This window comes from Chaetodon trifascialis, chromosome 10, assembly GCF_039877785.1.
Source record: "Chaetodon trifascialis isolate fChaTrf1 chromosome 10, fChaTrf1.hap1, whole genome shotgun sequence".
NCBI classification, from domain to species: domain Eukaryota; kingdom Metazoa; phylum Chordata; class Actinopteri; order Chaetodontiformes; family Chaetodontidae; genus Chaetodon; species Chaetodon trifascialis.
In genome coordinates this window covers 6,350,130-6,406,648 of record NC_092065.1, presented here as the reverse complement: position 1 = coordinate 6,406,648, position 56,519 = coordinate 6,350,130, and the positions used below count along the sequence as shown (strand labels likewise).

Here is a 56,519-nt window from a genome sequence, read left to right as displayed (position 1 = left end):
CAATGAATACATGAAAGTAGTGATACACATGAAAGAAATGCTGCAAAACACTTGGACAGTTCTGGGAAAACACAGGATAATTGTAAGGATTTGACCCTCATGCACATGTACAGTGAGATATAACAATAAAGACAACAAGGAAAAACTGAGCATGCAGCTTTTAAAAGAAGTTATCAGTGTAAACTGTGCAGAGAGTAGTGCAGAAGTTACTTTTTCTACAGAGATTATTGATATACAGAGTTATAACATGAGCAGTTAAACCCAGGAGAGTTTTATGGAGCACCTCTGGTTGAAAAGAGGGACATATGGGGAGAATTCAATCCATTTTGTTTATATTTTGTCCAGAAAGTGACCTTACAGTGTCTCACAAACCTGTTTCTGTTAATGAACGACCATCATGATCCCCTTCATACATGCTGAAGACATTATACAAATGCTTTCTTTGAATAATAACTTGAGTCTGATGTGGTTTTTCCATAAAATTAAGAGCATTTACTCCTTCACTCACTCACATTGAAAAAATACATATATTTTGCTGCAAAACAGCCTTCTAGTGTCAATCTTGAAAAACACGTTCAAAGCCAAGGAATCTTGCTTGTATACAGATCTTGTCATGTGGAAACTATAGAACTGTAGGAATCTGACAGGATCACACATTTCTCTGGAATCTGAGCAAAAGAAACCACAAATTTACATTTCCAGATGCTTTGGCAGCATGGTATAGATTAAGGGATGATCCTGCTTATCATGCACAAGAAAACCAGTCCACTCTTCAGGAGGATCACATGGCAGCTGGAGAAAACTTTGCGCTGTGCACTGACGCCAGGCCAAGTTGTGAGGGTTTCCAGTCAAACTGTTGCAATAAACTGCACATTAATGAAGCAGCTCTGTTTTCTCAGCTCATGCCAGATGCTGAGTGTGCAACCCCCGTTCGCCGATTGCATCTCTCTGCGCTCTTGTTTCCTCATCCTGTTCCCCGGCCCAGCTCCTCATCACATTCTGTCCACGTCTTTGGCAAAGCATTGTGGGCGTCGCTCTACAGCTTGGCTCAAGGCCTGGGAGCAGATACTGGCCAGTCTGTATGAGTCCTGGGACCAAAGTGGAGACACTCACAACCTCCACGTGCACTCGGCACTTCCATGCATAGTGCTGGGAGAAGTATTCAGATCCTTTACTTAAGTAGAAGAGGAAATACCAGAATATAACAAGATTCACTGGAAATGTGACCCGTGCTTCATTTCATCATCACATAATAGCACTCTAATGTTGTAGTTGGTTGAGGTGAAGCTAATTTCAGGCCCATTTCAACAAACATCCATCATGATGAAGTGCCCTGAAAAATCACACTTAGTTCAGCTCTGCATGGAATTGGAGGTAAGGAAAGGGAACATTTCCCTGCAGAGCATCACTTTGACTCTTCATGTAAAATCCTGGTGGGGATGATTAATGTGTATGTAACATTTTAATGTAGCTAGCTAAGAACCTTGGAAACTGACAAAACAATCAAAGGTCAAGGACCTTTTACTTGCTTCCTCTGGAGCTTTCAATCATATCCCATGATTTTCATCAGTGGATGGAGTTTCCTCTGTTGTCATGGAGACAGCTCTGTTGGCCAAGAGGCTGAGTTCAGTGATAGCACTTTAAGGACTTGGTGTTTACTCAAGCACAAAAGTTCAGCGGTGAGTTTGGGAGTAACAGTTTCATGAAATTATCCCAACTCAAGACAACAGAGCAAACATCATCTGCTGCAGACAGAGTGAGTTTGGACTGGTTTGGCACACTTAATATACTGCTGGACAGTTAAATCTGTAACAATGAGTCGTATTTTATAGGCTGATCATAAATAACTGTCGTGAAGTATAAAGTAACCTAAATCAGGATCGAGACTAAAGTAAGTAAAAGTATAGGAATAGAAGTACCCCAAAACTGCACCTTAGTAACTGTGTTTGAGTAAATGCAGTGCTGGAGGAAGTATTCAGATCCTTTAAGTAAAAGTGGTAATAGTACACTGTAAAAATACTTTGTAAAAGTAAAAGTCCTGCACTGAGTAACATTCTCAGTGCAGGACTTTTACTTTTACGGAGTATAAAAGCAGTAAATCCTGACATTTGTGGAGCTGGAGTCCTGAAATGTTCCATGAAAAATGACTTAAATGATTATCAACATAGTTTTCTGTCAAATGAATAATCCATTAAGCGACTAATCGTTTCTGCTGTACTTGTATTATCTGTTGGGTAGTTTAATTCAGAACAAAACATCATATTTTATAAACTTTATATGTTTTCTGCGCAAAAATCTCAAATTGTAAAGTAAATTGTTGCTAAAGACAGATAAATGCAGTGAAGTAAAAAGTAGCTCCCTCTGAGACGTAATGGAGAAGAAGTATAAAGTGTCATGAAAAGAAAAGTACCTCAAATTTGTACTTAAGTCCTTGACTAAATGTACTCTGTTACATTCCACCACTGAGTAAATGTGCTTATCTATATTCGGCCACTGCAGCAGAGCCAGTTGCGTCTGCTGCTAGAGGATCAGGGAGAAACAATCAATGCGAAATCTTGTCGAAATAGATGAATCTCAAACATCCACCCACGCAGATGTCAGCTGCAGTGCACTGAGCTTCTCCAGGCCGCCGGTGATTTCTCCACGAGAGGAGGACATGGAGAAACATTAGACTCAGAAGCTACGGCTCGTTGCAACACGACTCAAGAGAGAAGACCGAGACAGAGTCCACAGTAATGGGCTACGGTCAAGACATTCTGTCTGGACAGCAGCTGGTTTCCCAATTAAGGGCAAACTCAGTTTCCACATCCAGATAATATCATGACAACTGCCCCATTCGCGAATATCTGTCCCTGAACTGAACCTAGAAAAGACGGTGAAAGAGGAAAAAACTGACTGAAGTAATTTGTGGTTATGAAATGACACCCGTCCTCAGAGCTACATCTTATGGGGAGACTCACCGCTTCACTGTCCAGCTGAACTTCAGGGATTTGATTGTTTTTGAAGCTGCTGCATCAAACTGAATCCTACCACAATTATTTTTGCTGTGATGAAATTAACAAGGCACATATGCTGATGTCAGTATTCGTAGTACTTGTGTGTATTATCCTGTAGTATGAATGCGTTTTAATAATATATGACATTTGACCCTAAAGATGAACCAAAATGCTCTTTTTTTCAGTCACATGTTGAATTATAGAACAAGCGTGAGGTATTAAGGCGAACTAGCAAGTACTTCCTTTGTCAGGGGTTAGTACTGTATGGTGACCCAGTGAGGTGCAGTAAGTGGGTCAATGTTGATGTTCAACAGCAGCCAGACCTCTGCTGCCCCCTGCTGCTGAGAGGCTGCACAGTCCTCATCCGGTTTTTAGGCATGCACAACTTTTTTCTATTTTTTTTTTCTAAATCCATTTTTATTCTGTTTGTTTGCTTTTATTAAAAACCTGGTTCAGCAGTTTTTTATGCAAATGATGATAATAATAACAATAACACATTATACTTATATAGCGCTTTTCAGGACACTCAAAGACGATGTATATATATTTTTAAAAAATATTTTTTCTTACAACCTCATGTCAGCTGATTATGCCTGTTTTGTGACATGAATTGCTGCTACATTGCAGTTTGATGGATGCTTTAATTGCAGATGTCTATAATCAGTGTCATATATTTATTAATTTAGTTAAATTAGCTATCAACAGTGCATTAATCTGCAACAATTTGATGAGTCATTTTTGTGCAGAAATATAAAAAATCAATTGGTTCCAGGCACTAAGATGCTACTTTTTCTGATTTTAAATGATAATAAATTGAATATCTTTGGATATTGGACTGTTGGCTGAACAAACTTTTGAACATTGGATGACTTTGTTGTGGTTTTCAGGTAATTGTGATGGGCATTTTTCACTGTGCCCTGGTGTTTTAAGTGATCACTCAATAAAATAATCATTGCTTGCAGCGCTAAGCAGCCGCAATAACAGCAAGAATAAATGTGGAGAGAGAATATGAGGTAAATTAGGTGCAAACATAAGCGTCTATGAAGAATATTGAATGAGCATCCACTAGGTGTCACAGTTGGTACATCTATCATTGAGTGACGCCTGTAACTGCTAAGTTACATAGGTGATTCATATTTTTTGCTTCTGTGTGCAGAAAACGTAAATATGAATAGACAAAATACATTTGCTCAAGCATTAATTTCCTTGGCCTACATTTCAGACTGAATATTACGTTTCATAATCACCGTGCTGCAGATTAATGTGACTGAATCTATTTCGATACGGGCTTAGCTTTTCTTCATTTCAGCAAATGCACTCTGCTCGGTGGTTTATTTGAGGGGCCTGCCCACACAGAGCCCTCAATCCTATCCACTTACATTCGATCAATAACACTATTCCATTTATACAGCTATGACATCATATGAAGGCTTGGAAAAGCAGCGCTGAGTGTTAGTCTTGTCAAATTCCTGGCAACTTTGTATAAAACAACAGTATATTATTGAATTCTGACTCATATGTTTCAGACTGACTCTTGAAAGCTTTTCATTAGTTCCTTATTGCATGGGAAAAGAATATCCCAGGGTGGATGTCAAAGCTTTTTGCAATGTTCTCAGTGAAGCAGGAGGAGATGAAGGATGGAGGATGGCCTTTAGAGATGCAACCCCAGAGACATGATGCACACAGAGCCATTGTCTCATCAGGCTTAGTATTCAGCTCACTTTGCTCTATCACCAGGGCCAAGGCTCAAATCAATTCAATATGGAGGGGGACAGCCACGCAGTGGGTGCAGCCCACATACAAATACATCCAACACTGGTCTAGACACATGGGATACAGTACAGTGGTAGATTTTTTTTTTCCCACGCTGCAATGTTACTGCTCTGTGCCATGCTCCTCCAGTGATGTGCTGTCACATAATCCTTCTCATTGTGTTGGAAACATTTGGTGAATGTGTAACTAGCTCAGCAAGTTTGGTGTGAAACCATGACATGCAGAGTTCAAAATATGTGAAAACCGAGGCGGTGCAAGTCTGTACAGCAGGAATGTGTAATATAAGCATATTTATGGTAAAACGCGTAGCAATAATGTGCTACCTCTGACAGAAAGCTGAGCACCGGTTATATGGCTGTTCAGCGAGGACACAAGGGTGAATGAGGGCTCTTACTGTGAATGACAGTCCCAAGTCTGACCTTGATTATGAGATACAAGGCTGCAGTCTCAGACAGTGAGGCATGTCTGATGCCCCAAGTTGGCCTGATACCGGTTGGCACTCACCTTGTCATCTATCTGTGTGTGTGTGTGTGTGTGTGTGTGTGTGTGTGTGTGTGTGTGTGTGTGTGTGTGTGTGATGGCCAGAGAGACAGAGTACTGTAACCATCATCTGTTGCCATATGAATCATGCTGTAGCCCAGGAGGTGAGATTGTGCCACGGCTCTTCTTTCCATCTGCTCTGCTCCAGGCTTTTAGGACATGTCTGGGCTGCCGGCTGATCCCGGGAAAGGATGAAGGTAGTCATGTCCGCGTTTTTCAGAAATGTTTCCAAAAAAAAAACCATTCAAAAGATAATGATGAAAATGTTTGGCTGTGTTTGATACAGGCTGGCAGAGAAGAAAGCAAACACTACTGCAACATATACTGCATGTAAAACATTTGGTACCAATACAGTCTCTCCAAAATGACGGGATGTGAGAATAAAAAACAGAAATAAATGCCAAAGGCAACTGATTCATTATCTTATTTTTTATTAATGTTTGAGGCACAAACAAACAAACAAACAAATCCAAGAGAAATCCCACACTGAACAGACTTTACCTGCTGGACCTTTCTGCTGCTATGATTGACTGTGGACGCCCACATTCCAGGTAAGAAGCGGACCCCCGGCAGTTGACCTGGTTTGGTTTGTTGATTATGGAGCTTTTTCTGTGAATGAGACGCCCCCTGTTGTCTGTATGGTGAAGTATTGCTGCCCTCCAGGGAAGGCAGTAGGTTGTATAGTTATCTCCTGATTGGGCAAAATCACTACCCTGAAACCACACAACCTACTACCTCATCCCGTTCGAACATCAGAAAGGTCCTACACGTTGGCTTTGGTGGAACTTATACTGGAGAGCGACATGTGGCAAATAAACACTGTGCATTTTCTTGTACATAAACACATCCTCATACATTTGTTGAAGACTTCATTTCCCAAAGACAAACATTACAGTCAAAAGTCATCATCCACAGACTTCTCACAAAAATCCTAAAATCCTGCGAGGCTTGCATACAAGGAAACAAATGTTAAAAAGATAAATAGGAGGAAGAATGACAGTTAGACAACTTTGCAATATACAGTGTCTGATGAGATGGGAAGACAATGTTTTTGCTTGGTACCAAAGAGAGCCAGGAAACATAAACACACTTATGATAAAAAGACATTTTCTTTATTGAAGACAAAGTCTTAAAGGCGCAATATGTAAGAACTGTCAGCTGTTACATTCATATGAAAGAGAAGCAGCATGTCACCAGAGTAACTGCTAACTGCTGCTAACTGTAGCTGATGTTAGCTAGTTAGCTCAGTTAGCTGTACAGTTAGCGCTCCTATTAACTGACTCTGAGTGGATGGGAACTTGGGAGCTTGTTGTCATTCACACTGCTAGCACAAGAGCTTTGGACTGCCAGAAGGAGGTTTTTAGGCCCAGGGTGGAGACCAGAACTGGAGCAGTTTGCATGGGCAATGGAACTGGTCTCAACAGCCACCCAGTGAACATAACCTCAAACACTGATGAAGGCCAGTTTGACAACAGTGCCGAGGTAAGTCAGAGCAGCTCCAACCAGGACTCTGACTACGGAGATGACAAAGACATGACAGTTCAGGAGAAGCATGAAAAGGGAGCGAGAGGGAAATCAGACACCCCCCCCCCCCAGAATGGCCCGAAACTGTTTAGCATGCTAACTTCAGTAGATATCTCTGCAACACAATACGTATGTCTTTGACATAACTTCAGAACTGTAACTCCTTCACATTATATTGATAATTGTAGTTCATTTTTGAATGCTTTAAATCAAAATTCTTACATATTACACCTTTGAAGTGCAACCATGACAATCACAAGGTGGAAAACTACCTAAAGCATCGACAATGACCTACCTGGATTAAATGCTGCAAAGAGTTATGTTAGCAGTCAGTGGGTAAACATGCACATTCCAGTGTTGATCCAGATCCAAAAGCTCCAACAATGGCATCTGATGACATTACAGCCACTTCAGGAAAGACAGTAAGTTGTATAGTTATCTGACAGGAAGGGTATGACCCTAAAACTATACAACCTACTACCTCACCCCAAAGGACAGTCTTTAAAAACAAAGTCGTTTCAGGTCCTCATTCATGCAGGTAATCCGCTTTGACACACCTCAATGAATACAAAACAGCAGTTATGATTCACAGAAACATGAATACACATGCCAGTCTCCTCTGGGACAACTCACCGGTGTGACAGGAGTCTATGCGTTCAGAACACAATGTGACGACAGGGTCAGTCGGTTCACGGCTCGAGGTGAAAGGGGAATTCAAATGATCCAACAAGGTGCACAAGTCCCAAGCAAATCGCATAGCCGAGATATTTTCATAGTCAAACATGACCAGTAAATAACTTGGAGAGTACTGTGACATGCATAATAAGGATTTTTGGGAAAATAGCTTAACCTCAAAACTATTCAAATGTTCTGTTAATATTGTTTCAACGTGTTCAAATTATATTTTGGTCTGCGTTCAAGATGCTTATGATCAGTGTTAAAAGATGCTGGCAAATGAGTCTGTTATGGACAGAAAATCTATCTTAAAAAACGTGTTCAGTGTTTTCCTCATTAATGCTAATCTTTGCTTTGTTATTACTGTGAAATACTTAAATTTGACCTTGTCAGACGTCATACAAATATACAGCTCATATGCAGCCTGTGATATGGGCTTACTTGTAGAAATGTTGTGCTTTAATGGGTCAAAAGCCAAAAAGATTGGGAACCATTGCTCTAAAGTTCACAACATATTGTAAATTGTGAAGAAGACATATCTCTAATCTAAAACAGCCTGTACTGATTGCATTTTCCCCTTTTCCTCACAACTGTGTGTCTCAGAGAGGAGAGTGTTAACATTAGTGACCAGTGTTGACAGTGGGCGAGCTCGAGCTAGCTCATATGCAGGCCCACATGTGTGGAGCAGAGGGCCGCAGCTGCTGCCGCTGTTAATGTTTCTCACCTGCTCTGTAACACGTAGAGAAGTGGGGGAACGCTGGCAAATCGCCTCCTGCCTCCATCGTGGTTTCAGCAGCATGTCAGGTAGCCTCTGTTTGAAAACCCCCGAGAGGGAATGTCTGTTACTTCTGCAACAAAGGAAACAGAAATACTTCAACACCATGATTTTTAGATTTGACTTCTGTGAAATCAGCTGCAAACACCCCAGTGGCTGACAGTCTTTACAAGAGTCTTTCTGATCCTCAGGTCAAAACCTATAGTCTGAAACAAAGTCATATCAGGCTAATCTTCATATAATATTATTGCCTGCGAAGGCACAAATGTACAGCACGGCACAATATAGAATGGTATGTCTTGAGCTGAGAGACCCCATTGTGTCGGCGCAGTGGTGAGTCTGAGGCTCTTTGCATTATTCAACACTGCCGTACTTACAGTACACCATGGCAGTGGATGAGTGCATTGTAAGTATGTGCAAGCACAAACCCTTGGAGGGTAACAGACACACAAGCAGCACACAGACACTTTCTATGGCAACCTACAGGATGCACACACATACATGTACACATTTACAGTAAGGACAGAAAGAAATGGATACTGTACAGACACTGGGTTACTTAAAAGTTCAAGAAATAAATCTAACATTTATATTTGGAAGCTAAAAAAGGTTGGACAGGTCACTGTTTTACAGAAAGTTTAAATGAAGTTGCACATTAGAGAACTTTTCATCATAACCAAACCAAGCGATCTTTCAGCTTTAGTGCGTCTAGTAGTTAAGCGCTAAAACAGTAACTACATGTAGAAGACCACCTGCTCTGCGTAGAGCGTATCGCCGTTCATATCACAGTCTATTCTCATTGTGCAGCCCTAGAAAATGCTCAGCGGTGTGGGGTCCAGACTTCATAAGGTAAGGTCAAGGCACACTGTCCTCTCAGTCTGCTGACTGGACATACTTCAATTTAATATAGTAGATGGCTCTGGGGTCCTGACCAACAGAGTGCATGCCCAGGAAAGCTATTGCTTTCAAGTGAAGCCAGTTGCTATCATCCAGTGACAGGAAAATATTCACACTGGCACCCACCCACCCACACACACACATACTGCAGAGGACCAATATGCAACGCAAGCACACACACACACATACACAGACATTTGTGCACGTTTATTTAGGGCTCTTTACGCAGTTATGCAATACAATCTAAAAACACCCCATTTACTAACAGACTGTCCACCTGAAAATCCAGCCTTCTTAAAATTGTGCAAACTCAGCAAGCACTCCTTGACTTGAAAGCACAGCATCTGTAACTGATACACCGCTTCAGCCTTGCACCTCCATTAGCTGTTTATAAGCGCTAGGGTGCAAAGTCCTGCTTTCCACACCTCATCGTCTCATAACGCCACTCAAACACACGCTCAAGATGCATAAACAAATACATACATGCACACAAAGACACAGTTTGGAATACATGCACATGTGCACACACATTCACACACAAACATGGAAATACCCTTTTGAGGGAAAAGGCAAAACATGATATTCATTTACCTCATCACATTTTCACACAGTGTCCACAGCAAAAGGCACACACTGCTTCAAAAGCCACTTTAATTCAATCACACTTCAGTCTAAGTGCTACAGTGCCTATCAATCAATACTGAAGCTGAGTTTCACTGCAGTGATAGTAAGATGGAATGGAGTGCTCTAACCTTGTAACCTGATCTTTGGTGTTCTGGTGGTCTGTGGTCACTCAGTGCGGCGGATAACTCAGAAAAAGAAGATGGACATTTATGCAATCCCAATCTTCATTATTTTTTCCTTTCAACTCATTTAACACGTTATAATGAAAAAACACAGTAATTAACTCACTTATTTAGTGCATACGGCCCCACAAGTCTATGGTATAGAGTTCTGACCCATGCTTTAGAGTTGTGGGCTTGAATACTTTTAACATTTTGTTCATTTAATTTTACAAGGACAGATCAGGATATCTCTCCTGTGATAGAGTTCTGGCCAAAATGGCGGCACAGTTTAAATTGCAAAAATAAAGTCATCACCACACACATCTACTGACCTTCTAGGCAAGTGCAAGACCCAGAAATAGGGCTTTGTATCAAACCTCAACACCTTTTCTGTGCACAGAAGTGTGTCTGTAGCACATGGCAAAATTTAAGGTGCAGAAAGTTGGCATCAAATGCCTGCTTCGATTCATAGCCATGTTCATTTATTCTGCAATCAAACATTTAATGATTCACATCATATTTTCACCAAATTTAGACTATGTCTTTCAGAGTACTGCCAAGCTGCTTGGACTTTGTCTTTAAAGGTGTTGCAGAAACACGTTTATATTCCTGAAGGCACGGTAAGGTATTTGTACCCAAACATGGGTGTATTTTGCCACTAATATGGCAAAAATTCAAATGATATCCTGAGTTTCAAAAAACTGCACTCTTCTTAAGACTTGCTCAAAATTAGTCTTGTCCTTAGCCAAGTTTTTATTGTTCTTTCTTTGGACATCACAAGATTATGAGTACTTACTGTACAGTTGAGTTGCAAGTATGTTTTTGGACCGAATATGTGCTGATCAGTCCTCATCTTTATGGGTTCCCTTATATCAGGGATGTGAATACCTAGATGCTTGTGTGCATCTTCATGTGTGCCCTGCTACAAGTGAAGTGGTGTCTGGGTGCAGACAGCAGGATTCCAGATAGACACGGTAGAGCATTCATAAAGGGAAGCATGGCTTCTGTGCCCCCCTACAGCCCTCTCTGGGTAGCACAGCAGGCATGACCCATCTATTTATACCAGGGCCAGGGGGGAAGCAGCGGGAGGAGGGGTGGGGTGGGGGGGCAGAGGAGAGGCTGCATGGGCAGGTCCTGTTACACATGCCAGGGGGGATGGCTGGGGCAAGCCACAGGGGGATTCTGCTCAAAGTCAGACAGGCTGACCTCCCTGTCACCTCTGCGTGAGGCAGATATTGAGCTCGCAAACCTTGTGTGAGTGTGTGTGAGGAGAGTGGACCAAGCGGGAGTTTATGGGTGTATATGAAGGTGTCTGGATGTACTGTACAGTAAGTGCCTATGGGTCTGTGCCTCTGGAGCTACAGGAATGAATCAATGCATGTGTGCATTATGCACTGGTGTAGGTGTGGTGTTTGTGTGTGCAGATCAACATACCGGTGCGTATACATGTATGATGAAGTGCGTACGTACTCACGCCTATGTGCATAATATGTGTGTCTGCCTGTCAAGCTGTGAGATGAACCGGCCCCAGTGACTTACTCCCCCCTCCATCCCTCCATCCCCCAGCAGAGCCATAAACATGCCAGGTGAAGAGGGCTGGATTAGGCAGAGTGAGCTGATCCCAGCGCGGCCCCCCGGCCCCATCTTTAGAGGTAAAAAACGACCCCAATCATTGTAATGACAGGGCACGCAGCAGGGGCCGCCCAGACCACTCAGTCCAACCTTGCCAGCTGCTTCTCATCTCACACACACAGTATACAGTCACATGTACATAGAGAAACATACACAGGCTTGCGTGCACACATACATGGTAAGGCTGCAGGGTGCACAGCAGGGCGCCGGTCTATAGGAGGGTCTACTGGGTCTACAGGGTCTGGCTGGCAGGTATCTCTGCATTTGCATGTGAGGACACCTTAAGCATGATGCCTTTTAGCAGTTTAAATCACTGTTCTCATTAATCCTTACAGCAGTCAATCCTATAATAGGCTGTTAAGACAAAAAACACATATTCTACATCAATCCACATTAAGTTTTTTCCATCCTTGTTAAATGGTATAACTGCAAAATTGTACTCTGAGGCACTCTTCGCCTTCACTTTATCCATTATTTTCTCATATCAGGGGATCTTTGCATATGCTTGAATGACTTTCCAGGCGATGACCATGGGGAAAAGAACACATCTGCGTCTTGATCAAATTTATACAGTGGAACCAGCATATAGCCCACGGCTGCCGCTCTGACTTCAGGGCTATAAGGTTAATAGAATTGCATAAGGTTGTTATCAAATGGACATTTTGCATTAACAACAGTTCACAACAAATAAGCATTAAAAATACTGACGTAAATCGTGGTCACGTACCAAAAGATTCTGAGCCGAGGTACAGATTTCATTGCATCCATGAAGTCCATTAGAAGATTATTTTCCTCCAAAAAGTTTCAGCTTTTCTCTCTGAGTAGATTGTGATATTTTCCCACAATGCACTATGTCTATACACACATAGAAATGAGTCGTTTTCTTGTTCATGTTAAGATTCACAGGCTCAGTCTCTGTGCTGCCGTCCTAATGGAAGCTGGTGAAACGTGCACTGCCATGTGGCTGCTGGTGACCTGTAGGGCCCCTGTCTATTAGAAGTCTATAGTCCTGACACGTCTGCATGCCCAGCTCTGCTCTGGCCTGCCTGCAGGGCCCCTCTCAGCTTGGGCAGTGCCCCATCGAGCTGCATCTGTCGCCAGCTATATTTAGAGGGTGGGACAAATACCTTTCTCTCTGGATATGAACTTCAGCTGACAGACAGAGGGCCAGGCCAGGCAGAAAGGGATCTGTGCAGTGTGTAACCTTGAAGAGCTTGTTACCCCCAGGCTACAGCTGGCTGTAGTCACACTCACTACAGTGGTTAGCACTTACAGCTGAAAGCTAAGGCTGTAAATACAGCACAGTTAGCATTGAAAGGCTTGATTTGGCAGCCAGTGCCTATAGTTCCAGGACTGCTGCCAACACGAAGGAGAATATCCAGTAATGTACTCCGATAAAGAGATTTAATACTTTTCCTTCTGTGAGTTATAGAAGAATAATGAATGAACTTCTGTGGAATTGAATCTCCTTGAAATAGTCCTACATTTCTGCCTATACGCATTTGAGTGTGTGGCAGTGTCAGCAAGGCAGCCAGTGTGTGATATGTGACCATGTTGCATGGCCATCTGCTCTATATAACCATAAACAAACGCAGGCAGACCAGCTTCACAGTATCATTTCCAAGAGGTCTAGGCTGGGTAAATGTATTCATGCTTTGGTCTCTGGGTAGATGCTGTAGAGATATGCCCTAGAAACAGGCCATGGTTATGCAATAGCATTCATAATTCATTCCACAAACACAATATGGAGGCCACTCTGTCCCATATGCAAACACATGGCCAGATTAAGGAGCGGGAAGCCAAAGGGGACAGAGTGCATTCTGAACTGTTAGCAAAGCCATCGACTGTCTGTCTGTCTCAATGAGAGCTTGTGTGTGACAGGCCTAAATAGGCCAGGTCTTACTGCTGCAGGGACCTCTGCTATATTTTGCACCTAAAGTCTATATCAGTGACATCCCAGGGAAAGATACACACAGTTTTTACAGCATCATTCAAGCCATAAACAGATACAGTACCCTGATATATACTCATGCGCTGTTTGTGTGTGCTGCTTTGCCACATCGACACAGCAGATTTCCCATATATTTATAATATACACATGCTCATCTCTTCTACATTTTGTACTAGAAATGTGTCAAGAGTTTGGCCCCTGACTGTCAGGCGGTTGTGGTGCTTCCATGAAAAATATGTAACTCTCTATAAAGATGATACACTTTTCAACATTCAGAGGTCAATTCCAAAAAGTGTGAATGTAGTGGATAATGTGGGAAAATCAGATGGATACTGGGCTGTTAAACTGGAACAGTTCCAAAACTACGTTCGATTTTTCCATTTTTTTTTTAATGCAATTTTTACCCTGTTACCTTTCTGTTACTATTCCACTAATCTTCCACTGTGTGTGCTAAAATACTGGATGATTTTGTGTGAGTTCGCAGGTAAGTTTAGCAACAGGCTGATCAAGAGAAAAGCAGCAGCATACACCTACTGGAAGCCTGATATAGTATCTGTGGTCTTGGGGTCAGACGAGAGGAGGATTTTAATAACATCTGCACATGTAATCAAATGCCTGGCACATGCAGAATTCCAGAGCCGCAGGCAGCTAGCTACTGTAGCTGGAGGTTACAGGGTGGGGCCTGGGGTTACTAAGTGCATATGATACAGGCACAGTTGGGATTGAAGCAACAGCTAACAGTGTGCTGTGGTTAGGGTGGAGACAGGTACATGGGCAAAGATTAAAGCTCTACCCGTGCACTCTGGCTCTTGAGTACTCTAGGCGGGCAGGTTGTGTTACTGTGGGGGCCAGGCTGCTGGGGGCTGCTGGGTGGTGTGGAGGTGAGAGGGAGGACTGATGGAGGGTGGAAGGGGGTCATGCAGCTGTGGGCCCTGCCAGAGCATTTGCCCCGATGGAAAACCGTTTATGGCGTTCACCCAAGGTCAGCCCTTTGAGAAGACGAACTGGGAAGGGTCCAGAGGGGAGGGTGCTTGTTTGTATGCAGTCAGTCATCAACAATAAAAAACCTCTCAGAAAAACGACATATTAAGTATTCCACATTTGTACTCTGGAGCACCTCTTCTCTCCAATTCCTACCACTCCTCTCTGTTTATTTTAATTTGCTCCTTAACCCAGCATCCAGTTGCACCCACTTTTTCTCCCCCACTTTACTCTGTCCCCCTCATCCTGCTACCTGACTACTTTGGCAGCGATACACAAAATGGCGGTGGGGAGCGGAGAGCTGGAAGGCAGAGAGTGGGAGCCATTTTCTAACAGATCCAGGCCCCGGCACAGAGAGAGTCAAGACTTTCTATGCTTAGTGGACAGTTAAGATTACATCCTGAGTGTTTTTTGTGCATGTGCGCTCAAGATTATGTTTGTTTTTGTTTTGCTTTTTAATCTGCTGCACTAATAAACTATTGGGACCACTTGGCCTTTCAAATGGGATAAAGGCACAATACACAGCCATTATGATTTAAAACAATGCAGGCTCACATTATAATAAGACTGAGAGAGAAAGAAAATACAGCAGTTGGAGGCACAGCAAGTTACATGCCATGCAAATAACAAATGAAGCTTACGCATCATCTAATTACAGATCTCATTAAATGTAATGTAAGACAACACAACATTGCAATGCATCTTTAAAAAACAACATATTAAATTTACAATGCATTATGGTACTTACAACGCTGCTGCGATCGCCAGTCTGTCTGTCCGTGATTTCACTTGTTGGCCAAATTGTTTTTTTGCCTGTGGCTGAAGTCAAAACCCATCTTGCTGCCTACAGGAGGGAGAGAGGGAGAAAAACAGACGGAGGGTGAGAATTGTACAGTTGAAGGGAGAGACAATTTACAGCGCTCAAAACAGAGGGGAAGAGAAAACAATGGAGAGAAGCAGAAACACAGAGCGATCAGTTGGAGAGCCAGCAGCAGCAGCAGCAGCAGCGGCAGCAGCAGCAGCAGCAGCAGCAGCAGCAGCAGCAGCAGCAGCAGCAGCAGCAGCAGCAGCAGCAGAGGGCTGTAGGGGCTCCTCTCTGTAGCCTGTTTACTAATAAGCTCGCCCCACGGTCTTGCCTGGCCAAGGAAACTCATTAGTGGAACATGTAACACACCGCACCCTCTCTGCTGGCCTGTACAGCGGCCAACTCTCACTGCCGCATGCTCACCCAACACCAACACACAAGCTCCGCCGTGGCCTTGGCCTTGCCCAGTAGCACCCACTCGCTGCATACGTGCACACACTTTGGCATGCTGTATGACTGAAAGCCTACAGTGTCATGTGCGTGGGTGAAGTGGCGCATATGTGTCTACTTGTGAGCATAATAAGCGATTTTCTGCGCACAGTATGTTCATGTTCACACATGAGAGCATGTACAGACTGCGCAGCATTAATGTATGAGGCGCCGTTTGACATGCGCCCGTGTTATCCCTTGCATGCGTGGGCACGTGATTCCAGGATCATCGTGCGGAGGTGAAATGGCACATAGGGAAAACAGAGGTAGTTAGTCTTCATTAACCAAATCACACATTGCAAGAAAAATAAAGAAGGCGATAGAGATAAAGAGAGACGTCAGGGCTGTCCTCTAGCAGGCCAAGGAGGACACTGCCAATTAAAGGCCCCCACTCAGTGCGGCGGCTGCCGAAGGGTGATAATTCTGAACAAGGACGCTAATTGCAGCGCAGGACACGGCCTTGCCGGGGAAGGGTCTTTTATATATTGTTTCTAACGTTTGTAATTACGGTGCAGTGCCTTGGACCGCCGCCAGCACATGTTTATGGGCTCATGAGTAACCCAACTCCTCCAGCCCATGGAAGGAGATTCATGTCCGAGCTGTGCACTCACTGCACTCTGTGTGTGAGTGTGTTGTTTGTGTGTGCACGCATGTTGATGACTCATGAAGCCTGGGCGAGTATGTGCAGAGGAAACTACAGTACATAAGTATACACCACATGGATAGCTGCTAGTACTGTAAGAAACACAGTACATATACTGCATACCTTTTTTAAACCAATACCTATTAGAAAATATTTTCCTTAAATGATTAAAACTGAAGTTTTGAAGTGGCCTGTTGGCTCGGATGACTTGATTCTAAGTCCCGAAACCTTTGGTCACTCTTCCATTTCATAGCAGTGTAAGCAAGGAAACCTGAATATATAAACATCACTGGGGTGCTGAATTACACAGTAGAAAGCATTACTACAGCTGCAGAATACTGAATTGTATATTAATTGTTCTGCATGAGTAACAAAGACAGCTCAAGCCAGTGTGGTGCAGCATGTAGCCAATGCAATTCAGCTCAGAGCTGATGAACAGTAAGACAGTGATGAGGTGGGGGTGAGGTGAGGGACGGGATTTACAGTATTTTGATAGTCGGAGAGTTGCAGGCGAGGCCTTTCAACACTTCCAACTCTACCTCCAAGAGGAACAATTTTGCTGATTCTGTACTTTTTCTATGGCTAAATTGCCTTGGCGACAGCGGAGGCCAAAAGCTGGAGAAATATATGAGCGCTGGAAAAGAAAAGTTGAGTGGGCGCAGCTCAGTGTTATCTGGAATATCGCTTTGCCTGGCAGGTACATAAAACAAGCATCTATCCTGACGCGGTGCGCTGAGAGACACTCACACATGATGCTGTGGACCGCAGACGAAAGAGTCTCTGAAACACATACTCAATACATCAAGAGCAAACAACTCATGTGAAGGTGCACATATACACCATTATCTAGCAGCATATTAGAATGCATATTAGTAGCATATTGGCCCTTCTTCATCATTATAAAACACTTAATAAAGGGGTTTTCTGCATGACCGTAATTTCGAACTACTTGGCCATTAGCCAACAGTTGTCCCTTAATAAGCTCCTAATTACTGCTTTTTAAGAGTAAGTAAGGAAGTTGTTGTATATTTAATAATATAAACTTAATGACCCAAACTCCCTCACCCCCAGAATAAGGCATTCATCAATGCTTTGTAACGACTACTAAAGAGCTACTCCTGCTTAAATATACATGCTAATAAGCAACTAGTTTATGGTGAATATGTGTTTTAGTCGAACTATTCTAAATATTAATCTGTTTGGCTGAATTTAGACAAATTCCCTTGAGCAACAGTCAGACGACAGTTGTACAAGCACGTGTGTCAGAAAATCGTCTTTGGATAAATAAACTCGAGGAAAGGAAAAAGCTCCTTGACTTCAGTCAAAGGGCCCATGATGTAAAGCAACCAGGTGAAAGTTGCACAGGTCTTGTTTCAGAACGTCTGCAGGAAAAGAGGGGGAGGTCCGGGGGAGGAAAATCTACATCATCTGTCACCCCCCGAAACTCTCCCCCAGTCCAATATTATGTCATTATGACTGTGCTCACCGTCTCTGTGGAGTTGCTGCGGTTTTGTGGATAAATTACATGTGACACTCCCAGCTGACATCCTGATTAATACAGGGAGAATAAAATGGCCCCCAATCCTCAGTAGTCAACAGGGTAATGGACTAATGGCTTCCATGTATGGCGAGAGAAGTGAGGAGAAGCAGGTTTAGATACTTTGGTGTGTATGTGCAAAAGTGTGATGTGTGCATCAGCATACATGTCCGTAATTATTTTATTTACTGAGTCTTGAAATTTCTGCTTTTTTGCAATAATTTTGGCACTTGCATACACAACACCAACCCCAAAATGTATAATATATGTGTGTGTGTGCATCTGCCTCTTTGTCCAGCCTCTCCTCCTGTTTTCAGGCCTGGCCTACTTCCTACTGTACTGTAGAGCTGATCCTGTACGAGTGTGCCGCAGCCTGTAGTGGCCACTGTAGATCCACTCATCTGCACTCCCACACTACACAGAACAGGAGGACAACAGGGAGCCTGACCAGCTTCCACCACAAAGACCCGACCCAACGAGACTGTCGTTTACCTCGAGGAGATTTGAACAGGTTTCTCCACTGACTGACTGCTGCTAAGTAAGAGCATGAAGCAGATGTTAATATGACTGACAGAAGCACAGTAAATTGAAAGCAACTGTCTGTTTGCAGAATGGACAGTGACCTTTAGATGTGCAGGGCTGCCAAAGTGGGGACTTGAAATCCAGCTCCATTTCCACAAGCAGTGACCTGCTCGCAACCTGTTGCATAGTGTGAGTTACTTTGCACCACTGCTTATAGTCTGTCAGTGAGACCACTGGACCTAAATCAAAAGGCAGACCTGCAAAGCTGTCATACTGCTACATTATATAAATGTATTTTCAAACTGGACATTATCACGAAAGATTTTATTTTCCAAGTCCTTCATTTTGTAAGTGAGATGCAGGGAGTGTGCACTTGCTTAAACTTGAAAAATGTATAATTTGGGAAATGTGGCTGCTTCTGCTACAGCAAGAGAGTTCCACATTAAATGTCTTCTTTTCTGGCAAGCGGTTTTTCTAAAAATAACACTGTCCTGAGATCAGAAAAGCTTTCACTCAAAAAATCCAATTTATTCATTTCAAAAAGTATAATTTCAAAATACCACACTGGTAACAATAAATACATATTTTATAATTGTCCCTTGATTAAACATACTGAAAATAAAATGCTAGTGAATGAGTGACAACAGCACAATCCTCTTACAGCACTACATATATGCATTTTTAATACAAGCAGCCAAGGCAGCACTGTGTGTCAATCAAATCCCTAAGCCTGATAGTGCTCCAGAGAGCTCAGACACACAATATAACTTTCATTATGATGGGCCTCTCAGTTTAATTGTACTTAAAACAGCACACTGAAACAGTTTTAGTGGGAGAAATAAAAGGGGCTTCATTATTATGGCAGAAAAATATATTTACAGTGAGTGCTCACTTGGCCCTCATTCACCACTGCAATCTGGATTTCATATTAGCCAGGAGGAAATTGGATGGAATTCACAACATCACAGCAAGCTCATAAATGAAACAAAATCACATAATCTTAAATACCAATTTATCCACTTAACAAATGAAGCAGTGTATTGGTGGCTTATTGCTGTGTTGTACTGGTGAATGACTCATTTTCACTGTGTGTTGCACTAGTAAGAATACACTGAGCACTGGCACATGACCTAAACCACATACTCAACACTTCAAAAGTATCTGGCAGAAATACTCAGATCTGGAGACATACAGTAGACTATACAGTGCTGCTCCACCATACACCAACATTCAAATCTGCAACAGAAAACACCTTATTTAAAAAGTTACACCATCTTCCACCCCATTTAGATTACACAGCTGGACAATAATACTGCACCACTGAATTGTATTGTTCTCATCTGCTTATTCCACAAGTTAACATTTTAATATTGGGTAACTCTTATCTACACACTTTTTATGCTTACGTTATTAAAAAAAAAAAAAAAACAAATAATGCAATTTTTGGAGCAACTGAGATGATACAAAATTAAATAAGTGAAGTTCAGATGCCTCAGTCTGCATTTCTCTACACACTCTGAGAGCATGACTCGATAAGTGTCAAGAAAAACTGAATGCTGAGAATTATAGTTTGAAATAAATAAATAATTAAATAAAAAAAGTCTATGGTGACCCTTCAAAAGTCACAGAACGATAACGAGACGCTTGACAGATTTGTGGTTTTGCTATCAAAAATGAAGAAACGGGCAATATCGCAATAAGCTCAATATTCTAAAAAATCCAGAACGATTCACAAAAATGAACAAAAAGTGATCCAGGAAGCAAGTGGGACACACACACACATGCATTGTCTCTCTCCCTCTCTCACACACTCTCTCTCTCTATCTCACACACACACACACACACACACACACACACACACACACACACACACACACACACACACACACACACACACACACACACAGACACACAGAGCAAGAGCAATATGCTGATGTAGTGTATTCATGAAGCATTATTGTATTCTCTACACTAAAAGCAACGCTGTAAAAAGAAACACGTTCATCTTTTATTTGTTCTATTCTTTTATTTATTTCCTGCTATACTGACGTATACTTATGGAAAAAAACGCATTATATTCCCTTTCTGGAACAATATGACAGAACTTTTACATTTTTTAAAGAGTTCATCCCTTAAAGAAAAAATAATGTTGTGGATTATTTTACAACATTTAATCTTTTTCTGATATTTTCATGTGAATCTCAATTATGTCTAAATCAATGCAAATTTAAAAAAGCACATTGAAGGTAACGAAAAATAATTCAGGTATTTCAAAAAAGCTTCATCACACAGAATAATAATTGTAATTATTTTGAATACTGCAGAACAATAATTCTACACGATGTGCCATTTATTTCCACGCTGCTCGTTTGGTCATTTCTCGGTTCATACTTCTAAGCACTAAAAAGTTTTGAGGTGCTGTAAATAGGAATTTTTTATATCTTCACATAACATATAGCACTTCGCGGGAACTAGTTAATTCCAAGGAAAATACGGATTTAAAACACAACTCCATTAAAAATGCAAAATCTCTCATTCAAGTTCAAGGCCACAGTCAAGTTCAAGTTTGAGGACTTGTTGTTCCAGCAGTGGCCTGCAGCTTCCTTCAGCTCTGCTTCCGCAGTTTATTCATGAAACACGAGCAGCCGTACACAGAAAATAAAAACAGAAAAAAATGACTTAAAATATACAAAATATATTGACTGATAAAATCTGCTCAAAGGGAGTTTTTGACTGCTGTCAGGGTGTAAAAAAATTAACAATTTGAACACACCAATTTATCGAGCCTAAGAACACACACTTAAAGGGCAAAAACGGAGGAAGAATGTAAAAATGTGTTCATTGTTGTTAAAAAAGTATTAAATCCTTCCATCCTGCACAAAGAAAATTATTAGATTCCACATACGAATATGTACGTTTGATTGTGTTTGCATGTGTGTGAGTGAGTGTGTGCGTGTGTGTGTGTGTGTGTGTGTGTGTGTGTGTGAGCTGTATTTGCTGTAGCTCCAGTAAAGCTGAAGTTTGCTTCAGTGCACAGAATGCCTCATTGTGGGCTGTACCACGCTGTTGGATTGGTCAGGTATACTTTTACAGAGAGAGAAAATACTGCAAACCCTCACCACCCTGCCATCTGCCTCTCAACATGCAACCTTCCCCTGGACTCCTGCCATCCACTGCCAAAAAGGCCTTAGGGGTGGAGTAGGGTGATACTCTGCCAGCCAAAACCATGTGTCCACTGCTAGTTAGGCAGGGCTTATATTCATATGAATGAACATAATCACCTGTGTATGGAAAAGCTGAACCTGAATCTTGAATCACCTGAAAGCTCTTTCAGTAATATCTGGTTGGATTTGCCCTTCAGAAAGTCTCCTTTGATATAAACCCTGCTCAGGAGCTGAACATCTGAGCAGATACTATAAACCGAAGCACGAAATAGACAAAAACGGGAGATTTTCAAGAATCAAGAGCTAATAATTCAAGTAAAAAAAAAAAAAAAAAAAAAAAAGGCATTTGAAAACAGTGATTACCATGTATTAGGCTCCCCTTAGAGGAAATGCTGCAAATGAAATGTTATGAACAGACCTGGGGATTGTAAATTGTCATATAAATACCTCATTCGCTAACGCAACCTGAATTTTCGATTAATTTAATCAAGTTAACTACCTGACAAAGAGACAAATGAGCCAAAGTAAATTAGCGTTGTTTTTTTTGTAATTATCTACAATCAAATCCATAATTTCACAATTGTTTTTATGGCCTTTTATTGCTCGTTCAGGTTTGTTCTTTCTTCAAATGAAAACAGGAGAAATCTTCTTTTCATACACATTAATATAATTACAAAGGCGTTTTAATCTTTCGGCAAATTTCCCATAAAAGTCACAATGCAAAGCAAAAATCCTGTGAAATCCCGTGTTCGAAGGTGTAGATCCACAAAAAAAGATGTGATCGACATTAAAATTAGGTGTGTATGGGCGAGCAGCTTACAAAATAGTAAAGTGATGGAGTGTTTTATTTTTATCCTCTATTCTGTCTCCTTCAGTGAAATACAAACTGGGCAAAAACGACCCAAAATATAATAATAATCCTCTTTCAAATTCAGAGAAGAGGGTTCTCATTGAAATTTAGCTTATTGTCCGTGTTTCACGAACATTAACCCGATCAAAACGATCAGAACACCATGTTCTTCTCTTCATACAGTACATACTAAGCCCGGACCACATCACTCATATGAAATACCTCCACAATTGTGGCCTTCCACCCATCCACTGATTACCACGAAGCACGATTATCCTAGCAGCTATCATCGTGCTATTAATAACTTTTGGTTTTGCATTACTAAATCGGTTTTGTGGAAGGGTGAGAAAAGTTATAGAAAATCATTCTTGAAGTTACAGGAATAGCTCTGTCGCTCTTATACGTGCCATGCTCCTCAACTGCATGAGCATGTAGGGGTTTATATTCAGACGTATAAATGCGCACTCAAGGAAAAAGAAACTTTGTGTAAGAACCTCAAGTGCATCGAATGTTTATTTGTACAGGGTGCCTGTTAAACATCGAATGCTGAAAGACGTAAACACGCAGATGAACTTCCACCAAACCCACGTAAGCGGACACATATCAGAACAGATATTACTCACCAATTTCTCAAAGCAAGTCCGGCCGGGATGCGAAATTCGGCTGCTCTTCCTGCTCTGATCCACATCTCTGTCAGGAAGAGGAGAACGCCATAAGCTCCCCTTTGGTGGTTCTTGCAAGACCCAGCAATTTCCCTCTGACTGTCCCCTTCACAGCTGTGCCTCAGCCCCGGCTCCCAGCCTGAGTCCCAGCCTCAATCTCAGCTCCAGGCTCTCTCCCTCTTCCAGCCACAGTCTAAGCCCCCAAACTCAGGGCTGCACGGCTCGCCTGCCTCCGGCCGGGTCCAGGACTGGTGAGGCCTGAAACAATAGGAAACCATGAGGCTGTCTGCAAGGCTCCAGCTAAGCCTGTCTGCTAGTTAACAAGTCTCTGAATGAGGAATGTTAGCAAACAGACAAACAGCATGTCTGATGCATGCAAATAGCACAACCAGTCCAGTCACAGTCTTGGCTGGGCACATGAATAATTCAGCAGTCTATATGCTGCTCTCCCACATTACTCCCTCCCTCTTCCCGAATGCCTTCACTAGAATAAGTGTGGCAAAGTATTCAAACCTCTGCTGTACCAGCGGCCTTGGTTGCAAAAATCAGTTTAAATACTTCATACAAACATGCATTAATAGCACATAGTCGCCATGGAGAGACACAACATGCAAAGCTACTTCTGACATTGCGCCGCAATTTGAAATTTCGCAATTACAATTTTTTTTTCCTCTTATTGCCTTTTAATGTCTTTTGTTTGCAGTTGGCACCTGTCCCAGAAAGAGCTCCGGCTCAGCACACCACTCACTCCCCTGTTAGGAGAGCAAGTCGGTGTGAAAGAGAGAGAACAAGGGAGAGCGAGAGACAGAGACACAGAGAGAGGACATGGGAAGGAAACAGAAGGAGAGACACAGAGTAAAGACGAAGGTAATTCACGCCAGTCGCTGGCGCTGATGAAGGACATGTCTTTAAAACGCAGATGTGTGCCACGCTCTGGTCACATTCTCTGCTTGTCATCCATAGTGGTCATCCAGACCACGAGCCCACCGCAAGCAGGTTACCCGTCAGAAATGGCGCCCCGGCACTCCAGGTGGAACAAGGCCCATCACGTGGCGAAACACCACCTTGACGAATTCCCATCCAAAAAGAGACAAACTAAATAAATACTACGAGAAACCCATCAGCGGCGGAAAAAATAAGAAGACGCGGTACATTTTTAGAAAACAGAACGCAGAAGAACGCAAGAAACAGCGGCAAAATCCAAAGTGGTGCAAAAATCAATGCGCCAAAAGTGAGAAAAGGCCCCTAAAAGCAACTTGTTGCCAGGTTTTGCAGAGCTGCTGTGCAGCTAGTTGGAGGCAGAGGGTTAAAATCCAGCTAGTAGTGAGTGAAAAAAAAGCTCCGTCTATGGAAGGGCGGGCTGTGGGGAGGCCCTGACTGTAGAAATAGCAGCAGACTTTTTTTCTTTTTTTTTTCTCCCCTCGCAGAGCTTAAGTCTCCCCCTTGCGTGTGGCTGGAGCAGAAAGAGGGGAGCAAGCGAAACAGAGAGAGGAAAAAGAAGAGCGAGAGAGAGAGGGAGAGAGGAGGAGACAGCGAGCGCACAGTGAAGGGGAGAAATGCTCCGCTGATGATGAAATAGGAGGTGCGGCGGAGCGCGCGAACCAGTCACTTTTTCATCACATGTCCAACACGGCAAGGAACTGTATTTGCACTGGAGACGGGGGGAGAAGGAGGGAGGAAGGGAGGGAGGGAGCATAAGACGGGTGGGAGACAGAGACACAGAAGGAAAGAGAGAGAGGGAGGGAGAGTGGGAGGGCGGAGAGCACTAAATGTGGGCGGGGTGGAGGAGGAAGAATGACACAGAAATCCACTCCTCCGGCAGTGCGCAGACGCAGTCTGCACACTTACACGCCATACTGGGATACACTATACAGAACCTCAGCTACTATATCAACTAGTGAAAAGAAAAGCGAGGAAAAGGAGAATACACAGTCATTCAGATGGGCCGTGCTGAAGGATCCTTGAAATATGCAACACTTCTGAGAGCTGGCTGAATTATTAATCTTATCTGTGACTGTAGAGGGGCTCCTGCCACTGCAACAGTCTTGGCAGCACGCTCTGAAAGGAGCACACACTTTGGGAGTGCATTAACTCTTTAGCATGCCACAGTGACTGGCGTGAATGCAGCGAATAGACCAGATGCACACACACACAGGAAAAAGATAAGCTTCCACAGTGTTTATTTCAGTAATGTGTGGCAAAGAACGCACGGCTAGGACCCTCCTCCTCGCCCCGGCTCTGTCACAAAGCGAGCTGAACACTGCAGCTGAACCCTTGCAGCTATTTTGGCACAAAGTCAAAAGGCTGATAAGCATTTTTGGGTGAGACTTTGCTGCTTTTCCTCGAGGAAAAACAGCTGCCACTTGCCCGGTAAAGCGCATTCAACAGTTCAGAGAAAATTTCAAGAAAACCCCCCCACCCCCCAACCAGAGATGCTGATTCGTTCCTGCTTAAAATAGAGGACATTTACATGAAGAGTAAGCGAGCTAGGGAGCTAACCAGAGGGAGAGACCTAAACTGAATGGCTGTTTCCACCATCTTAGATTGTATTGATTATTCTTTGCTGTAACGTCTGTCTCTCTCACACACGCTAGCTCTCTTTCTCTCCCTTTCTGTCCCTCCCTCCCTCTTTCTGCCTCTGTTCTGCCACCTTCTCTACTCGGCGATCAGCATTTGGCTTTTTCCATTTGTGGCAGATTACTGTAACGCTATTGTACAACAACTTCCTGCCTCTTTTGGCTCTGGTTCTAAAAACTGCAAAGGCAGAGCTCGTGGCTTCAACTTTTTCCCCTCGGCCTTGAACTACAGGAGCTCTAAAAGGAAAGAAAAGGAGGAAGCAGATATGTTAAGTGTGTCAGTTACAGAGGAACTATTTTTATTGCATTTCTGCTTTATATACTGCTGAGAATTAAAGAGGGCAAGAGGGGACTACATGCCTAGCAGAGACAATGAGAGAAAAAAAAGGTGGGGGTTAACTTTTCTTACTTTTACTCTGTGAAAACTTTCTGTTGGTTTTGGAGGGCACTGCGCTATTAGTGGGGCTCAAGCTCACGCAGATTTGTCTAACATGGCTGCTTACTGCTTCAGGCTGCACAGATTGTGAGGCTGCTTTCATAGCCCGGCCACCACCCCGTTCCTCGCCGGCTCCCTTTCTCACTACAGCAGCACAGAGACCGGAATCTCCACAAAACTATTCTCCCCTCTGCACTTCTCTTTGCTCCACAGGTTTCCACAGAAAACACAGGTGGCCCAGCACAGTCGGTGTGCAGACAGGCAGAGGAAAATGATAGCGTTATTTACACCATCTTGGTGCAGGAAAGGCTGGACTACAAATTGTTTGTTCTTTGCTCTGCTTCCCTAAATGAGATCCGAGCTCGGTTCAGTCTACATTGGCATGAGCTATAGAATCCTATTAGAAGGAGTGTAGATGTACGTCACATCTCGCCATGCGTTTTAACCAATTGAGAAACCCATGACTTCATTATGGCTTCAATGTATAAAGCTGCAATGTGTATATGTCCAGAGACCTTATTTGGGAATAATGTGGATCTAAAACAGCATGTGTAAGAGGTCCAGGCATTAAACGGAGCTGTTTTAGACAGGCACACTTTGAGTATTTATGCACTTGCATGGCATAAAGTTCATTTGAGGATACAGTTTTGGTTCTGAGTCGCCTGCCAGCTCTTACCACTGTGCTCCTCAACATTGTCCCTGTGCTGCGTTCCCCAGTCACTGATTGCGTTTTAATTTTAGAGTCATCATGGATAGTATTTTAGCGACTAACACAGACTTTTTACTGTTATTAAATAAAATCTGTTTCTGATGAAATGCATTGTTAAAAAGGAGCTCACCTTTCACTAATGCTACTTCTTTTTACTATTACTAACATTTATTTAAGATTAAATCATCAAATAAAATTAAAGTTTTTTTTAATCTAAACAATGACACAAGTTTGTACCTGCTCTCTGATTTAAATACTTAGAGGAAACAAGCAGAGAGAAGCAGCAGCTTTTCATCTGGACTACATGGCTGCAACATCTGTGTGATACAGAATTAGTCAATCAGGCCGATTGATAACATGATGTGAAACAAAATGGCAGACGCCGCCATGTTATGGACTCCACTCGACATCATTTGATCAATTTTTAGAGACAAAAAAATTGCTCCTAAACCTTAAATCTTTTTGTTGATTTTTTAAAAAGCATCAGATGACTGCTGAAATTTGCCAGACTCAAATTTCTAAGTTTTGCATCTTACAAAAAAATCACAAAAAGCACATGAAGAATATTAAACAGTGGAATACAAATGTTCAAGATATAAATATTAAGCAATGTAATTATGTTAAATAATAATTCTGTTTATTAGCACAAAGTTATCATCAGGGTATCAGGGCCTAAAGCTTCTCCAGCCTCACACTGATGAAGCCTCATACTGTATGTGTGCTGTGGTCTTCTGCAGTCAGGAGAACACAGCGAGCACATTTAAGTGTCAGTCATGGGAAATGCTGCATTACATAAAGTTGAGATAAGAGGGAAGGACAAGGACACATTATAAATTTGCTGTTGTTCTCCAGCTTCCTTTCTATGGCTACAGGAAACAGTGAGGAGAGCTGCAGGAATATGAAGTTTCAGTGGGCAGAGGATCTGGAAAGACTAACAATATTTGCACTTAGTCATTTGCAAACATGAAGGAGGCATTAGGAGGCTGGGGGTGTGAGAGAGGGGTGGCTCTGTGCTTGGTCAGCAACCACCACTACATCAACACAGCAGACATGAAATGTGGCACATAAAAACACATGCATATTCTAATGGACTTATTCAAGGGGATAAAAGCTAACCACAAAAGTACCCCTTCAATACGAGGGAGGACTTCATACCCTCCAGGAGCAGGAGCACAGTCTATGAGGTGGTCTTGCTTAAGCCCCGCACGTGTCTAAACAACTTCTCTATTACACCCGAGACCTTTGAGGGCACTCCCCATCGAGCGGGGAACAAAGGCCATGACCCCTAGGTCAAAAGCGTTACACGGTAGGCCAAGCGGGCCCATTGAATGCTCCGCTGCTGTTTGCTTTAAGAAGGTAAAGATTACTAACACATTAACTAACGCCGATTAGGGGGTTATCCCTCATGGGACTGAGGTCCCAGGGCAGCACATCACATCTTATTAACACAAGCTGGCCTTTGACCTCAGCAGTCACCTCAGGCAGCCGACTGTGACCACCACTTTCTGCTCTCTGTTTGAACGCACACAGACAATAAATGAGGAGTATCACAGCGAGATGCAGCACAGCTTGAAAAAAACAACTGTTGTCTGGACAAACATGAACAAATGATGCAGTTTCAGCACAGCACTGTGTTTGCAGTGGTGATGCACTCCTGCTCAGGAATGAAGGACGTTTGACTCGCACTAGCAGGCTGTGCATCGTCCGTGTGTCTGAAAATGATCTGAGCTACATTTCAGAAAAAGCAGGACTTCCTAATTAAACATGATTGATTCGAAGAAATTGTTTTCAAGGCCTGTGACTTTAAAGCACGTGTTCTGTCGAAGTTCATAAAATGGGAGCATGTGCAATAAAGTTCTCATCACAAAATGGTGGACACAAGTCATGCGCAGTATTGATGTTCCAGATGATCATATGATGAAAGGAAAGACAGGGAGAATTTCTGCACAAACTTCTTGTTCAAACATCACTTTTGCATCAGCAGAGAGGTAAAAGTGAAATGACGAGCTGAGCAACTTAACCCTACAAGTCCAGAGAGATAATAATAACTCAGAATGAGACATAATTCATGTTCACCATCTTAGAAATTACGGCTCGTGATCGGATCATTTACGGACGTCTTTCGCAAAATAAAACACCGTGAAAATATCAGTTTAATTGAACTGGAAGAATATCAGGATTGGAGAATTTTCCCTGCAGTGTTTTCCCAAAGGACAAGTTCATGGTTGTGCAAGTAATGTAAAAATGACAAAGCTGTTTTTCCAGAAGCTGTCTTCACATGAAAAGCTTTTACTATTACAACTGAGCACTTTTAAGCAATTTACCAGGTGAATGCACTCTGAACACCTGCGCATTACACAAGGAATACATTTATTTTAGTTTAGAAAATACATAATCATTCAGAATTTGTTATTAAGAAACTGCCGCCTGCTTGCTTTTGCTACAAGTTTTGCCTTCATATATAATTAAAAAAAAAAGATTAAAGCCAATGTTTAATAATCATTTATTAGGAGTACAGAATGCGAAAAAGATGCAAAAGTTAAATATTTGAGTTTAATTAATAATAACAATTTTTTCCCCTTTATGTTAGCCTTATTGTAAAGAATAAGAGGGAATTAATTACCAAAAAACAAAACAAAATGTCAAGTAGGCTGAGGCTGTCTTGGCAAATATTTAATAATGTATGAAATGTGTCGGTTTAATCTATAAAACAAATCCGTTTTTTCTAATCTTATTTAATTTTGTTTCTGCATAAAAGTCATACACCATGTACACACATACACTCCAAAAACATTTTTAAAGCAGCATTTTTCTGTTCCCTGGCCAGAGGCACACATGGGAACTTCAAAAGAATTGTGGAAAATTGTGTTTCACAAAAGGGTGTTTGTGTTCTCTTTCAAAAGTTTACTGCTGTATGAACACTGAGGAAAACAGATTTCAGCCACAGCAAAATATAAAAACACATGTTCAATTTTGAAAGATAAACTTTGGGGTAAATCAGACGATTGGATCTGCCATATAAATATTAGTATTCTGGTTTGGATTTAAATTAATACAGTTTGTTATGATGATTATAAATCTAATAATTGAAGGAAATCCTTTTTTTCCCGAGTAAATATCTCTGATCGTTTGGAGGCACATTTGGAAACATGGCATATTTCAAAATCACTACATCTTTGCTTATAAATGCATGCATTAATGCCTCTGAGTTTCAATCATTTGAATTTAGTTCGCTGGTAATGTTTTAACCCGTGCCCTGCTATACTCTTCTAACGTCAAAGTGCAGAGCAGAGCACTGATTTTTGCACGTTGCCTATCAGTTGCTGCTGCGTCCATATTTAACAAATCAAAAACACTAAATCATAAGAAATCTTAAGTCATGGTAGGAACCGTGTTTTCAATCATTTTAAAGACACATTCTGCACAAACTACATTTGGAAAAAGGTCGTGTACACTGGATGAATTCCTCTTCACAAGAAAACAGATAGAAAAACTTTTTTTTAAGCAGGAATTAACTCACCTTGCTGTTTCTCACAGGATTCAGGGAGAAGAAGAGGAGGAAAAGAGCAAGAGGAGTTTCTCCTGGGAACAAGCTGGAAATTATGGACCTATTCGATATCAAACCTCAGAGTGGACAACCTATCCAAAGAGGGACGCGCCCTAACTGTAACTAACAACTACTTCTGGCAGCACTTCAACAGCCAAACATATTATCCTGGATCAGGGCAGCTTTCATATGGCAGCATTGAACGAGGGCAGCTGAGGCAAAAACTACATACAAGCATTAAAAGTAAATGAATGTATTAATTTCCGAGCTGTAAACTATGATCACTTGTAGATTTTGCTCATCAAACTTTAGAGAATGTGAGAGAAAGACGTATTAAATGAAGATTTTCACACCTTTGAGCCAGTGAGACAAAAAGGGGACAATCCTGACTGAAATGCAGATCTTCTTTTTAAATTAAATATTATAATGTATAATGTTAATACATGTTTTTTTTTTAAGTCTAATAATATTTCAAGACCAAAACGATACAAAATTGCAATACATGCTGATTTAACCTGACTGTCAAAGTCTAAATTTTCAGCTGAGGCTTAATGACCGAACTATATTGTAGCAGAAGTAACATGCTGTACATTTGTTGTAATTATAATGTAAAATCATTTGATGTTAAAAAAAAATCTGCATACTAATTTAAGAACTCCTTTAAACAAAGTATTAATGTATTTTAATACCCCTGTTCTGGTCATCACAAGAGATATCCCTATGCAGTAAAAACCTTGTTTAATTTCAGCCACACAGACGAAGGCTTTTGAAGTGGTGCTACCTGAATCGGACTGTAAATATACGGATCTAAGGCACGCTGTTAACCGAGGCACCGGGAGAAATTCTCAAAAGTCGATGATGCGTAATAATAAAAAAGTAAATTCTCCTTTTCTGTCCACTTGACTAGCCTGCGCTGGGCTTCTACATACCTGAACTCTCCCGTTGCAGCTTCCCCTGAGGGCTGCTAATACCTACTTTAAACGGCCTTGGCCATTTTGTTTTACTCTCCCTCAACACTAAGCCAGGAGTGCACAGGCCTGGCATTTTAGGGGCCACGTCACAACTCCTGTGTCTGCGCTGCAGGGCTGCAAGGAGTCCAACAGCCGAGCCATACACACTCAGCAGCACGCTACCTCGACACTTCATGTGTGCTGTTTTGTTATCTTTCACACCGTCCCTAGCATCTTTCTTCTTCTAAGAGCAGCATAACATGCACCCAACAGGCTTTATTCCATTTCATGAACATGCTCTCCTCCTGGTGCCATCTGCAACACAGAGCCACTGAGCACTGCAGCCCCGAATCACTTCACAGCACTTTTCCTCTTCCGATTACCACAGTAAAGTCAGAGAGCAGATAAATAGATGCCCATCCACGTCCCAATTCAGCAGTGCCATTTAATGAGCTTGATAATTGTTTCTTTCTGCACAGTAAAACAAAACAAAACAAACAAACTCAGGGACACAGAGCTGATTTTGATTTGAAAGTGACAAGGATAAAAATACTGATTAGGTGAATTCCACTTGGGCTGACAGACTGTAAATGATGTGCTATTAGTGCTATTAGCAGAAGGATATTTATCTATGTGGGAGAAAAGCAGTGCTTCATAGGACAGCTGTGTAAACAGAATCTTTATTAGTCTGTGGGCTATTTCTGCAATTTCAGTGGCTCTTTTAATACCAGTTAAATATTATTTTTAAGATGAGCAAACAACATGTTTTAAAACTCAAAGAAAACATATTTGGCGTAGAGATTGTGTGTCAATAACTTTACATTGCACATATTATTTTATCTATTACTTCCACCCTGCCTTTTGCTTGCTGTGGCAGTCCAAATTTTACAGCAAGGAGGCACTGAAAGTAATGGTCATCTCAGGACATATTGGAAAGAGACATTCCTGTAAATATGACCCTTTGTGTGGCAACACAGAGAGGTTGTTTCCTGCAGTTTAAAATAATAACTGTCCTTTAAGTGGATCAATTCGATTGCACAAATAAAGTGACTTGTTCTACTGCTCTGTATTATATTTGTGCTGATCAGAGGAGCAAGTACAGACACTGAAGAGCTTGGCATTATGGGACATGCACATTTCTACAATGAGGCTGTTTCTGTCAGCTTCAGGGTACACAGCCATCTTTTATGTATTCCTGCGTGTTGACAAGTGGTTGGTCTGTGTGCTTCCTAAAGAGGTTACAGCTGTTTGCTCCTGCAGGGTATACCAGATATACTGGGCTACTGGGTACAGAAAATGAATATGCAGTTTGCATTATCTAAACATTTTAAGTTGTCTATTGTCTTTGTTATGTATATGTGCGATAACTTTTTTCCTGGAAATGAGCTGCATTTCATGTAAAGTGTGTGATAAAAATGTTTTTTATTATTATTACTGCTAGGATTATCATAATCCTTATTTCTTATGTTATATTAATGCATTTGTGAGAACAAGTCTCCTTGCTCTTCATGATTATAGCTACCAACACATAAAAGAGCTTACAGGGTAAACATTAGTTTATTGGTGCTAAATTATTACTTTCTGTGATTCAGAGTCCTTGTGTGTAAATAATCCACACTCTTTGTGCTAAACCGTGCTGACTAGATGGTGTGTAATAATTCTCTGGTCTGCCCATCGTCATCATCACTATGATCATCAACATCAGGGTAAAGGTGTGGACAGCACGCAGGAAACTGCAATATGACAGCCCCTGACCTCTCACACCAGCTTAGAGAGGCAGAGGGTCATGCAGAGGACATGGTGGTGGAGGGAGAAGTCAATCTTATCCTTCCGTTCCGCCACAGGCCTGTGTGCAGCGACAGCAAGATGAGCAAGTGGGCTTTCCAAAATCCACACTCGTTTGGCTGGGAGCAAGGCATCAGGGCCGTGTGTATTTCAAAGGAAACGCTGAGGAAAGCGTTTTTTGTGGCAGCACCCATGCACTTGACAGTGTGTATTAGCCTGCCTCTGTGTCTTTGCTCCGTCCCCACCCTGTCTCAATATCCCCCCAACACCAATATCTGTCATCTTTAGTAGCCAAAATGGCATCCAGCCCATTTGTCTCACAGCAGTGGAGAATTCTACCTTGTCTCATCTTGATATGGTTCTCACGTGTACGGGCAATTTTTTGTCATTATCTCCACACATTATGAATACCCCCAGCTCTGCTAAGCAGCGTAAGGCCGAGGGGTTAAAAGGCAGGAGGCACCGAAATAAGAGGGAGAGAAAAGCATCAGCTCTCGGACTGCTGTCAATTGAGCCTGTGCCTCTGTAATGGGGGGGGGGGGGGGGGGGGGGGTTGATAACCTGGCACGGAACCAACCGCTAATGCCCCTTAAATGTCAGAGACTGCAGAAAGGAAGGGAGACAGCAAAAACGAGAGCACATTCATATTTCAGCATGGCAGATGCTATAATGCGTTGATGCCTCACACTGAGTGCACACAAGGACACCGGGAGAGAGAAAAAGAGGAGGCAGGCGAGAAAGAACGAGAAATGAAAAATTGAAAAAAGGACTTTGCAGCAGTGATGGAAGCAGCCCCATCTGATGGTTGTCTCTATTCCACAAAGTTCAGAGTGGATCTCTCTCGCCCTCTCTTCTCTCTCTCTCTCTCTCTCTCTCTCTCTCTCTCTATCTATCTCTCTCTCTCTCTCCGCAGACGAAAATCTGGTGGGGTGGGGTCTGGGGACAGGGTTGAGTCTGGTGTTGGGGGTGGGGTTGGATTGCTGGAGAGAGTGATCTTTTTTTCCAGCGGGGTGAAAGGCGGACGGTCATGTGTGCAGAGCTCATGACAAAAGGCCCTTTTATGTGCAGCGTATGCAGATAGAGGAGGCTCCTTTGTGCACAGATGGAGATCCCATGCCTGGGTCTGCCTGCGGCGGAGAGGGAAGGGTGGGAGGAGAGGGGAGGGGAGAAGAGTGTTGGTGAAGGGAAGGGAGGGGTGTCTCTGGCACTGAGTGCCATCACTGTGTCTGGTGGGGGGAGGGGGCACGGAAAAGGAGAACCAAGCCATCCTGGTCCTGCCAGGTTCGTACATTCGAGAGGAAGGGCCACAAGGCTCGCTAAGAGGATAGCGATAACTGGTAACCCCACAGTGGAATCACAGAGAGAGCCCCGTCTACTGTCTAACAAGTCGACCAGGGTCAAATATTATTTGCAAATAATCTCTATTGTTTGTTTTAACCAGCTTGGGAAACCACATTCAGTTCCAGAGAACAGAGACAAGCACAGGAAAGCATGTAAAACGTATCTGATGCTAACCAAGGATTATTGGGTTAGAAAAGCTTAACCTACTTTTTAATGCCAACCATCACATGCTCCTAACAGGTTAAACAAGCAAACATAAGCATCCCTTAACCACAGCTGAACTTCTGACGAACTTTAAAGGGGCCAACTGATCACGGTGAAAAAAATCACATCCAATGTCGAGTTCAGCTGCAAATTCGTTCCCTCATAGATCACTCCGCCACTGTCTGTTACGCCATTATCTCGGTGCTGTTGCTGTGACCCTTGCACAGTCTCTGTTACGCCTGTAATCTATCAATCTCTGGATAAGACTGTCAGCTAAATGCTGAAAGCATCCATTCTATCCTGGTGCCACCTCTCCCCTGAGAGACGAGGTGACTCCCACTGACATCCCGTCTGCTGAGAAGACGTCACATCCTTTAAGCGGCCTCCCCCCACTGACCAGGACATCTTAACACCACAGCCAGACAGATTCCTATCCTGCCAGAGCACCAAGTGGTATGGCCCTTTTCACCAGCGGACAGATGGACGACACCCCCCCACACTGACAGTCACGCTGAAGCTGCTCATACACTTGCACTGAGCTGAGAATTGTTAACATACAAATGTAGGAAAGTGGAAGACAGTGTGGGTGCAGAGTTTACTTACGAAGATCTGTCTGGAGATGCATTAACTAACATGCTTGATAGTTAATGAATTAATGTTAGGAAGCTCATTATCTCACCATAGTAAGCTTGCTAACAAGAGAGGATGCAAGAACAGTTTTTCTCCACCACAATAAAAAACTGTGTTGCCTTCTAGGGAAACCATGAGTTTGTGGTTTTTGACACTGGTGGTCAAGTAGGGGTGGGCGGTATACTAGTGTCACATTCTGCCACGTCATGGATTTTGCAATACCATCATTACTGTGACAAATGTTTTAGCATATTAGAAATAATGTACTTCACTGTGGCTTCAATAACATGCAAGTAGACGGCAACGCTCATACTCATAGAATCGGAGTTACATCCACTAACTACCATTTTCCTCAGTATAACGCCAACACACGAAGATGTGGAAGGTAACATTAAAAGCAAGGCACTCCAATTTCTTTTCAAAATTAGAACCTGTGTAAATGTTGAGCCTCATCCGAAGCCTTTGAAAGAACCAGAGTAGGTTGAATTTGGGCTTTTTCACGTTGCTTTTTGTGCCATCTTATACAGCCAGACCTAACTTGACTTCCGCACTTCATATTGCTATGCAAGCTCAGCTGGTTTTGTTGGTACAGGAAAACCTCTTCTGCTGCATGCCATGTTGATGTGTGTTTGTTCGCGCCAGGCAAATGTACTTGATAGACATGCCCTGTGGCACACTGACTGATGTACTTATATAATACACTCTGGATTTTCTGCCAAATAAATGCTGCTGAGATGCCTCACCCTACTTGTCAATCACATTACATTTACTAATTGACCTGCATTATGGGACAGGTTACTAGGCCTATACCTCATTTTCAATCCTATTTGGAGCCACTGGACACATCTGTTTTTAATCATGGTTTTTTTTCTTAAGATGTGTTCCCTTACATTGCTAATAGAGTGAAAAGTGGTAATATCACATTAATACATAAATAATACCGTTGCTGTAAAAAACAAACAACAACAACAAAAAAATTACCATGATATCACTTTTAGGTCATCACCCACCCCTATGGTCAAGTACAAGCAAAAATAATTGTCGCAAGCCCTTAAATATGCATAACTTAAGGTCTTAATATAGCGAAAGAGAGCGAAAGCTTGTATTTTCAATAATCATGCGCCAAGCCTAAAGGAAGAACATTGTGTAGTGCAGTTATTTTGGATTATTGGTTATTCAGAACTACAGTTCATGTGGAATTTACATAAATTGAACATTATTACACATAAAATCAACACTAACTCACCACTTTACAGTTCTGCCATCATCAGCCACCTTCGGTTGTTTTTTTTAGTTAGCCAAACTGCCAAAACGACAAAAATGCCCCTTAGTAATATTATGTAGCTGTAGGCTGCCACTCCCAATAAACAAGCTAACACAGGCCAATGCCCGACAATATTACCTGTGCAGCTGGAATTGCGACATGGCAGAGAGCCAAAGTAAATGACTTTGTTTGGTGAAGAAAGTCAAACCTTTAGCAAACCAAAGAGACAAGACATTTTCCCTTGAGTTGACAGAGCAAACAAAGCTTTAACTCCAGTGAAAAGTAGACTTTGTGGTCAGAGGGGTTTCCCCTGTTGTTCTGCCATGATAGTTAGGCTAACCCATTAGCCACAACATGTTAGCCATAACAAAATAGGACTATTAGCTAAATTGTCATTGCTGGGAGTTTGTTTTGAGGTCTCTCTGCCCCTGGTGGTCAAGAATAAAATACAAATGCAACTCCTACTGGTCATGATAGTTACATTTTTAAGTTTATAATGTCTTCAAATTACAGTAGTACAAATATAATTTTATTTCTTGTCTTCTATAACTAGTTTGGTTTGTTATTTATATAGGCTAACCTCGTGAACGACTTAGTTGGATATACCAACAGTTCATGCAGAGTAAAATGTCTGGAAATAGCTGAACTGTCAAGCCTGAAGAGTTGAGATTTTAACTTAACGACCTGACTGGACTTGGATGTGCACTTTATGACTCATGAACGTTGCCTACTATGCTCTCTCTCTCTCTCTCTCTCTCTCTCTCTCTCTCTCTCTCTCTCTCTCTCACACACACACACTCACACACACACACACACACACACACACACACACACACACACACACACACACACACACACAAGAAAGCAAACTTGATGGCAAGTCCAACAAGGTATTAGGCTAATTAAAGTGATTAGATGTTTTTGTTTGAGTACTGTCTTGGTTTGCTGGCTCTGGCCTAACCCACTGCCGGCCCGCCTGCAGTCTGCCTGCCAGGAGGCCAGGAATGAAAGGCTGGCACTTACCCTCCTCTACTCTATCTGATCCCCTGTTGCTACCCTAGATGCCAACAAAGGTACTTCTGCCCCTAACCAACAGACAGGGAGGGGGAGAGAGATATGGAGGCATGCTTGTCTGCAGCAGAAAGTAAAGCAATAGGACTTAATTCACAATCATATAAAGTATTAGGACCACTGCTCTGATAGTAAATTGCATCCTTTTGAGCCAAAATCTTTTATTAAACCATATTTTTCCATCTAATCTTCCCTTTATGACTGACATTGAAACATGATCACACTGTAATTCTTCTCCTTAATCTATTTGATCAGACAATTTCTCACGGGAAGTAGATGCATAGATGACCGTACTGCAGTCAAGTTAATCAAAGTCGGTGACACAGTGGGGAAATTTGGGAAAATAGAGTCAGAGACTGGGTGGCAAACAAAGACAAGGGGATGATGAAGATGGCGATGAAGAGGAAAACTCTCTCTGGCGTGTTCGATATCCGCCTGTCTCAATTGACCTGTAAAATCTTGGAGACTGGAACAAATGCAAATAGCCCTGACTTGCTCGCACCAAAAAATCCTCAAGGCTTTACAAATGAACTCACCCTCACAATGGTGGGGTGCCCAGAGCAGGGTGAATATACGGTCTGGGCTCTGAATGGCACAATGTGTGAGAGCCAAACAGGGAGCTGTGAAGTGAAGGCTCAGGACCCTCCAGGCTGCCTGCCACTGTTGAGCTGAGTCTCGGCTGCTACAAAGCTGACCACCACCACTACAGTCCTCTGCTTGGCAGAACCTGGCGAACACTGCACTGCAGGCCTGAGTTCAAAATGAAAAACTGTGAAGCGTAAAAAGTGTGTTTTTAAGGTCAGAGTGAGCTCTTAATGTAAAACAGGGCAGCACTGAAAAAGAGCAAGCCAATCTCTGCTGGATAAATTAAGAATAAAAAGGCTTTGAGCTTAAAAAAATTGACTGAAAACTGTTTCAAGGCCTGCTTATTTTATCTCTACGCTATAAAGCGGGTCTTTAAAAGGTTTACTTGCTGCGTCCTTGCACACTTGTCCTGTGGTTACACGGCATATCTGACAGTTAAGAGGTGGGAGATCTGATTCCTGAAACAGCGTAAATCATCAGCCATGCAACCTGTTGAAGTGCTCTTTAGTGAGGCACTGATGCTCCTTTCTGTCTACTCATTTCTGGACGTAGTAAATGAAAACAGGGAATTCTAATGCTACAAAGAGCCCATTAGTTATCACAGAAAACATAACGTGCATCGATTCCTGTCTCTGTCATAGCCATTAGTATTCAGTGCACCTGTCACCAGCATGATTTCAGCACAAACTTTTTAATTACAGAAGAGCACAATAATGGTTTAATTGCATAATCTTGAAAACAATTATAGCTGCTATTTGCATTTTATAAGCATTAATGTTATTTTTCTTTGTTACTTAAGTTCTTATAGTTTTCCAACTCTAATTCTCTGAAGCTAAATCTTTTAAAAAGCCTGTGTCAGTTATTATGATAAAGTAGTATTAGCATTATTTTTATCAAACCAGCTGAGCAAACAAACTTATCTTATGCAACATTCTTCTTAAGCTCTTTGCTCTTGTTTCTCTCTGGTTATTATGAATATTAATTCTACAGCATGTTTACATTTTTAAAAACTTACTGATAATGCAAGAGTGAGACATTTGATCAAATCAGTCCACACCAACTTTTTAAAATCTAAGTCAAGTTCGGAAGCAGTCCACTGTGCAGTCCGACCTCCGTGTCCATGACTGAGGAATGCTTTGGTGATATCTCTTTAAGAGAAGGCTGAGCTTACAGCTGTGAGAGCTCACTGCTTTGCTGCTCCTCTTATTTCTACTTTCAAACTTCATTTTCAGCCCTTGCAAAGATTTTCAGAGCCGCTCTCTGGACGTTGGCAGGCACTTCCACCAGCAGCCAAACTTCCCAGCATGCCTTGTGGCGGGGCCGGCTTTGTTCACAAAGTTAACTGTGAAGTTGCTCTGCTCGACAGGAGATGCAGACCCTGCTTCACCCTTCCCAGGTTTACATGAGATACACGATATGCTGTTTTCACATGCATACTGCATTTACAGCTCTTAATTCTGTCTTTCATTACATCAATATTAAATATACTTTCAAGAACTTTTAAAGCATGGGCATAATTTGAAGGCTGTGGTTGATAAAAGCCCACTGACGTCCAAACGGTGGTTATAACTAACATATAATGTTTCATATCAAATGTTCTCTTTCATCATCGCTCCAAATACTTAAATTAAACCACTGGAATTAATCACACTGCCCTTAGTCCACTTTCTGTAACAGATGCACCATCAAAGCTACTTAATAGCCCAACATGTGACCTATTTTCTATGATACACAACAAAACTATATTTAATCCTAACACCATGGAAACAGTCCCAACTCTCTGCTCCAAAGTGGATATTACATCTCTGCTGGATGACATGCAAGGGACAGTACAGGCTGCCTGCAGCATCTGGTGGACACCTGTAAGACTGCAAGTCACTGGAGTGAATAAGAGAGGCCTTTGTGAATCTGCTAAGTCACCAAAAATCTGGGCCAGAGTATACTGACCCTCAGTGTTCCAGCCAGCTCCCAAGCCTTCAGCATTCGATCGCTTTATCAAAGGCAACGTAAATGACAAAGCACAGTCAGCAAATGGCAATAAAAATATCAACACCAATCCGGTCAGTCACACAAGAGCAGGTTCTTGGAGAAGGCAGCAAATCAAAGCTCTGCCAACATTTTCCTTTGTTTCCAAGGTTGCTGACACTGAAGGAACGAGCCAGAATGACCTGAGTACTTGATTTTTAATCTTTTCCGTTACTGTGGGATCTGCAACTTCTCAGAGAGGAGTGTAAAGGAACAGAGATACAGACCTGCTTCTGTATGTCACTCCCTATGCTAAACTCAAATCATCAAACTCATCCCCTCAGCCAGAGACATGTTTCACACCAGATTTGTAATGCAGAACATCCATCCATCCATTATCTATACCGCCTATCCCTTCCGGAGTTGCGGGGGGCTGGAGCCTATCCCAGCTACAATGGGCGAGAGGCAGGGTACACCCTGAACTGGTCGCCAGCCGATTGCAGGGCCACATTCAAGGACAAAGAAACATTCACACTCACACCTACGGACAATTTAGAGTCATCAATTAACCTAATGAGCATGTTTTTGGTCTGTGGGAGGAAGCCGGAGCACACGGAGAGAACCCACGCATGCACGGGAAGAACATGCAAACTTCACACAGAAAGGCCCCGTCTGACCCGGGGATCGAACCGGCAACCTTCTTGCTGTGAGGCACGCGCACTACCTGCTGCGCCACCGTGCAGCCCTAATGCAGAACATATATAAGACAATTAAATTAAAACATGAGTATAATGCAGTCACCCCCTGTACATGTAAAGTACTCACAGTGATTGCTTCAGGGCCTTTGTTGTCTCCTCATTCATTGATCTGTTGGGTAAACAGCAGGAAAAAAAAACTTTGTGAGTACTTGTGGGAAGAATTAAAAATTGCATCTGGTGACGAAATCTTCAGCTCTTACAGACAATGAAAATGGTTCAACATGTGTTTCAGCTCAAGCCCTTCAGACCTGTATCCAGTGCGCGCCGTTAGCTCTTTCATTTATGAGAGCTAATCACTACAAGTGAACCAGATCACAAAGGGACAGTCACTGACACCAGAGCAATTACGCTGTACAGGTCTAATCCCTTACACAGCACTTAGGACAGTTTTAAAGGCCACGGAGGCACAGTGTGGAGCTCCCTTAACTGTTAGGGTGCAGTTTGGTCCATTTTACAGCCACTGGGGCACAGGCCTGATTGTTAAGACCAGGGAAAGTAATCCCTGGAGTCAGGCCACTAAACCTGCTCTGTCCCTGTAACCATGGCAGCAGACAGGTAGTGTCTGGGTCACAGGGCAAACATGGCCGGGCTTCAGCACTGGCCGCCAGTTAATAAAAAACCAGCCTGGTGTGAACGCACACACGTACAGGCAAACCCACGTGTGCATTCACACAAATGTGAACGTACAAGCATGTGTGCGCGCGCACACGCGCGCGCACACACACACACACACACACACACACACACACACACACACACACACACACACACACACACACACACACACACACACACACACACACACACACACACACACACACACACACACACACACAGGTTCAGGTGAAAGTTGCCAGCTGACCTGACAGCTGATACAACCACAGAGCAGTACTGGGTTTCAGTTAATCAATGGTGGCACTGGATATTCAAGATGGCAAAAACAGCATCACCATGCACTGAGCACAATGATCACAGAGACAGTTGGATGGTAAAAAGGCACAGAAATGTCATGATTTTGGATGGATGGAGCAGGTAGGGAGGAGACTCATTGGGCTGGACTAGGTGGTCATTCAAAGGATGGTCTTTGCCCCCAGACCAGTCTGTCTGTCTGTCTGTCTGTCTGTCTGTCTGTCTCTGAGCATTTTCTCTTTTGAATATTATGCTCTCATTACTTTACCACATCATTGCATTTTATTGCAAGTGCACTCTAGGTCCTCGTAAAATACATCTTTCAAAAAATAGGAACATTTCGGGGGAACACATACTGCTATCCTAGAGCCCAAACCACGCCCTTCAAAATAAAGGCGATAAATAATGAAGCGCAGGTTCGTCCAGTTTGATTTTTCCTCTTCACAAAATATCCAAACGATGGTCTGGTCCGTCCTGCCCTTTTGAAAGAGACACATGATCTCCCCTGGCCTTTTCTCCATTTACCAGCTCTCCCTCTCTCTTTTCAGTTGCTATGAGACACTCCAGCTGAAGCCAAGGCTTCCACAATTCATTACTGGAGGAACAAAAGCCAAAGCACTGGACAAAGCAGGGCAGACCAACTCAAACCAGCTCCCACTTAACACACACATCACACCTCTGAGTGCTCTGCTGACATACAAATGGCCAATTCAAGACCTCTCCTTTTTCCTTTTTTTATTTATTTTTTTACAATGTCAGTGGGATAGATTAAAGAAACGATCAAGATACACCGTAAGAAGTCAACAGGTTGAAGAATTTAGAGATGAATCAATGCCTCCTATTTTCTTTTCCAAAGACATTGTCAAAGGATTTTAGGATTTTGCTCTCCGATAGCAAAAATGACATTTAATATGTCTTTCGTGGTGCAACGCAGTTTTTTTTAAATAATGTTGTGCCTAAGATTGAACAGGCTACAATGCACCATCAGTGCAACATCACCTGTCTCTGGCTTCCCACCAGCTCTGCCTCGCCAAATCGTGAAACATCTCTTTTCTTTCCACCCAATCAGATCTCAATCTCCGGCTGTTCTCATGCGAAGAAAGAGAGGGGAAGGCCAATGAGAAATGGCCCTCCTCCTTCCCCTCGCATCCTACACACACGACAATCACCGTCTGAGAAATGCCAACGGACGGGCAATCAGTCATTGTAATTAGGCTGGTTGCCATTCCCGAGCCTTCATAATTCAGGCTGGGGCTGGAGGACATAGGTAGTGAGAGCCCAGCTGCCGGCTGCCACAGCCCACCCCTGGCTCACCCAAACCTCCACACAGGCCACTCCCTCTCCCCCTCCGCTCCCTGTGATGGGGGGACCAGCAGAATTATAAGGGGGGGCTGGCTGACTGCAAAATTAAAAACTCCCCCCATCTCCCTCCCTTCCTGCTTGTCTACATCCCAAAACCGCTCCCACTCACACTTTCTTTTCACTGCACTGCAGAGTTTTGTTCTCCAAACTGCATGAGTGCGAAAGCAGATACCTTGTGCTGAGAAAATGGCTCTTAAAAAGAGGAAGGGTCTTAATCTAAACATATTAAACGCCTCTATAAAAAGCTGGCTTGTGTAATTTTCTCTGTCCAATTTCATTTGAAGGTGTAAAGCCCACAGATGGGTATTGTCTGCATTCTCTAGGTGTAAGGAACACTGGATTTACAGTGCAGACATGGCTTGCTCATTTCTCTTTGGAATTCACAGCTAAACAGGAAGCTGTGGCAGTATTCTGTGGAGATTTATTTTATTTGCTTAAAGGCCGTAGTTGACTCAGAAACTGGCTTTGCCTGTTGTATAGGACCTGAAGTTTTCTTGGCAGTGAAATGAAGAACTGCAAGTTCAGCCAAAATAGACAATAAAGCAGAATGGAGAAACATGCCAAATTGTTGGGGCAATTCAGTCCAGAGGCTCATTTTTCCAAAATGATTCACACTGGAAAGAAAAGCATTTCCCTGTCCTTAGATGAACTTAGTGTGCTCTCTGTCGGCTTTAACAAGGAAGCTATGGGGGAGGGAGAACAACGTGTGCGCTCTCAGTCACACACACGCGTGCGAGTGCGCACACATACACATGACCACACAGCCATCACAGCAGATTCTTTGCTCACTGTGGAATTAGGTCATGCACATAAAAGCCCCAAACACAGACACACATATAAACACGCAGTACTTTAAAAAGACATTTTCAAAGTCACAGGGGAAAACCACATACATGGAATCTTTGCAAGGAAAACACAACTAAGAACAGTCGAGTTGGGTTAGTGCCATTTTACATGTACTGTAGTCTGTATTGCGCGCTAACAGCTTGTACTCTAACTGTGGGACAAACAGCGTTTTATAAGCGTGCACTCAGTTTTCAGTGCAGCAGCACAGTTGGAGGAATGAGGGAGGACTACAGGCAAGTTTTGCATCAGTCAGCAGTGTCCTGAGGCTGGTTTATTGGCTTGTCTGGCTCAGCTGCCTGACAGTGTTCACCTGTTCCTGCTTCCCACTGCGGGATGACAGTCAACAGACTGCTGCAGCACAGCAGGAACAAGGAGCCCAAACTTATTTGTCATTATTTGTTCATCAGCTGCAAAGGCTGTCTTTGAAAAACAGATGCTATTAATTAATGCACTGAGATGGATACCTGCAGCAGTCGCCTCAAATCAGTGAACATCAGAAAATATAATTAAATGCTTTTACAACCAAAAATGTAACGGAACAGTCACAAAAATGTGTTTGTCAGCATAACATGATCTACAGCTACTGATGGAGGCTCACTTTGTAAATATCCACTCATTAAGCCTCACAGTAAAATTAGATCTTGCAAACATTAAGAATTAGGTTACACAGAAAAGATAAAAGCCTCCTCTATGGTTTTGCTGGGAGCTTTTATACACTCATAACTATGCTGCTGCTAATGACAGTAAACATTTGTGCAGCTGGTTCATCGTGTCTCACTGCCAGGCGACAGATATCAGATCAAAAGAATCATCAGTGCAAAATGAGACAGAGAACGAGGATCAAAAATACGCATAAACCACAATCTATTGCGAGGAAGTTATCAGAGCGTTTAGTTAGTTTACTGTCAGACTAAATCATTATCGTTTCACTGTCAGTGTTGAGGCCTTGCTTACTCATCAGATTATGTGTGAAATCTTTAATAGCTCCTGTAATATAATTAATGATTCACCCCATGTTCATCCAGCGAGCTTCACACAGCTATTATCTGATGAGCTCTGCAGGCGATAACGCACTGGATATGTTAAGGGATATGCACACACACACACACACATCTGGACAGTGGTATGAATGTGTTTGGACGATGGAAGGGATGCTGGAAGTGAGAATAAGCAGACTGCGTCATATTGTATCATCTCTAATGCAGAAAACAGAAAATAACAAAGTGCAGGTAAATACATGTAATACACAAATATACGGAGAGGAATCGGTCAAATCCCTTCAGAATCACACAAGAGTTAAACGACTAATTTCAAATGGAAACAGGAAGGAGCGCTGCGATGCAATGGTTGCCAAATTTGTTTTTGGCACCGAGGGTTCCAGACGAGTGTGTGACACAAAGCAGGAGTTTACTTCAGCTTTTTAAAAGTTGAAAATGTTGTGCCAGATGTTGCTATTCTGCAGCTGCAAATAAAGAAAAACACCGTTTCCTCTTTAAGAACGGCAAGTAAGACTGAAGCGAAACTGCAGAGCTGCTGAAGGGTCTTTGAGGAAGACACTCAATCTGTGACCTTTGACCACCGAGGAGGGAAATAAGCAAAGCCGAGGAACAACAAGGGCTTCGGTGTTATTATCATCGGTTTGAGTACTCTAAATAGGGTTTCAGAGTCTGAATTAAGTGTGAGAAATAGGGCTCTGTACACCTCATCTTCAACTGATGCTCACATATGAACGATGTCATTATGATGAAATGAGAAATTTCCAGCTGTTTCTGAATGCCACAGACAGCGTAAAAGCCGTGCAGGCTGCTTGTGCTCAGACGCCAGCGACAGGTCATTTAGATTCATTTCAGCGCTGGTGGACTGCAGGTTGTTTTTTTGCCCCATACAGGCTACACAGCAAGAACAAAAACAACTGATGCACTTCTCTTTTATAACGCCAACACTCATGACAAGTTTTTGATTTTTCTTTACCCATAAATCCTTGTAAATACAGTTCTTTAAGTCTTATTGTACCAGCTGATCCACTGATATTACAGCTTGTGGTACTAAATAGGCATTAAAATAACATTAATGCACACTGTGTGCTGTATTTTGACAATTATTACCTTAATGTTTTATGTTTTCAGTAATTTCTTGTTGGGTGGCTTTTCTCTGTAGGTCAATCTGACCTAGTAGTCTCATTTAAATGCAGTAAATTACATTTCTGTGGAGTCTTTGGACCAGACCTCTCAGAGGGAGCTGCAGCTGCACCGCTGACTCGTCCTTGTGCTGCATGGACATTCTTCAAAATAAATGAACACAAATACTGAACCAACAAGTTTCTATTTCCTTGACACCCAGAATCCTTCATTGTAGTATTTTCCAGTATCACTACAAAACTGCATCTGAGGAATTTAAAGAGAAAGCAGGTTAATTACCATGAATTTCATCCCTCTGTGCTTTAGTTTTATTCATGTCTGCCCTCACTGGCAGCATAATTTACACTAGACCTGAACACTGGTTCTTCTCACAACAAACACCTTCCAACAAGGGGCAATGCGCGCAAATACAGGAAATAAGCTAAAAAGAGAAGAACCACAACAGGAAACACTTTACACCACAGCAAAAGTACAAAATATAAGTTAGTTTAAATCCCTCCAGTCAAGTTAATATAATTAAAAAATGCCACTGAATGAGACAATATGTCTTCTTTTCACTGCTACAGAGGATTTTTAATGCAAAGTAACTCTGACACCAGAGAAAGTCAATGTGCACAAAGACCACAGCACGAGCTTTTCCACACATTACTCCCACCGTGCTAAATGATTCAGGCCTACATCACATTTTTACAAATATGTTCAGAATAAGTCACAACATGTCGCGGGCTAGGACAAAGAAAAGTTGCTGTGGACTCACCATAATAACGCACCATGTGCTTGCTGCTTGTCAGCTGAAAGTCTCCTCCTAGTGCGTCCACAGCGCAACAGGCTTGAATGGAAACCGAGAAAAAAGCTGCACATAGGCGCGCTCTGCCCGCCGCCTGCAGTCCCCGCCGCTGCGCGCTGTTTTGCTGCTCCAGAAAATGACAGGAGGAGGACAGTTTGAGGACGGTGCGTGCCACCATCGCTCTCCATTTAATTCAAACAGCGCAGAAAGTGATCCTCGGCTCGGTCGTAATCTACGAGGTGGTCTGACGACTGTCGTGAGGACGGGATTATATGCGTCCCAGCGAAAGCTTTTCATCTGTTTCATCCGCTGCGCAGGCTGTCCCCAATATCTCCGCACGCTGCACGGCGAGAGTGACTCACTGCATTGTGCGTTAAGGCTGGACTGCAAGTTATTATCGCAACCACACAGCAGTTTTGACTGGTAACGTTTGTGGGAAACAAAATGTTTATTTGGCCTCGTTTCGTTCGTCGTAGCTGTTTCTGTGGAGGGCTCGCGTCCTGGCGTGCCTGTGGCTGCAGTGGCTTTTCTGCCGGAGAACAATAAGTGAAGAGATATGAGGTTTATATTGTGGAGTCATGATGCCCACACGGTGCGAGTCATATGATGATGTGGTCTGCATTGTGACTGCAGGACGAATGAAAGTTGATATTTGGTGCTGGATGAATGATCAATAGCAGACATGACTGCCCTACAGTGCATCATAGGTGCACTTATGCAGAATTTTCTCTCTGAGGTGGCCGGGGAGGTCGTTTACTTTGGTGTTTAGGGTTAACTGTTATCATACATGCTCAGACACACTCTAAATGTTGGGTATTTGTGTAAAACAGCAGTGCAAACAGGTTTGAAAAATGCTCATCTTTGCTGTGGAGGTAATGCAAGTTCAGCTGATAAATGATTAGAGTACATTATTTTACATCAAGGGAATGAAAAAGTCATAAAGTTGAAGTTGTGAAAGTTTTTGGAAGTAGAGAGTCACCTCATGAACTGATGCACATGTGATAAAAGCTTACTGTTGTTACCACAGATTCTCAAACAGCTGCGTCACCGCCCTGTGATCGATGCAAAATTCGGCTTTTGGCTATGCAAAGTGGAGACAAGTGGAAGAATAATTACTGTGAACACCAGTTTTCTGTTTTAAGTCATTATTCTTTCTAACTCCCACTGATTTTGAAGATAAGTGCACTTTAATGTTTCTGCGATAAACCATTTGTCAGAAGAACAATCCAAGGTTTTTGGGCCTGTTTATTTCCATCAGATTTGGTTACTTGTGTTTCTTGAAGGATTTTTGGAATAAACACGTTCTCATTTGTAACCTCAGCAGTCAAGCGTCGTCTGTGCAGTGTGCACTCGAGAAGTCAAGTTCCTCACTCTGCAGTCTTTCAGACTGAGTGGCCTCAGGGATGTTTTAATGGTGACTTGAGCTATCACTCAGAATAACTCTCACTGCATCTTAAGTCGCACCTGTTGCATGGACTGCTCTAAAATACCAGACTCGACAGACACCAGACGCAGGCTGCGCTGGCCTTTCATCCTGTGCGCACAGCAACTTCTACCCGGCAACATGTTGTGTTCTAACGCCAGGCCACTTAGGCCTCTTGATAGCCTCTATTAATATGAACGCCACCTCTCACATTAATGTGACTCGTGTTTCTGGGAAGCCTTGCTGAAATTTATTTATCATTTTGCTCCCGATGCACTGTGGCGGCACCAGCAATGCAACCCTGCTGACCCCATACTGCATAGAGACAAGGGTAATGGGATTAGCCGTGCATGAGTATGACCGTCGTTAGTGACGTGTCCTCTCCAGCTTGTGCGTGCGCCGCTTTCAGCCTCTGCAGTTCAAGTGACAAAATCACAGCAGTTAGGAAAGCGAGGATTACTGGACGGGGTGACTGGGTTCACAGAGCGGCGAGCTCAGGGCAAGAGTTAGGCCCCACAAGCTTGTGCCAAAGGAAATGACATAAAATGTCAGGGATTTCTGACTGTTTCCAGAAAGAACTTCCTGCCTCATGATGATATTTGGTAAGCCCTGTTTTAATACACTGGGACAAATGGTTCAGCTCTTAGATTGTATTGTATTATCTAGTGATATTCCCATTTTAGATAGTCCTCCATTGCTGTATCTACAAATTTGAAAGAGCGTCTCTTAACTGTCCGTATTAGCCGCTGATTACACTGTTTTGATCTCTCCCTAATCTCTGTCTTCTTCCGTTCGGACTTCCTGCATTTCCTGGAATGCCAGATAAGGGATAAACGTGTTGCTCTCAGTGAAGGTCAGGAACATGTGTATATACATTAAATACAGCCAGTGTGGCAACTTGTTTTGAACAGTGGTTGTGTGACTGCATTGCATTCTGGTCTGTGGAGCCACTTATTCGCTGCTTATGGATATTTGGATGTATAATACTGCTTTTGTTACATAAAACAGCAGGATAAGAAAGAAGATCTTATTCTGTAATTCAGCAAAAACTTGTTAAATTTTGGTTTCAATGGTTGTAAAGTTTGGTGTCAAACTTTAAGGCCTTGACTCAAGCAAAAATTATTAGTCAATAAATTGAGTGACTGATCATCTGAAAATGAATCAGCAACTATTTCGATAATGGAGGAATTGTTAATGTTATTTTTTAAGGAAAAATGACAAAAATAAATTCTCAATCCAGCTTCTCAGTGGTGAGAATTTTCTACTTTTCACCAACCACCTCTGGTTTGATTGGTCCTGACTATTGGTCAGATATGATAACCTGCAAATGAGTACTCGTTAATTGCTGTGATGCTAAAAATAATCTGTGACATCATATTTTCTGTGTTTGGACAATTATCCAAGAAAGAACAGAGAAAAAGAAAAATACCTGAAGACCATCTGTGGTTTAAACATCATTAGATTGTGAGTAAGACTTAAGGTATTTTTTGTCTTTTGTGTTCACATCATTGCTGCTCAGCACCTACAATGAATTTATGGATGCAAAAAGCTATTTTATCCACAGGGTGCTTTTTTAAAGATAAAATAAAGATAAAGATAAACTTTAATGATCTCTCAAAACAATCTTAATGTTGATCTCGTGAGGTGGTCAGGCCTGCTTTTGGTCTTCAGAGTCGTCTTTGGCTAGAGCACATGTACGGACCGCGTAGACGACTGGCTCCACACGGAAAGTCTCTGGAAGCACCACAACGTTTTGCCCTCAACACCCACCCGTCTGGCTGCTCCAGACACAAGGACAAAGACACAACTATAATTCTGCTTGTCACATCAAATCACTTTTGCCGACTTGATGTTAAACTGTTCAGGAGAGACTTCTGCTCAGCCTCAGCAATTAATTACATGTTGACCACTGGATCAGAGCGGTCGTGCCAGACTCAGCGTATTTAGCTTTATTTCATCAGCGGGCATGATGGCCAGTGTTGTGTGCGTCAGGCAGGCCTTTCAAACTGCATCATAAGGGCATTTCCTGAGGGAGAGTGAGGAGAAAAAAGGCCACAGTTTATGACACTGAAAGCATGAGATGGTTTTGTGTTTGCATAAGGCAGACCTCATGCCCGTGTTCTGATCCATCTGAGTGCTCAAGGAATGCGTACTCCTTTGTTTTGGAATATGTCAAGTCCTCATTTTCAGTACTTGCACAAACAGGTTGACATAATATGCTACAATGTGTGTTACTGAAAGAAAAAAAAATGAAACTGACTTGGAAGTTTTGACTCCAGTTGCCATGATAAATATGATTTATGTCATTGTATTTACTCATTATGTCTTGTAACAGCCATTATGTATCGTGTGCACACAGTATCATGCCACATGCAAATCAATACTGACTTTGAAATACTGAACGATTTGTTTTTCTCCCCAGGACAGCTGCTCTTGATCTCCACCCATCCCAGCACAGCATAAGTCAAAGAGCTAAATTTGTTTTTTAAGTCAAAATCACTCCAGCTATTGTGCATGGGAGCCTGAATGCACACATCCTTACCCTGTTTCTATACTTTGCTCCGGACAATGAATCTCTTATGCTGCTTGATCAAGAGTCCAGACACAACACGCTTGCAAATGCAAAACCACTTGATATTTAGATTAAGGATTACGACTTACTTGTCTCATTGTTTCTTCTAGACTTGAGTGGAGTTTGCCATCGTCCATAAGCATGGGAATACCAGCTTTGGGTCAAAGTGATGAGGTCACCTGTGACTGTGCTGAGAAGTTTTGCTTGAATGCTCCTTGACCTCGGGCTGTCTGGTGGCTCTTTGCACACTAAGCCATGCTTATTTGTAAACAGAATGCTTAGCTGAAGTTCTCCACGCTCACCCTCCACCCAGTGAATAAGACCACTTTACACAAAGAGACAACTTGCACTGGTGTTTGGACCCCATTTCTGCTTTCTATACATTATATTTGTAGTAGAAGCCTCCATTTGCTTTGAATTAAAAAAAATGGGATTTACTGTGTGTTTTTTTTTTGCATAAAGCCTGCGTTAATCAGTAAATTGGCCATTGTGAGTGAATGATTTGAAGGTAATGGTTGATCTCCGTGGTTTCTCAATGTGTCCAGACCACCAACCTCACTGACAATACAACCTCTGAAATGCTGCATGAAATCAAGCAAGATTGTAAACCAAACCTGGCACCGGACCTCAAACTCTCGGCTGTTGCAAACTTTCTCACATTCTACCTTGTGCTAGTCCGTTAGCTTTGAGAGCTACCTCCTTAGGAAAACATGTTCATTAAATTCCCAGCAGGAGTCCCTACGTGGGCTTCACTCTGTCATTGACAGATGCATGAATGACTCAATATGCGTCTGGATTTGTAACCTGCGAGGGCTTAAGAAAAAGCCTGGGAGACAATGGCAACTGAGGCAAAGCTGCAGAGCCTTCAGTCTAAACAAAATCTCATTGTTCCTGTTTTCCACAGTTAGGGGGTTAGGCATACCCTTGCCCACCCCCCACCCCATAAGACTCCCAGAACCTCAGTCCGCTGTCCCACCCCAGTCTGTATTCCACCAGCTCTGAGTGCTGTTAGTGGGGCCAGTAATTAAACAGGGCTGCCTCTCAGTTTCTGCAGCTCCATGGGGGGAGTCCCTCCATGAAATGCACTCCTCATTCTGAGTCCAGACGGCAGCTGATGAGGGATTATCTGCTGGCAGAGGCATGGCATACTCCCCACCATAATCTTCAATTAGTTCAGTTCACGGTGATGTGTTGGGTGGACCTGCCACTACCTTTCCCACGGCTTCTTCATAAACACCACACCAGCATAATGAAAAATGCACTATATCATAACTGCGAGAGTACAAAGAGTGGTGGGAGGAATTAGCATGAAACAGCATCATTTTATTCTGGGGAAATAAAATGAAAATTCAGTTCTATCAAAATAATATTTTTTTTTTTGTAATATGGGTTTTTGGATGCAAACTACAAGTATTTAAGACACCAACACATACTATTTTTTGCCCCAATTTGTCATTCAATTTCTCATTCAGTTTCAGTTTTAATGCGTCCTCTTGGACGTATTAGTTGCTGCACAGACAACCTGCACTCTAGTTCTCATTGTCCAGTTTCACCTCCCACCATTCATTCTCAATCATTCCAATTCAAAATACGTTTGACAGCGAGTTGAAGCACGAGTTCGCTGCATCGTAAATTTTGTTCTTTCCATGCACTCATGAGATTGGCCAGGATGAAGATCAAGTTCATTTAATTATGTAGCCATTCATCACGAGCAAAAGAAGAAGGTACCCGACGACCTACGCTCCGTCACAGGAGCCAACATTTGGATACAAATCTTGTGAGCTGTGCTGTACTGTGAGGGTAAGAGTGTTTTTATGAGTTTCCTCAAAAAGAGACATAAAAAATATCTATCAGAGGAAAAACACAGGATAAATACCCCAACTAGATATATCTAATCAAGAACAAAAAGAAATAGCACACGGAAAAGACATAACCAGCCTGCCAATCAGAGCTAATATGGCTCAAGTTACTTTGCAGCAGCTACCTTAGACTCTCTGAGGCAAAGCGTTTTAACAGGCATACTTTACAGTCATCAGCACTCTGGTCCATTTAAGTCTTGGTCCATTTACAGTTTGAACACTGAGAAGGCAGAAGGTGTGTCTCCAATTGCAAGAAAAGGAAACCTGTTAATTACATTGACTGAAAGATGTTTCCAAAAGCTCAGGTTGGAGCTTTAAAACAGTTCAGCCACTTGATGAAACACAATACTAACACACATGCATAGTTCAAGTGCAGCACCTTTTAATACATTATATATAAAGAGAAAACTAGGATCACATCTCATGTCCCCATTTCAGCAGCAAATTATGCACAGTGCTGTTTGCCTATCAGCTAGGAAAATAATAATCCATTCATGTTCTGCTGATATTTGTTAATATCTTAATATTGAAAGTATTTGGAAAAACCCAGACCTCCAAAAACATTTTCCATTTCAATAATTTATCTTTCATCAGGCATCTCAACTTCTGGGGGCTTGCATGCTAAAGTGAAACAGGCTCTGTATTAAATGAACAGCAGTGTTTAGAGAGGAACACAATATTTTGTTGAACCAGTTCTCACTGCTTTAACACTGCCTGAGCTTATGTTGGAAAGTACTGGCTTTGGTACTGCGTGTCGCCCATAATGGTCTGATGCCAAGAGACTGTTAAAGTAGGGGGAACTACAGGGTCTTTCGGCACATAAAAATAATATGATAGGGATCTATAACGCCGTCTTGTCAGTGTGAAGGTTATCTGATCCACTCATCAAATGGCCAAGTGACAGCCAAATAGGTCCGACAAGGAGGTTGTGAAACGACGCCCTCGTCCACTCTTCCCCCTCTTGTTGATCAGCTTGCTCCCCATGAGGACCTGGGAATCGTCTCACACGTGAAAAGGCAAGTGCTTTGAACGTGGAGGCTCAGAGTAAACCAACCATTCATCTGATTGGATGATCTGGTGATAAACTCTGCACTGACTTCACCGTTGAATACAACTTGATTATTTTTCTAATAAAATTATTCTAACATGATGATAACTGACACAGATTTCGAAAAATGTAGCACATACTGTGCAATCTTTTATTTTATTTTTTTTAATTTTGGGACACAATTGCTCTAATTGCTCCTCCATGCTACAGTAGTATGGTTGTCAGACATTAATAGAGCCAATGGGTAAAGTCTTAAAAACACATTATCTGACTGCAAGATGGTTTTATTATTACACTGTGGCTTAACATGTGCATTACGTTTCCTGTGACCTGCCAAGCTTCAGGCTGCATATGTGTACATTTTTCATTTGAACCAGAAGTCCACTTAAATATTGGGTAGTCAGAACGCCACAACAGCAGCCCTGATGGCTGACTAGTGCTGGGTGTAGTTTAGTGTCAACACCAGATTAGGTAAATTTAATTAAATGAAATCACTCTAATATTCTAAGACTACCATAAAAAGTGTGGACTAGCATTCCTGGAAATCAACAATTTAAAATAGAGCATGTTTACTTGATGATTACTTGGAATCTGTCACATGTTTTATCTCAAAATATGAAGCTGCAATTTGGTTAATACGGACTTTATGATCATTTCCATGAATATGGAGCTCTTCTGTGAATTGATTCAGCCATTATCTTGTGCTTCTTCACTTGCAGAGGCAAACAGTCTGAAAAAATATTTATTGGAAATCACTGTGAATACATGAATAAGCATAAATATTAAAATCTTTTTTTCTTTACAAAAGGAATCCATTTATTTCAGGCAAAGCTTACATACACAGGGTCAAATTTAGTCACGGCAACTTAAAAAACACAACTAATGACCATCTTTTCAAGCTCCAGTGCAAACCATTCAGCCGGTGGTTTGGTCTAAGGTGCACGACAGGTCATGTTACATTATTATAGGAGGCGTAAAAACTGCAGCAACACCTGTGGGGTGAGTCACATTCATGCGGAGAAGGGTCATCTCAGGTAACGTGGTCACGTGGGCTCCCCTGGCACTTCAGGTCTGGCACTTCATCCTATTATTGTTGGGAAAAGCTTACACATATGCTGTGTTTGTGCAAGAAAGTCAGCCTGACACTGACACAAGGTCAGAGATGCTGTGACACAAACAAGACATGGGATTCCCCTCGATTTACCTGTGACCTGCTTTTTAAGGACAAGTCTGAAAGGATGAGCGCGCATGCTGCCAAGTGTTGTTGTAGGTGTGTGTATGTGGGTCTTGTTTGTTTTCCCTCGCAGCACAGTGATAGGCTTAGATAGGCTGGCAGACGTGCCTTAACAAGATGTGGGGCAAGCCTTGATAACACACTCAGATGAGCTGTGTATTTTCGGTCATGGGACTCCATGGACCTGTTCACCCCAGCCAGCAAATGAGAAACAGTTGGCTGCGGATTCAGATATCAAAATATAGTGGGAACCTTGTTTTGTAGCCGTATTCATATAAATACATGCAGCATGAATAAAACTGTGGCTGAAGCACATGTTTTCATGTTTCATGTTTGAAACTTGTAGTGCATGTTTGTGTTTTGCATTCATTATGTGCATACATTTCTCTGTGCGATGTGCTTGCATGTGTCAGTGCACAAGTGACTTTTGCATGTGGCATCTAATGTTAACCTCATGTGGCCTGGCCCTGTTGTTTGTCTGGGCATTACCGCATCTGATCCCTGTCAGTGTGCTTGGATCGTCTCCACTTGAAGGTTTTATCCCTCCAGCTGACCCAGAAGATCTTTGCCATTTCAGACTGTCTGTTGGGCCATCCCCACAGCCCTGCTGCGGTTCTCTTACTCAACACGGCATGTGTTATTCATCACATGTTGTCATGAGCTGTCAAAAGCAGCCATGACAAATGCTGCTTTTCTGTTTATGAAACGATCACGTTGGCCTCACACTTCAAACCACCATTATCATCCACAGTTGACTGCTCTGCACTTGCAAAATCTCTTTTGTGGGCATGAAGTGCCGTAATTCAAAGGCAGGAGGACGTTTCATTTGCAAAGTCAATGAAATATAGCATTCTTCACTACATGTCAGCGCTGTGAAAAAAAGCTGAGAAAACAGCAGGGCAGACATAAGTATAACTAATGGTCAGACTTAAGATTTATCACAGAACAACGCACTCTCTAACCGTACAGTAAGTGACCTCAAAGGACTTACAACATGAAGCAATCGACGCCGGTCAGCGCACAATACCATTACTGTATATCTCTTACACCCCCCCAGTGCTCCCAGAGATGACAAACATGCATTGTCCTTCCCCAGGGCCAGAACAATCACTTCCTTTGTGGTGGAACGCTCACGGGTCAGGTAAGGTCAAGGATCTTTGAGAACTGCAGGACTGTAAAAAAATGCACATATGTGCGGAAAGAAAAATAGGTCTCATTTACAAGAAGGCTATTTATAGAAGCATCTGCAGAGTATTTTACTGTAAACCACTAATCACCAGTTGAAATCAAGCCTCCTACTTGTGTATCTGTATTTTGTT

The 56,519-nt window shown here is 42.5% G+C and overlaps 1 long non-coding RNA gene across 1 annotated transcript; it reads right to left on the bottom strand.

Moving 5' to 3' along the window:
- Nucleotides 1-11,915: 11,915 nt before the first annotated feature.
- LOC139337216 (uncharacterized) lies at nucleotides 11,916-51,530 on the bottom strand. Its single transcript, XR_011602525.1, has 4 exons — nucleotides 47,035-51,530; nucleotides 41,090-41,131; nucleotides 23,163-23,459; nucleotides 11,916-15,373 (listed from the first exon to the last, which is right to left on the bottom strand). It is a non-coding gene; the product is annotated as an uncharacterized lncRNA (long non-coding RNA).
- Nucleotides 51,531-56,519: the final 4,989 nt, after the last annotated feature.